The sequence below is a fragment of the Denticeps clupeoides genome, chromosome 15 (assembly GCF_900700375.1).
Source record: "Denticeps clupeoides chromosome 15, fDenClu1.1, whole genome shotgun sequence".
Lineage (NCBI taxonomy): Eukaryota > Metazoa > Chordata > Actinopteri > Clupeiformes > Denticipitidae > Denticeps > Denticeps clupeoides.
The window spans coordinates 6,852,948-6,923,456 of record NC_041721.1 but is presented as its reverse complement, the minus strand read 5'-3'; the positions used below and the strand labels follow the sequence as shown (position 1 = coordinate 6,923,456).

General features: G+C 41.8%; 5 protein-coding genes and 1 non-coding gene across 8 annotated transcripts; 3 read left to right on the top strand and 3 right to left on the bottom strand.

Annotated features, from left to right (window-relative positions):
- Positions 1 to 12,982: 12,982 nt before the first annotated feature.
- st8sia1 (ST8 alpha-N-acetyl-neuraminide alpha-2,8-sialyltransferase 1) lies at positions 12,983 to 33,788 on the bottom strand. Its single transcript, XM_028955545.1, has 6 exons — positions 33,769 to 33,788; positions 26,435 to 26,962; positions 23,412 to 23,556; positions 20,295 to 20,404; positions 19,620 to 19,712; positions 12,983 to 16,739 (listed from the first exon to the last, which is right to left on the bottom strand). Exons 2-6 carry the CDS (start codon positions 26,611 to 26,613, stop codon positions 16,277 to 16,279), a joined length of 990 nt encoding a protein of 329 aa, XP_028811378.1. The 5' UTR covers positions 26,614 to 26,962; positions 33,769 to 33,788; the 3' UTR covers positions 12,983 to 16,276.
- LOC114765459 (U6 spliceosomal RNA) lies at positions 25,607 to 25,711 on the bottom strand. The gene has a single exon (XR_003742645.1). It is a non-coding gene; the product is annotated as a U6 spliceosomal RNA (small nuclear RNA).
- A 1,732-nt stretch (positions 33,789 to 35,520) lies between the features above and the next one.
- On the bottom strand, positions 35,521 to 53,092 carry b4galnt3a (beta-1,4-N-acetyl-galactosaminyl transferase 3a). Its single transcript, XM_028955544.1, has 22 exons — positions 52,892 to 53,092; positions 52,750 to 52,790; positions 52,624 to 52,659; positions 52,485 to 52,529; positions 52,341 to 52,385; positions 52,135 to 52,230; positions 51,905 to 51,995; positions 51,133 to 51,233; positions 50,881 to 50,948; positions 50,717 to 50,792; positions 50,520 to 50,586; positions 48,302 to 48,445; positions 48,102 to 48,211; positions 47,943 to 48,028; positions 47,549 to 47,631; positions 46,762 to 47,068; positions 46,132 to 46,379; positions 43,351 to 43,504; positions 43,129 to 43,201; positions 42,450 to 42,603; positions 40,540 to 40,666; positions 35,521 to 38,910 (listed from the first exon to the last, which is right to left on the bottom strand). Exons 1-22 carry the CDS (start codon positions 53,028 to 53,030, stop codon positions 38,799 to 38,801), a joined length of 2,403 nt encoding a protein of 800 aa, XP_028811377.1. The 5' UTR covers positions 53,031 to 53,092; the 3' UTR covers positions 35,521 to 38,798.
- On the top strand, positions 36,328 to 38,288 carry tnni1d (troponin I, skeletal, slow d). 2 transcript variants are annotated; one of them, XM_028955546.1, is made up of 8 exons: positions 36,328 to 36,419; positions 36,511 to 36,549; positions 36,698 to 36,747; positions 36,822 to 36,863; positions 37,035 to 37,166; positions 37,243 to 37,332; positions 37,429 to 37,611; positions 37,769 to 38,288. In XM_028955546.1, the coding sequence occupies exons 3-8, from the start codon at positions 36,721 to 36,723 to the stop codon at positions 37,868 to 37,870; spliced, it is 576 nt and encodes a 191-aa protein (XP_028811379.1). In that variant the 5' UTR covers positions 36,328 to 36,419; positions 36,511 to 36,549; positions 36,698 to 36,720; the 3' UTR covers positions 37,871 to 38,288. The 2 variants fall into 2 exon arrangements, with proteins under 2 accessions (XP_028811379.1, XP_028811380.1); XM_028955547.1 differs by lacking the exon at positions 36,328 to 36,419 and having other exon boundaries at positions 36,440 to 36,549.
- A 6,355-nt stretch (positions 53,093 to 59,447) lies between the features above and the next one.
- nr2c1 (nuclear receptor subfamily 2, group C, member 1) lies at positions 59,448 to 65,674 on the top strand. Of its 2 annotated transcripts, none has more exons than XM_028955458.1 (14): positions 59,448 to 59,749; positions 60,661 to 60,777; positions 61,261 to 61,461; positions 61,557 to 61,632; positions 61,732 to 61,911; positions 62,130 to 62,277; positions 62,788 to 62,866; positions 63,018 to 63,187; positions 63,634 to 63,781; positions 63,859 to 63,980; positions 64,482 to 64,621; positions 64,713 to 64,850; positions 64,931 to 65,036; positions 65,151 to 65,674. In XM_028955458.1, the coding sequence occupies exons 2-14, from the start codon at positions 60,712 to 60,714 to the stop codon at positions 65,323 to 65,325; spliced, it is 1,749 nt and encodes a 582-aa protein (XP_028811291.1). In that variant the 5' UTR covers positions 59,448 to 59,749; positions 60,661 to 60,711; the 3' UTR covers positions 65,326 to 65,674. The 2 variants fall into 2 exon arrangements, with proteins under 2 accessions (XP_028811291.1, XP_028811290.1); XM_028955457.1 differs by having other exon boundaries at positions 59,449 to 59,749; positions 60,658 to 60,777.
- Positions 65,675 to 65,789: 115 nt separating this feature from the next.
- On the top strand, positions 65,790 to 68,993 carry ndufa12 (NADH:ubiquinone oxidoreductase subunit A12). The gene is made up of 4 exons (XM_028955459.1): positions 65,790 to 65,944; positions 66,195 to 66,277; positions 68,087 to 68,174; positions 68,350 to 68,993. The coding sequence occupies exons 1-4, from the start codon at positions 65,856 to 65,858 to the stop codon at positions 68,528 to 68,530; spliced, it is 441 nt and encodes a 146-aa protein (XP_028811292.1). The 5' UTR covers positions 65,790 to 65,855; the 3' UTR covers positions 68,531 to 68,993.
- Positions 68,994 to 70,509: the final 1,516 nt, after the last annotated feature.

Sequence of the window (70,509 nt, the reverse complement as noted above, 5' to 3'; positions counted from 1 at the left end):
ATTCACATATGGGATGTGAAATAAAGAACATACTCAGGTTTTGGCAAAGTGGGATTAAATCTGTAATAATGATAAATAATGTTTATTTTACAAAGACTGGAGCAAGAGTTACTGTCCTGTTACTGTAAAGAGAAGCACTGCTGGTAGATGCAATCATATACAATACAGGGCAAACATTTGGACACACCTTATTATTCAATGTGCTTTCTTTATTTTCATGACCATTTAAATTGGTAGATTCTCACTGAAGGCATCAAAACTATGAATTAACACATGTGGAGTTATGTACTTAACACAGTCAAGGCAGTGGTACCGGGGCAGTGGTGGCCTAGTGGTTAAGGAAGTGGCCCCGTAATCAGAAGGTTGCCGGTTCGAATCCCGATCTGCCAAGGTACCACTGAGGTGCCACTGAGCAAAGCACCGTCCCCACACACTGCTCCCCGGGCGCTTGTCATGGCTGCCCACTGCTCACTCAGGGTTAAATGCAGAGGACAAATTTCACTGTGTGCTGTGCTGCTGTGTATCACGTGTGACAATCGTGTGACAAGTTTGGGGTGAGCTGGACCGCAGAGTGAAGGCCAACAAGTGCTAAACACCTCTGGGAACTCCTTCAAGACTGTTGGAAAAGCATTTCAGATGACGACCTCTTGAAGCTCATCGAGAGAATGCCAAGAGTGTGCAAAGCAGTAATCAGAGCAAAGGGCGGCTATTTTGAAGAAACTAGAATATAAAACATGTTTTCAGTTATTTCACCTTTTTTTGTTAAGTACTGTAAGTCTATCAGAGGAGAGCATCCTTTGGCTGCTACTGCAAAAATCTAGCAGCTAAATGAAATGGCACAATGGACACAATATTAAGACCAGCTGGAAGGTCATAGCACAGGCTGTTCCTTATTTAAATATTATAATTAGAAATGCTGGTTACCCCCTAAGTTTAAGGGAGGGCAAGCTTTTTTTTGAAAGGCCAGAGGCTCATAATGTCAGTAAGTGATCATCTGTGATATTGCGTAAAATGAGACTGCACATTAAGATGAGGAATAGAGGTGAGGCCAAAAACAAAAAAATGTTTACCGCATCCAGCCACAAGGGGTGCTGCTGTCCTATAGATGGTGTCTATAGTACTTTTGGCAGTTCACCCTGCAAGTATCCCAGTCAGGGAGACTGTCGCTGTACTTACTGATTGGGTAAGGTCATCCAGGGTGAGGTTGTCTGCTAAATGCCATTAGTGTGAATGTAAATATGTGTCTGGTTGGTATGTGGGTGAAAGACCAGCTTCCTGGGCCTATGTAAGTTGTGTTGATGGTTCATCAGGGTCTTCAGCACCTTGCCTCTACATAATTTAAGGAGCTCCATAGATAACAGTTCTTTCATCCACCAGAAACATCACATGTATCTCTCTAATAGCAATATATATTTTTAATTTCTTAAAACACAGTTCTGGTTTATTTCTGACTCTCCATATGGGTCACAAACAACAGAATGTACACTTCTTTTACCCCCTTATGCTTTAACATTTCCTATTAACTTTAATTACTCTATAAGTCTGTCTCTACTTATTCTATAAGGTGGGTGATTGTATATGTACAATGTAATTGCCATGGAAGTTTAATAAGTATCCCGAAACTAGCAGTGTATTCCACAAAGTAATACATTACTACCTATTATTATTATTATTCTGTATTTTTAGAGCTTTTTAATTAAAAAAAAAATCTTTCTTTTTTTTTGTCTCAGCCTTATGCACGTCTTAAATCTCTTTAAAGGGGATCATGGGTCTCTGCTCAGATCAATAATGCATAAATAATTCAGGGACCTCCACCCACTTATACAGGAGATCTCATCTTGTCTTTTTGAAGTATTATATTAATATTAAAAGAACACAAGAATATTATTTTCATGTAAAACGCATTGATGTCTGCCAGGGTGCCAGTCTGACATGACTGTTCTGTATTTAGACTCGATCTCTCTGGCCTTGGTCTTTGTCTTCATCCCTCCCCCACCATTCCATCCATCTGTCACTCCCCTCTGCCTCTCTCCATCATGTCATCAGCGATGTTTGCATTAGCCCCGGTGGTCTTTATGTGCTTGCTAAATAATGAAATGAAAGAAATTATCTACCGCATTGCCATTAAAGAGGCTCAAGGTCTCTTTAATGGCATGAGATGCCATTCAAGATGCTGAATGGTTCTCCCAGGCTGGTCTACATCGATGAACCCATAGTGCTTTGCTACAAAAGAATTCATGACTCAATTGTGAAGATAACATTTGTGTGTTAAGGTAAGGGAGAAAATATGGAGAAAGTCACCACTGATTTGGATTTTAGATGTTGCGTTATGAAGTACAGTGAGACTGGAAGTGAAACCAGCCAGGGTGTTGCTGAGCGCTTGAGATCAGCAGACCTCCCCACCCCCACCATGCCAACGCACACACAGACACACATACATGCACACGCCTACCCTCCCCCAAACCCTGACAGTAATTACATCACTGTGCTATTACTTTTCTCTTCCCTCCATAATAGACGTTTTTAAAGTGAAAGTGAAGTGATTGTCATTGTGAAACACTGCAGCACAGCACACGGTGACACCACAAAATGTGTCCTCTGCTTTTAACCCATCACCCTTAGTGAGCAGTGAGCAGACATGACAGGCCGATTCTGATTACCTATGAACCACTTTAAAGATTTGAACCAGTTTGTCGATGTTGCACACGTGCACTTTATTTCATTATGTAACTTTGTTTAAATGTAACATGTAGCATTAGGTCACGAGGAGAAACATTATTTCGTTTCATTATTCATTATTCTCAGGGATGGTAGTAGCCTAGTGGGTAACACACTTGCCTATGAACCAGAAGATTACAGAGTCACAGGTTCAAACGCCACTTACTACCATTGTGTCCCTGAGCAAGACACTTAACCCTAAGTTGCTGCAGGGGGGGACTGTCCCTGTAACTACTGATTGTAAGTCGCTCTGAATTAGAGCGTCTGATAAATGCCGTAAATGTCACTATGTTTTGTAGCTGAAATGATGATAAATCTCACTCGAATTTAAACTCCAGTGGGGTGTCTTCAACACTAATCTACTACATCCAGTCAAAAGACAAGAGAGGACATCAGTGGCTTACCACAAAGGGGCAACAACAGTTTAGGCGGGTGTCTTACAGTAACATCCACATGACTGTAGGACTTTTGTAGCAGAACAACCAGCTTTTGATGGTGTAAAGCGGTCAGCATGGTGACTCCAGATTGTAGCTACCAGTCCATTACATTCCAAGAGGTGTATACATGCACTGCCATCATAATCAGAATGAAGCTCTGACAGCTCATGTCAGTAAACTTTCTGCAACCTAAACTCACTCCTGGTCACTACGTGTATTCTAAGTACATGGAGTAACTAAAACATCCCCATTGTGTTCCATGGTGACACTTTGTCAAAAATGTACATTATTTTATTTTAACTAATTAAATAGTTAGTAGTTAAAAATGAATATTATCTAACATGAACAGGAGAACATATGGTGCCAAATAATGTTAGTTATATCCAACAATGATTCTGAGATGAATATTTTATGTTGCTGACCTAGAATTGAAGCTGAGTACAATCCTAGTAGTAGATAAAAAAGATTAAAAGCATTTTCATGCCATGTTGTGTGAAATTATTCTGTCTGATTGCAAATGTCCTTTCATGGGTCCTTTTTTATTGATCCAGTACTCTAAACCCACTTTAAGGCACCATACCAACCAGACAGAAAGTCTACAAGTATCTCCCGGATGACCCTAAATGAAAGCCACGCCTTATTACCTAATCAGTCACCCAACTTGAATGGCTCATTGCTTAATGATAGCACATCTCTACCAAATCGAGTGGAAATGTACCAAAGGCTGCATGCATTAAGTAAAAACACAAACAAGATGGGGGTATTCAAAGGCCTCTTGTACATCCCATGAAAAACAGGGGTATTTGCCTGTTTTCTTTCAAGGTTTTGCTTATTCAGTTTTGTTATTCATAAATCTTACCTCAAAATACATCACAATTATTTTGTACTGTATAACGGTTATGTTTCAATCTATACAGTGTTTGGTTTGTGTAGTGCTCCACCTGGCTATGCCAAAAGATTCTATTACTTGTGAGCCACGTTGGCCATAGTTGCTGCGTGAAAGCAGAGAAGCTGAATTTCATTCAAAGGCCTTAAATGAAATGCCTGAAAGGTTTGAGGAGGCGTCTAATGTGTTTCATTGTTAAAAAAACAAATATGTGTTGTGTGTGATTATGAAGGACGACACACTATGCAACAATTACCTCCCACATGGTGGACCTAGACAGCGGTATTGTAACGTTCTTCATTGGTCATGCTCAATTGTCTCCATGCACATCCAGTTCCAGTCTGAACCATAAGTATTGGGACATCGACAGCAAATATTTTTTACTCTATACACCATGACATGAAACAAACAAGATCCAAGTGATCAGGGGAACGTTAAGGGACCAAATTGTAAGGGACCAAAAGTAATGACAAAATTAACAATCAAACATTCACTTTGTAATACTTGGTTGCAAATTCCTACAGCCTGAAGTCTGGAACATATAGACATCACCAGCCACTGGACTGCATCCCTGGTGATGCTCTGCCAGGCCTCTACTGCAAGTGTCTTCATGTCCTGCTTGTCCTTGGGCAATTTCCCTTCCGTTTTATCTTCAGGAAGTGAAAGGCATGCTCAATGCGAATTCAGGTCAGGTGATTGACTATCATTGTGTCTATCATGATTGACTATCATAAAAAACATTCTACTTCTTTGCTTTAAAAAACTTCTGCAGTATGCTTCACGTCATTGTCCATCTTTAAAAAAAAGTGAAAGTGCAGCATACAACAAAACACGTCCTCTGCTTTTAACCTATCACCTTTGGTGAGCAGCAGGCAGCCATGAAATTTAGCATAAAACAAAGGCCACTCATTTGTGTTCCGTGTTCCGTCCGAACTGATCCTCACTTGAGGTGGAGAGGCTGACAGTCTCAGCACAGAACACGGTGACCATCACCTTTTAACCATCACCCTTGGTGAGTAGTGGGCAGCCATGACATGCACCCGGGGAGCAGTGTGTGAGGACGGTGCTTTGCTCAGTGGCACCTCAGTGGCACCGTGGCGGATCAGTGGCACCTTCTGATTATGGGGATCAGATTAAGAAGGTCAATCTCTGATAACCACTCCTTCGCTGAATTCCGTTCCTGGCTTTTTTTACAATCTTAGAAAGCACAGTTTTGTTTTGTTTTTATTTGAAGGGCCAGTTTCATTATACACAGCATAAAGCCAATAAGAGGCTTCTTAATGTAACTGGAGGGATAAGGGGAGGCTGAGATTGCACTGGGTGAATTATTTCTCGGTGGAGTGCTTTATCATGCTTTGCTGCCATTTACCCATGCTTAAGTGGATTGATTCCTGCAAGTCACAGTGCTGAAGGTCAGAACTCAGGTTCACTCATTCTGTGCTGGCAGCCGTCCAATCGGTAATGCCAGCGACCAACCACACTGGTACACCCGATCTTTCCAAATGAGAGTGTGTAATATTTTGGGGGACATTTTATACTCTTTATTCACACATCAGTTTGTCAAGCAGTATATCTTTTGAACTCATTAAAAATCACATATCTTGCCATGACAGGCACCCGGGGAGCAGTGTGTGGGGATGGTGATTTGTGGCACCTCAGTGGCACCTTGGCGTTTTGTGATTATGATTATGGGTCCGCTTCTTTACCCGCTATGCCACCACTGCCCCTGTGGCAAATAAGTTTGCTCTCTACTGGAACATTTTGTGCTTTCGCTGCAGTGTTCACTTCAATGTTTAAGACTTCATTATTTTGACACATTTGTTTATGTGGGTACCAAGTCTAATTACAAAAGTAGTTCTCATTGAAATGGCCCAGCAAGCATTTCTTTTTTAGATGAGTCCATTAGGGTAAATGGTTCTAATAGAGTGTTTCCCAAATGACTTCTGTGCACTGGATTCCTCCCAAAGAGGCTGCACTCTCCGTAATGGCTTCTGCTCATGATGAATCAGAGATGTGGGCTGGGGTTGGGGGTTGGGGGTTGGGAGGAGTTCAACTAGAAGATGAAAAAACTGCTTGGGAATGCAATGGGAATAAGCATTGGGAATTCACAAAAAGCAAACAATCAAGACCGGCATGTGGCTGATGATAATAACATGGGCCGCTTTCAGTTCACCGAATCTGTCCTTCATTTTGTCAAGAATGGCCCCGCACCTCAACAACATCTGGAAAGAACTACAATTTTGGCCGGAAACTGTCCGTTGATAAATAGGATTTTGTTGTGGTTGACAGATTCGTGGCAGCAGAGCACCAGTACACCACACACAATTTTAACACCATTAACAAAATCAAAAACACCATCCTATATAGTTTAAATTAATCAAGAAATAGAAAAAAATTCACCCTTTCTAGTGCACCTTTTGTACCTTATATATCCTATACTTTGTTTAGTATTCTATAGTCTAGTTGGCATACAATTAAAAAAATACAAAATTACATTTTAGTCCCAATGCAAAATTGTACTCGCACTCATACAATATAGCACAAATGAAAACATGCCTCAGTTACATTCTGTTCACTGTTTCCAGGCATATAACAATTCCAATGACTAATATTATCTGTTTTTATTCCATCCCTCATAATCCCCCTCAACTCAAGTGCTGGTTGGTTGTCAACTTCCTGAAATTTTAGGATTACTTCCTTCCTAGAGTTCAAGATGAGATTGCTGTTATGACTCCAGCACTCCAGGTTCCCCACTTCTTCCCTGTAAGACGTCTCGTTGTTGATGAGACCGATCACAGTTGTTATCACCTGCAGGCTTAACAATGATATTGGAATCATGTATGGGTTTGCAGTTCTGTGTAAAGAGGCAGTAGAGGAGGGGGCTGAGCATGCATCCCTGCTGCACACCAGTGCTGAGGGTTATGGGTGTTTTCTATGCGCCCAGTCTGTGGTCTGCTGCTGAGGAAGTCCAAGATTTATTTGTGTAAGTGAGTGTCCAGTCTCAGGTTAAAGGCAGAGCTATAGTCAATGAAGAGCATCCACACATAGCTGTTGGGTCGCTTCAGGTCTAGTTGGTCTAGGGAGTGAGGCGTGTTGTTTCTGATGTGTGCTAGTATAAGACGCTCAATGCACTAGAACATCAATTTTTGTCTTGCCAAAAGGCAAGCTCCGCTCCTAACTCTTGATAGCTAAAAAATTACCTGGGCCAAGTCAGTGTTTATGTCAGTTAAGTCAGGTAATGTCTCAAAAATCTCTACCTCCTCATGTTCCAGTTGTTAAAAGTTTTGGGTAAATCTGCAGTAAATGACCTGCTGTGTTACAGCGTGGAAGAATTTGTATCTTAGAAGCCCGGTCTTAAATGAATACATTTCAAATGTATCCACAGACACACATAAGGAATATAGGTGGTGCAGCTCCATGAAGGTCATCGCATCTCCCAATTGTGAGCCATATCCACTTGGCATATCCTAAGATAAATTATGCTTGTATATTAGAAATGTCTTGTTCTTCTTTCACCTTCTCCCAATAGTAGTCGCCACCGCGGAGGGTTGTCTGCACGACTGACATGGCAAAGGTTCTACGCCGGATACCCTTCCTGATGTAAGCCTCCCGATTTACATATGATTGGGATGGCACCAAGAAATACTCTGTCACGTGCATCCCCAGTGGTGGGTTATATTGGACACTGAAATTCCCTAAATTCTGGAAACTACCAGCATCCACTCATAGTGATAAACTCAATGTTAAGCTCCCATTTACTCCCAATTTACCACGATGATTTCTTTGTAAATGTTTCCCTGAAGAATAGACATATTTTCTGAACTGGCCTCACAGCATTTAAGAAAATGTTATCCTCAAGCTGGCAAGCCCTCACTTTTGGACTGGTAACACATGAGCTAACTCTTGCCTTAAAATTATTTTAATGAAGGGGTCTGTGGCCACGCCTTAAAGTCTTTGGGCGTGGGATGCAGCCGATCTGCAGTGCAGTGTAATTGAACTACTATTTATTTATGTTTTGAGACAGAGAGGGAGAGAGGGAGAGAGGGAGAGAGAGAACAATCTAGGGGTATGCATGTGTGTGTTGGGGGATATTTTGGGTGCGTTCATTCAGATTGTGTTAGAGGAGATTATTTTATAGTTGCACACCCTTCCCTTTTTTCAGTAAAGTTACACACCCTTTCTTTTTTCAGCAAACAGTGAGTTTTTATATGTATATAAACACACACACACACATATATATATATATATATATATATATATATATTACATGAGATTTTGTATTTTGCACTGACTATATATAATGGTTTTGTACATTTCAGAGTTACAAAAAAAAGTCACTTTTACTTAAAATACCTTAAAGCTGTTCTGCTGCAATAATGCCATAATGAAGCTTTGAAAATTAGTGCTACTAATTCATTCAGATTATAGACAACCCCATCTGTCTATATAAATGTAAAGCTGGAACACATTATGGTAAAAAAAAAAACATTTCTGTTCATAAATGCGTTACATGATTTTTTTTAAAACTTAAGTTATTGTGTTGTATTTACTGGTGTAATTTTGCTGGTAATGCAACTGAACATTTGAATGTGGAGCAACACAGAGACCCATCTGTGCCTCTGACCCTACACCCACACAGTACAAGCTGTGTTTTCTTGTCTTTTTCTCTCCATCAACATCTTATCTCAATTGCTTTAAAGATGTTTTTCTTCTCCCACTCTCAGAAATGTGCTTCCTCAAGGCAATGTCTAGTTAATCTTTGTCTATGCAAGGAGGAACTCAGCTGACAGCATAAATGGTTGCAGCCAAACAAAGACTTGACAACCAAGAAGCTGGAACAAAGAGAAGGGGGGGTGAAAACTGCGGTCTTTTGTTGCATTCGAAACAGAACAACTACATTTATTTTGTCCCTTGCAGGGTGTGTTATATAAAGGCAAGGCATTTAACACAGCCATCCCATTGTGCTGGATTTATGGGCTTTTCTAAAAGTGTCCACTGCATAAGGTCTTGTGATGAGATTAAATAAAATTGTAAAAGTTTACAGTAAGAGTGTGCAGGAAAGTTCTGCCTGAAGACGCAGTTCTGTAGTTGGGCATTTTAAAAAGCTTGAGAGAGCTTTCCCAATCTGAAGAAAGGCGGGAGGAAGAAGGTATGGTGGGAAGAATGAGGTAGCAAGAGGTTAAAATGTGGTGAGGGGGGCTGTTTCAGGAGTCACGCTGTTCTCCTGTCATGTTGTGCTTCTCAGCATGCTGTCTGCCGGACTCACCTACGTCTTAATTAAACACCCACTTGTACGTGCAACATCATAAAATGTCTACAAGGCTAGACATCTTGCATAATTTAACATTTTGGACCTGGAAATAAATCTGATTTTAAAATGCTCATTTAAACTGATCTGGACCTGGTGTGTTAGAGAAGAGGAAGAGGCCGAATCTGTACTGTACCGGAACAGGGGAAGTTAAAAGGCTGGAGCACAACCCAGTAAAGTAATTTGCTTGTTACAGGCAGCAGCAGATGGCTCAGGGCTGCGAGACACAAGACACAAGACCATGTTGTGAAAGGCCTCTTGATTACCCAAGTTATATTTGGAGTGATACATGGCCGTCGCCTTCCAGGAAGAGCTGCCTAGAACCAGAGCTTTAGATCAAGGTCTCCTCGATTTGCCAGTGTCCCCCTTGCACCTGTTTCCATCTGCTGTCCTACAAAGACAACCACACCAGTAAAGTTTTTTTTTTTTTAAATTAAAAGTAGAAATCTAATTTCTACTGAATTAGTTCTGATTTGAATCCAATTCAGTTTCCAAAACAATTTCATTGCTGTGACATCCTGGCGCCTCTGGCCCACCAGGTGGTGCCATATCTTTTCTGGCTGCCTGTCCACCTGCCTGCGTGTCACCTATTCACAGGTTTATTCATCTCCTTGTCACTTGAGTTGACTTTGTGCTTTTGACTGCTTTGTGGTTCTGTGTTGTTGACTTTCAGCTCAGAGAACCCCTGACATTTTACTCCTCAGTCGTATTTTTGGCTTCCATTCCCGTTTTCATTTGATGGAAGTGAAAGTGAAGTGATTGTCATTGTGAAACACAGCACAGCACAGGGTGATGTGTCCTCTGCTTTTCACCATCACCCTTGGTGAGCAGCCATGACAGGCGCCCAGGGAGCAGTGTGTGGGGGCCCCTCAGTGGCACATTGGCGGTTCGGAATTTGATCCCACAACCTACTGATTAAGGGTCCACTTCCTTACCTGCTAGGCCACCACTGCCCCTGTTTTTGATTTTTGTCAAACATTTGACCTGGTCCAACTTTCCTCCGTTCTAACAGTTGAGGAGTTTGTGGTAGCCTAGTTGGAAACACACTCACCTGTGAAGCAGAAGACCCCGGTTCAAACCCCACTTATGACCATTACTATCCTAACCCTGAGGAAGACACTTAACCTCGAGTGTCTCCAGGGGGACTGTCCCTGTAACTACTGATTGCAAGTCGCTCTGATCATAACAATAACAGCTGGGTTGCCATGTCTAGCGCTGGATGATTCTCTCTTCTCTCTCTTCATCTATTTTCTATATTTCTGAAGTCTCTCTCCACCCTTCACTCCCCTGTCACCCTACAAGAAATTGGGGTCTGTGGCGCTCCGATGCCCTGTCTAAGCTCTCTACTCCTGTTGGGACACAATTTCTAGGGGTGCTAAAATTTGATTCAAATTTTAAGGATGTACCGACTGATTTTTTGTATTCCATTTTCTGCTGACCCGACTGAGATTGCCTTTTTATTTGTATTATAGGCACGCATGGATGTCATGCATTTGTGCCTCATGTTGTCATCCCTCAGCTCTGACACTCAAATATATAATACAGGATATAATTCTCAATGAACGTGTTCGTGGTACAAACTCTGTTTTCCCTAAGTTTGGAAGAGTCTGACCAGAGCCCTGCCTGGAACTCCTCACTTTTCAAAACTCACCACACTCCAAAAATGCCCGGAAAGTGTTTACATTCACATGGAGCACTTCCTCCAGCCATGAATGTCTGCAGACAGATCAGTCAAGAGTCTTGCTTATAAACCCTTGTTCTTTACTGCACCCACAACTGGGAGAAATTAAACCGAGGGCTTTGTGGCCAAGCGCTTCGCCGTGAGAGGCAGGATTCTACCGAGAGGGAGAGATTAAAAAAGAAATACTACCAGGGGACAACCACTGCCAGAGCGGCCTCTCTGGTTATTATCAGATCATTAGCATTACCGTCACCGTCTCACATGTGGGGAATTAATTGTGACATTTCTGTCCTGTGAATGAAATGGGGTGGTAGTAGCCTAGTGGATAACACACTCGCCTATGAACCATTGTGTCCCTGAGCCAGACACTTAAGTTGCTCCACTCTGTGTAAGTGTAAGTCACTCTGGATAAGGGCGTCTGATAAACGAAATGTAAATGTAAGTGAAATGGACTGCACAACATGATGCAGTTGTCTCTTATCAGCCAGTTTATAAGGATGCACAGCAGAACAGAGCCTTCTGTGTTGCTGCTGGATGAAAGAGGATCTTGTCTGCAGCTCAATTTAGAGCCTGACCTCAGTCTCTTTGAGTCTTCCCGTTCCAGTTGGTCACTCCAACTCGTTGCCTTGGCCTCAGTGAGATGAACAAATTATGCCTTTGATCACGAAAATAACCCAGAGGCACTCAGTACCCTCCTGGGAGAATATGTGGTTGTGTTCTGATGGAGCATTAAAAATGAATGGAGCAGGAAGCAGGCCACTTCATCAGCTAATAGTCAACCCTATTAAGACACACAGAAATATTAATTTCCACCAAAATAATAAATAAATAAACACCTCATAATACCTCTTCCCGTTCAACTTACCATGATGAGCAAACAACTAATTGTCATCAGACATGGCACTCAACTTCACTTCCCAATTCATGACTAAACATAAATCACTGTATATCACTGTAAAAAACCTCATATTGGACTAGCTGTAGGAAGTGTTTTGAAGTGAATGCAACATCAAGACCAGTGACCACTATTTGGACACTCAGAAATATAACAAAAAATTACATCACAATACCCTTTCCCCTTCACCATTTGGCCATTCGGCTGAAATAACTCCAGGTATTTAAGGTGCCTTCTACACGTAGCTGTTTATATTAAAGAGACACATTAACTTCTCTTTAAGATGCTCTGATTTCCTCTGAAATAATCTCACAATACATGCATGAGTGCAGTCATTATGTTTTTTTTGGCTCAGCAATTTGAGATATCATTATTGCTTAATATGCAGTTCACAACCTTCTGCAAATACGAGTTGTTGCTTTTTATCTCTGCGATGAGCAGGGGTCTTAGGATTTACATAAATAGGTAAGTAAGTGAATTGATTGTCACTGTCATTGTGAAACACTGCAGCACAGCACATGGTGACACAACAAAATGTCTCCTCTGCTTTTAACCATCACCCTTGGTGAGCAGTGGGCAGCCATGACAGGTGCTTTGCTCAGTGGCACCTTGGCGGATCGGGATTCGAACCGCTGAGTCAAACTGGCTCATCCCATGTTTCTAAAAATGGTCTCAAAGATGATTCTTTGCGAGAAGTAACAGCTCTTTCTAGACGTTTGTGTAAATCCTGTGGATGCATTACATTATTGAACAAGCCCCATGCTTAGCAGTGCTCAGTGCCAGTTCAAAACAGTTCTGTTGTAAAAGAATAAATGACCGATTAAACAAAATTACCAATTAAATTCAATTTAATGATGTATTTTCATTTATTTTAATGCCAGTGACTTCATGTCATCTGAATGTATTTCATTTTGTTGTGAAATTCTATTTTTTTTCTTCTGCACAATACAAGAGGTACATGAAGATACTGTCTTATAGTTGTGTTTTTCCATACATCATGCTCAAGCCAACATACTCCTACTCAGCACCCTGAGCAAAAAGTGAACTGCAGGTGGAGTACTTACAAGAAACACTTTTATATTTAAAAGAAAAAAAAACTTTTTTACAGTGCAAGGCAAAAGATCACATTTATCTATTCTCCAAAAAAAGTCATCAGGCATGGCACACAAATTCACATCCTAATTCACAGTTCAACATAGAAATCACTAAGCAACTAAGCTTTCATAAACAGCTTCATATTCACAAGAAGAGCACACTAAAGTAAGACTGTATTCCTGCATTCTCTGGGGGGGGTGTATGTTAAAAACTCACACAGGACTAGCTGTAGAAAAGACCAGCAATATACTTGCTTTCGAACTTACGCGCCACATTTCCAAGGTTGTTGTTCGTGCCATCGCCCGTGTATTACATCAGTTGCTATTACTGGCAAGCAGAACAACACACAATCATTTCATTCCTGACTCAAGTTAATTACAAGTTTTCTTTTCTATCCTCGTCACATCTTCCAATTGGCTAAACACTGCCCGTTGAATATTGTATTCAACATTTGAATGGTTTTCACTTCTTGCGGCAAATGCATTTGTAGCTAAAAGCAAGTATACCTCTGGTTTAACAAGTGGGCTTCAAACTTGAAAAATATATTTTCAGTTTTAATAAAACAAAGACATAGTTCACATATGGTCATTTTTGATTGGACTTGTATCTGGATTGTTTTCCTGATTTTGGCCACACATTTACATGTGTGGGTAATAATCGTACGCAGATGAGTTCATAACACGAGAGCGATAATACACGGGGAGAAGAGTGGGTCGTGCCAGGATTCGGTTTTGGTTCTGAATGTGTCTCAGGTATAGTTTTTTTTTTCCTTACTTGGCTTGCCGCTATGCTGATACAATCCTGATGCTCCAGTCGCATGAGCTGACCAGGTGTAGATGAGGCCAAAGTGAAGGATCACAGACGTGCACACTTCACTAAAAACAAAACCACGTCCCACTCACACACAACAGCAGTTAAGAAGAGAAGGTGCACAACTGTCAGCACTAACAGAACTGTCATTTCAAGCTGAATAAGTCAGTCTCCTGTGTTTCAGTAGTCAAAGTTTGATCTCTCCTATTCCTTCCTGATTTATACAAATGAAACAGTTCTGGTTAATAATCATATATAAAAATCACATACTTAAAGGGAAGCAGTCCTCTGTCATTCCTGAAAAAACTTTCCATTTTTTTTTGTTCTTCATTGAAAAGGCACTCAACCTTATGGGATTATATCAGGGATGGGCAAATAATGGATTTATGTAGACCTAAAGGCCAAAGGAATTTTTGTGGGCTTGTTTTTTTTTTTTCCTCCCTTGGCTGGACTAAGCAGTTTTAATGAAGAAGGAGTTGAGCGATGGATATTCAGGGGGATGGTAACTTGTGGTCTACTTCGTACTTAAAATGGTACAGATTCATGAGGTCACTGTTTGGGGTGAGACTTTGTACCATACCTTTTTGTACCAAGTCAAAGACCAAAAAAACTTAATGCCAGCGGTTCATGGTACCACAGCTGCCAAACAAACATTATTATTCAGATTCTTACATTTTGATGTCTTCAGCCTGATTTATGGTAGCAATCTCCTCCATGTCACTTAAATTCACCATAAATTCAGGCTTCCAAAAAAGATTTTAAAAAATCTTGACATAACTCACACAAAAAGGAAACGCTGGCACCTCTTAGCACTAGCAACAATTACATAATGCAGAGAACAACTGAATATTAAATTTACATTTTAAATTTACAATTTGCATTGAGAAGGTTATGGATATGATACGTTTTTGAGTGTCGATATAAGTATCAGCAATGTTCACCTGGAAATAAATAGCCATAAATAAATACACAAACCTCACATTTCAGCTGTGAAGGCTATTGGTTTTCAGTGTCACTGTATTCAGTAGATTTTATATTGTGCATACTCACTTTTGCATGCCCAATATGAAATTCACAAAACAATTACCATAATGCACCTACCACAAAGTTTTTTCCCTTGAATGCTATTAAAAGGCAAAAAATAAATAAATATGCAAGCAAGCGTCCAGCACCTGGGCAAATTTAACAAATCTCATCACCATGCCAGTCTGCCACCACCTAGCTGCAACCATTTAAAATCTTTATAGAGGAGCTTAGGTGCAAATTAAGACTAACGTGCATTGAAGCAAACTCCACTGAAAACTATGCCTCCTGCATGAACACACCAAGCCACAACTTTCAGCTATCTTTTCATGCTAGGACAAAATCCTCTATTTCCAAATAAATAAAAAACAATATTCACAATATTTTGTGGAATGTTTCTGGGAATGAGCATATGCAATGTTTTTGCATTACTGGGAATGTGTTACATTTACACATGGAAACACATCCCCAAATGGAAATGCTATGATTGTTTAAAATTAGGTTGAATATACATACTCCAATTTTATTCTAATTTCATGGGAACAACTTGCTAAATGAACCCAACGATCTGCTCATTAATTCAGAGCACTAATGTAAGACAAAAAACGGTTAGCAGGCAAGGCAAATGTACAGTTCAGAGATGTCAACACAAATCGACTGACCTAAAGACTTGGTCCGAGATACTGTACCATAACGCTGTGTGTTCAATTAAAGTCATCGCAAGCAAAAAATTCCATGGAACCTTACTGGATGGAAAGATACGAACGATATGACAACAATGATTTTGATCACAGTTCCTTTCTTCCCTTTTTTAACAAGTGAAAATGCAGGTGGGAAAAGAAACTGCTGAATCATTTTTGACAAATTCAAGTTACAGTAGAATTTCTCTCCCTCTTCAACTGGATCGAATTGTTGCCTGGGCATCTATATGGCTGAGGGGACAATCAATCCAGAAAAAGTCAATCCATTCAAAAAACGTCTTCATTTACTACAGAGCTCCCAGTTTGGTCCCTCTTGTCTTCTGGCGTATGGGGCCATGAGGTCGTGAGGTCGGGCTACAGCAGTGCACGAACAAAGCCCAAATCTCACACTGTGACAGTAACCAGCCCACTCTCACACTAAATTGAAAGCTGCCGTGAATGGGAGGAAGGACAAAGGAAGAGGAAAGGGGCCGGGGGGCAAAGGGGTGGGGGTGATGTCTCCTCATCTGTGCTTGAACAGCAGTTCCTGGTCAGCTCGGGTGAGACGGGGCTGAAGAAGCAGATGGAAGGCTGTTGAGTGAGCTGCGGATGGGGGGGACGCATTCTCATGCTAACGCCGGCCACCGCCGGGGGAATGTAGGAGGGAGGCCAGGAGACAAAATGGAGGGAGCTTTTGGCCCAGTGCCTGAAAGTCTGACCACGTACAAGTACAGTAGACGCTGCTAGGGACAGCGGCCTATGCGCAGGCGCAGGGTCCCGCTCTTATGCAGGTGCCAGAGCCGCAGGAACTCCTCGGGCATAGCATGGAAGCCCGAGAAGGGCAGGACGTTGTCGTAGTAGTGGTGGCTGACCGGCTGCTCGTCTAGGCCCACTGAAAAGGGCCAGAAACCGTAGGCTGTCACCTCCTCGCACAGGCCCAGCGCCAGACTGACAAGGAAGAGGCCCGTGGACAGGCGCTTGGCGTGCACCCCGTGCGCCTTCCAGAACTTGCCCACGCTCTTCAGGAAGTCGGGGTTGGCAAACAGCACAGTTTGATTGGAGGAGAAGTCAGCCAGGGCGTGGTAGGCCCTAAGCGACGGGTCGGTGCCTGGTTTCATCGAGAAGGCCGGCATGTACACGTAGCTCGAACCGTAAGCTTTCATGCTCTCCACGAACGCCTTACGCGACCACAGCAAGCTCTGGAACCTGAAACAAGAAGAATAATTGTGTGAGTTGCAACAGGCATTGAATTCAATTATTGGGACCTTCCAAACCATCCAAACACACAAGTGGAGCAGCACACTAAGCTGCAGGCTGTGGCCATTAAAACTGCACCGATGGGGTAATTCTTCTGTCTCGGCTATTTCCTGCCACAATTCTGCTTTCTAAAAATATTCACATGGGTCACAGATCTCAGCCCCTTGGTTCTCCCTCTATCACAGTGTACCGAGTGCACCAAAACTGAGTCATAGGAGACAAATGTCAGCAATATTAAATATTGTGCTGAGAACAACTGTAACACCAACCACGTAAAACATTACTGAGCAATACATTTTCAAATACGTCGTAAAAATTCATATTCTAATAACATTAGAAAGTGACAGTTACTGAGGAAGCGGAATGAAAAGATTTTATAGTCAATCTTCTTGAACCTGCTGATGTAAATTTTAGGGACGAGTCAGAGAATCCTGATTTAACAAGTCACAGCTCAAGTTGTATAATCTTGCGTAATCCTGGAAAGCAATGTGTCATCTTGTGTCAATTTTAAGATATTCTCAGCAAATTGCATTTTAAGCAACAGATATTTGAACGTTTTGTATTCCACTTTAACAATGCAAACAACAACCCATTTGATATTGAAAACTGCTAACATACTAAAAGAATGGATCAATGGGATTTTTCTTGCACTGATAATCAGGTCCCAATGTTTATCCCAAAGTGGATGAAGTTTGTGTCTCTACATGACACATACATTCACAAGAGGCATTCTTCAGTACTGTAGGCTGCTTTTTTTTTTTGTCACTTGTGATACACAGCAGCACAGCACACAGTGCACACAGTGAAATTTGTCCTCTGCATTTAACCAATCACCCTGAGTGAGCAGTGGGCAGCCATGACAGGCGCCCGGGGAGCAGTGAGTCGGGACGGTGCTTTGCTCAGTGGCACCTCAGTGGCACCTTCAGAATATGCCACCACTGCTGTCTAGGCATATCCTCCTCAAACAGCTACAACAATTTTGTTTATCTGCAGTGAACAAAACTATAAAAACTCTCACCTGAATGAACACGAAATTGTGGTCTGAAAACCTCAGACACAGATTTATGTCCAGATCATAAATTTCTTCCCAAACTCACTCTAAAGATTGGCAAGTATTCTGCATTGAAGCTGGAATTGCTGGCTGTAAGCAGAACAAGAATGAAGATTCTCCATGGAATGGAGCTCCTGGAATTTGGAGCTGAATTTGATGTACATTTATATTTACAGGATGCCCTTATCCAGAGCGACATACACTCAGTAGTTACAGGGACAGTCCCCCTGGAGACACTCAGGGTCCTCAGGGACACAATAGTAGTGGTTTAAACCTGTGCCTTTGTGGTTGTCTGGTTTATAGGTGAGTGTTTTACCCACTAGCACCCTAAAATGAAATTTATGATAACATCTGAAGGCTTCAGTGAGGGTCAAATGCGACTCCTGGTTCACAAAGCCCTGTCCACCACTTACTCAGGAGCATTTTCTGTCAAAAGGTTAAGCCTTTTTAAGTTTTGTATGTTTTATAAGAAGAGTGTGTGAACGGTGTGAACACCTTCCTATGGGTATATCTGAATCTGTGACGGATGTCGATGAGCAATGGACGGTGTAAGTGAGAGAGCTGTCCACTACACAAGGAGGACAAGGGGGAGGGCGGCTTGTGAGGGCCCTTCGGAGGTGGGATCTGTGATATACAGGGCTGACAAGCGTGTTGCCGAGCAGAGCAGGCCAGAGCTTCTTCTTCAGAGACCCAGACTCATCAGGGTGCGCCTGCCACCTCATGGGTTCCGCCGTGCGATTGAGGGCTCGATGGATGAGGGCCCAGGTGCTGTGAAGCTGGTGGAGGTCCTGAAGGACCGTCAGAACGGGGGCAAGGAAATGGGGACCCCTCTCCGATAGGAGGTCGGTTGGGGCTACTGTCTCCCAGAGCACTTGGTTCGCAGTTTGGGCTGAAGGATGGGGAGAGCGACAAAGCGGGCAGCCTTGGTGAACCGATCCCCAATGGTCAGGATGGTTGGCCAGGCGGGGCAAGGGTAGTAGCAGGCCCTGGGGTCTTAGGGTCTGAGGTCCCACTGTACCGGGGTTCCTTGGGGTCCTGCTGCTGGCGCTCCTGCCAGCGCTCTCTCTGTCGGCGACCAGTAGACGTTGCCAGCGTAATGATGCTGTCCAGTGTTCCGCTCCAGTCGCGGTTCACCATCTCGTATTTTACTGTGGTAGAAGATGACAGGGAGGGCAACGTCATCACCGTGAGTATTGTTGGCCACCATGTGACATTCAATGGCGTAGTCCATGACACTCCGTGTTGCCCTGCTTTAGCTGTAGGTCTGTTGTTCTTTCCCAGAGATCTTCTTAGAAGATCACCCGAAGCCGCTCAAGGAAGGTGGTTACGTAACGGCAGACCGGGTCGTGTCATTCGACGAATCGAGTTGCCCAGTCCGGGCCACGGCCAGTAAGCCGCGTGCTCTGTTGCCGCTGCAGACACTGCCGATGTGTTTGAGTGAGGACGGTCGGTACGGGTACCCGTCCCGCTGTGCCTGGTAACGGCGGGCTCACACTGTCAGAGCGTGAAACCAATGGCGCAGGAGCAGGACTGCGTGGGCTGCAGGGCCGTTGGTCGGCAACAGAGAGGGTGGATGAAACAAAGGAGAGAGCAAGCGGATAATCTAGCGACAGGGAGGCGGTTGGCGACGTCGTGAGCAGACAAAACTGAGGTCTTTGTTAAATGCATCTCCCACCCCAAAAATGTAGGAGCAGAGTTGTCTTGATGGTCAGGTGAAATGTCTCTAAGATTTGCATGTGTGAGGTTTTGTTAAGTGATTCAATTTTGTAGGTTTGTACCTTTTTTCAATGATGCTGGGATTTGCTGTGACCAGGTTGGTTCTGGAGCCTACATCTTCAGTGTATTCTTTGGACAGAGGAGGTAGATTACACCTAGGAGACACAAATGTACATGCACATACACACGTAGACAAGACACAGAAGAGAAAACACTGAAATGAACACTGTGCTAGGATATTTGGAACCATTGTTTGCTTGCTTTTTTCACAAAGCCTTCATAACCACACGAGTTTGTTAACTTCTCATAATCCATGGTAAACAGTACTAGACCTTTATTTAAAGGGTGAATATGCACGGCTTCTTTGTAAAACACTACCAGTAACTCTAATATTACAGTGTGCATAAATACTGATAAAAGTTCATAACTGATATAAGGACTGAATATTTAAGATTGCATGAAGTTAGTTATGCTTTGCTTCAATAATTCAAGAAAAATATTTCTTTCATCCTATCTTAACTTAATAATTTTTTTGTAATATAACCACTGAAGGGCAGCAACAAAACCTGCAACTGTATTATTTTCAAGTAGCTGAGTTACAGTTTTTTATGCCGAAAGAAATTATTTTGCCCTATAAACACATATTAAACATATTAATACATATTGAAAACCCTGTATTCCATCTGAAATGGCCAATAGGGGCCTTTAGCAGCAGAATAGTGGAAACCCCGTCTTACCGCATGACAAAGTCCGCCTGGTCAATGTCCCTGCCACAGCCGCTGTTTTTCAAGACGCCTCCATTACCCACAACTGAGCATTTTTTCAGGGGCAGCTGCAGAGGAGTCTCCTAGCAACAGAAAAGGAGCCGCACATTGAAGACACACACATACACAACATCAAACGTTTACTAGTAATGGTGCTTGCACGGAACATTTTAGTAACAACTGTCCCATTTTGACAGGGATGACATTATCGGTAAAAGAAGGAAATGCTAATAATGTGCAGTGTGCAGCTGAATGGACATACAGGAAATGAATGCGGTGCCATGCTGTAAGCCAGCTGTCTCCCTGTCCCCAAAGGGCCTCTGGACTTAACATCCACATGGAAAATCTAATCTGACCCGTCTCCATATTCATAAGGCCCAACAGAAGCCGGGCACGAACACCTCCTGCCCCCCGACGCAGATGCACTTAATCACATCCGCTGGTCTCACCAACATTTATGTTCCAACCTGAACACAAACACACACTCACACACACACAGTTGCGTAGTTTTTTTTTTGGCATTGCTTCTGCAGAAACAACCATTCTCCTTACTCCAGAGGGACAGCAACCCTTGAACCACCAACACCGCCCCACTCTCCACTCAGCCATGAAAAGGCCTAAACCAGAAGAACAATGGACAGAGCGGGGGAAAGAAGGCGGGAGATCATGAATGTGATAGGGCAGGAGAACAAGTGGAAAGACAGAGCTTTATACAGATAAACCCTTCAGAGCCATTCGACCATCCTCGGGCGGGAGCTGAGATCTGGTCTGCTGCACAGCTCTCTTGCCGTAAGGAGAAAGACACAGTGCAGGCCAGACCGGACACTGCAGCTTTGCCATACGCTCGCCTGCCTTCTCCAATGCTCCTGCTGCAGAGGAGGTGAAGTGCAGGCACCATGCCAGGCATGGGATGATCAGGACGGGCCCATGCTGTCAGGTTATTTTTGGTGCCAAGCGCTGATGAGTTTGCATGTGAAAGATGCACAGAAGAATGGAAAGGGGCATTAAAGGATGCATCTAAAGCAAGTGTGTGTTGGTGTGTCTGTGTGAGAGTGTCTATGCCCTGGAAATCATCAAACTTCAGGTCATGCTCTCATGGGTTCTGAAATACAGGATCCAAAGCAACAACATGTAGTACAAAGTGTGTTTCCATCATTTAGTCCACTCTGCATTACAGAATGCTGAGTGATATAACACTCTGTTCACATCACCCATCCAATCACCATCCCGCAATAATGTCATATGGATCCGCCCTTATCTATCAGCACAGACCACCCAGTCACTCATTCAGTCACTAGTAATCTCGCAGGTCTATTTGTTTAGGTGATTGGTAAAAGTGGGAAAATGTAAATTTAGTTTGTTAAATGTTAATTTTTAAATGAAATGTTAATTTGATTTTCAAATCTTGGCTACTGTCGATGATGCATTTTCATTATCGTAAGAGAGATGCAAAAATGGATACTAAGGAGGTGAAACGGAGGTGAAATGATTGTATTCATAGGTGGGGTCTGGTTATTTTATCGAATGGTAACCTGAAAGCACTTGACTGAATTAAGTAAATATGACTGAATTAAGTAAATAAAACGTCCTTGCATCCAGATGTTACATTTCAATACATTAACCTCTCAACCTTTAAAGATACCAGCCTGAAAAATCCTAGAATGTACCATCTTCAACCAGCTTTATTCCTGCCTTACCCAGAACAATCTTCAAGAGCCAAATGAGTCTGGTTTTAAAAATGCTCACTCCACAGAGACGAGTCTTCTGGCTGTTGCAGGAAAAATACATGCTGCTAGATTAGCAAAATTGTAATCAGTACTAATCTTCCTGGAACAGCATTTGACACACTCAACTACAAGACTCTCCTGACCATCCTTAGGAACTTTAATATTAGACATGGCTTCTTATCTGGAGGACAAATCTTATCAGGTGACATGGAGATGGACATCTGCTCCTTACAAGCTCCCTACTGGTGTCCCTCAGGGCTCAGTACTTGGCCCTCTCCTATTCTTCCTTTACACCAAATCTCTTGATGTGGGGATTATCCTACCACTGATGTACAGATGACACTCAACTCTTCTTATCTTTGAAGTCATCAGATGTACATGTGTCCACCAAGATCTCTGCTTGCCCATCTGACATAACATCCTGGATGGCAGCACATCATCTGTAACTTAACTCCAGCAAACTGAACTGCTATTCACCCCTTAAAATCTCCCCGGACAATTCTCCAATATTCTATCACTGCCAGCAACTTGGGGTAACCATGGACAATTCCTTCTCCAATTCCCTCGTCTCATGTCTCTCATGTTGATTCCTTCTGTTCAAGGATTTATCCACTTTTAACAAGGCTACACAGATACTTGTCCAATCTCTAGTTATCCTCCAACTAGACTACTATAACTCAATTCTGGCTGGTTTGCCTCTAAGTGCCATCTCTCAAAGTACTAGGAAAGGAATCATCTAAATTCTTCTCTGTCTTGGCTGCTATGAGGTAGAATGAACTTCCACTAGACTAGTATATAAAATACCAATTTATCAGAATTTCCTATAATTCATAAACCTTCTTTGAGCTGTTCGTGGTGCTCCATTCAAAATTTTAGATGGTTTGGTAGATAGTTTCCACATTTATCTCCCCTATTGTTACCACTGAAGACAGATATTTGGTTGCACATGTGACCAATGTATTCATCATTACTGTCAGGGCATGCAGTGAGAAGAGGAAATGCAGAGTGCATTCCTGGACTGTCCATCTTAGACCATAAAATTCAGGGAATGCATTTGGAATCTCAATTATCATTAGAAAATGTGGAAATCAAAAGGCAGCAGTTTGTCTCAAACTAGTTCAGTCGCTGTGTCCTCTGAACGCAGGAGAAAACATCTAACCCAAATCACCAAACATTTTTAAAATCTTAATTCATTGCACATTGATTTTATCTTGCTGTGATGCAGAAAAGGAAATAAAAGTGATGAATAATTTCCAGGCTCAGAATGCTGGAGCTGTACTCTGTACATTTCATAACGCTTCATTAAAAGTGCAGTTTTGTCAGGGATACGTGCACAGACAGATGGAAGAAACACGCTGCCTACCTGCACAAACAGAGGGTATGTTTCGTTGTTGACTGTGTGAGAGTGGTAGAACTCGCCATCATACCACAGCACCTTGCCCATTGGTGAATTCTCCTTGGTAACAGCAAACATCCGCTTTGGATCACAGCATTTTGTGATCAGGTTCCTGTTGAAAGACATGAAGGGAAATCGACCCCCATTAGAGAGGAAAGTATATGCCGATTTACACTTTGTAATTCAGTGCATCATTGTAATAAAAGAACATTCTGCAAAACCTAAATTTTTTTTTGAATGGTTGGACATTTAGGTCACATTTTCAGATAAGAACAAGAAAGAACCGAGTGGTAGTCTATTAATATAAATTCTGAGGATGAATTTACACTATTGAACATGCTTAACGTCTGTTCAGTCTATGCTTAGTGCCCTCAGTCTAAAAAAGTATTATTTTCCATGATGGTCCATCCAGATATCATTCTGTTCAAAGTCCACAGCAACTAGAATATCTGCTGAAGATCTTAAAACTACAGACCAAATGGAAGACTCCGTTGTGACCGCCACACACATTGAAGAGATAAAATCCTGGACGCAAAATGTTTGCATATGGCAATAAATCTGCAACTACTGTCATTTCTGCAGAAGCCTACTGCACTTTCAATCTCACTGTTGACAACAGCAGGAGTGATTTATAGTCCTGCGGGACACCGGTCCTTCCCTCTGGAATTCCCTTCCACCTAAATTACACTAATAACACTCCCTAAAGAATGCGTCTGTAACAGGGTGTTACACTGATGGTGGAGCTTCGTGGATTTTCTGATTTCTCTTTACTACTGTATTGTGACACGGTGACACAACGAAATGTGTCCTCTGCTTTTGACCATCACCCTTGGTGAGCAGTGGGCAGCCATGACAGGTGCCCGGGGAGCAGTGTGTGGGGACGGTGCTGTGCTCGGTGGCACCTTGGTGGCTCGGGACCTTCTGATTACGGGGCCCCTTCTGTATAATCAACATCTGGACAAAGTACAGATTGCCCCTCTGCCACTTGAGAGTCAAGTGTCATTGTCAAAGTGATCTGCATAAATCACAGAATAAAAACTACACTAACCAGGGGCACTGCCTGACTCACCTGACATCTCAACAAATCACGTGAATGCGAGACTGGCCATGCAAACACTCAGCGATGTGTGGCTTTTGAGGTAAAGGGTGGCTACGTACGCAGGACAGAGGGGAGCAACATTCACGTCACCAGTCATTGTCACACCTTCACCAAGAATCCGCCCGCCGTGCAGCACGCGGTGCACGTTACTTCTAATTTCATTACACTCCACACAGTCTTTACAACGGGCGTCTCACCTTAAAGGGCCAGTGGCGGCCTAGTGGGTAAGGAAGCGGACTCATAACCCTAACTCGTAATGTGTTGGGCATGTAAGTAGAAGGTGGGTGAGGCATCCCTTCACCACACCCCAGGAGACAGTACAGACTGCACTGGGAAAAAAAAAAAGATTATATGGATGATTTTATACCGTTATAATCTGAAATGTACAGGTGGTAGTAGCCTAGTGGGTAACACACTCGCCTATGAACCAGAAGACCCAGGTTCAAATCCCACTTACTACCATTGTGTCCCTGAGCAAGACACTGAGTGTCTCCAGGGGGGACTGTCCCTGTAACTACTGGATAAAGGCGTCTGATAAATGCTGTAAATATAAATGTACAGGGACATAAAAGGGAGCCCCTGAGAACGGCCAATTACATTCCCACGCTATAACCATTAATCTACAGTAAATCATATGTTATGCATTTCAATTGGGAAAAAAATTAAGGCACCACGGTTCTTTGATTGTGCTGATAAAGGACTGCAACCAAGAGGGAAGCTGAGTCTTCATTATAAATTTCATATTATAAATGAAGACCATCACAGAAACACACACTGATACGCTGAAACCGTCATTTCCAGCCAGAAGTCTGCATTGCCTTATTATTATTATTCATGTGATCAGGCGTTGTCAAGTAATACTATATACATTTACATACATTTACAGCATTTATCAGACGCCCTTATCCAGAGCAACTTACAATCAGTAGTTACAGGAGACAGTCTCCCTGGAGCAATTTAGGGTTAAGTGTCTTGCTCAGGGACACAATGGTAGTAAGCGGGATTTGAACCCGGGTCTTCTGGTTCACAGGCGAGTGTGTTACCCACTAGGCTACTACCACCACAAAATATGGAACGCTTCACGGATTTGCGTGTCATACTTTCGCAGGGGCCATGCTAATCTTCTCTGTATCGATCCAATTTTAGTATATGTGCAGCCGTAGCCGTATGCCGTATGGAAATGTTATATCCTTCGCGACCTGGATGTAGTCTTTTTTAAGCTCCTCCCCTTTAGCAAAGGCCACAGACATCTACTCACTAGAACCAAGCAGCACTACAACAGAGGAACCGGCTCTCCCATTATTATTATTAATTATTAATAATAATAATGACCATTAATACTACTGATGGTCTGATCTCATCACTTCCACACATTAGTGTATGTATGTGTTGTCTTCTCTCTACTCTGTTTATTGTCACTAATTGTAATATGTATTTCTTTGTTGTGCATTGTACTGTTTATTGCGTAATTGTTCTGATTCTGATTCCTCAAGCAGCGGAAAAAAAAAAAAGCCCCAGAGCCCCTAATCATGTACATGGCCAATCACCCACAGGCCCGAATGGCCGGCCGGGATCTGGTTTCGGACCGGGTGCCACCCAGCCTCTCCCGCGGGGACGCCGAGATTTACGGCGCGTACCGGACACTGCGCCACAGCCGGCCCGGTACAGAAAACGGGCCCACGGCTAATCTACAATTTCATTATTTTTATTCAAATCCAAATCTCATATATATATATATATATATATATATATGAAAAAAAAAACACGTTTATCTTCCTGTTGTTTTATTATTAGATCGATAAGCAGGTTATGATTAGTACGATTATGGCTGATAATACCGGGCGCACCGTGGCGAGCGTTTACGCACGGCGTCGCGGCGGCCGTGACGTACCTGTACAAGCCGATCCCCGTCAGGTTCTTGCTCCACGCCGCTCCCTGCCGCAGGACCTCGTCCACGATCTCCTTGTCGCTGGGCAGCCGGTAGACGGGGAAGATGTAGAGCCAGCAGAGCACCAGCACGCCCAGCGCGGCCCACACCGACAACCTGCTCCGGGCGCAGCGCACCAACATCGTCCCGCTGCGGGGAGGCACGGATCCAGCCAGCGGACGGCGGGGAGGGGACGGTCACCGGCGCGCGTCGGGCGTCGCCGGCATCTCTGCGCCTCCGATCTCGGTTCGGGGCTGGCTGCGCGGTCGTCCGGTCACCGGCGTGGTGATTGGCGGGATCCCGCGGCCGTCGCGGCGGCGCTCATCCCCAGAGCGGGTCGCGGCGCTCCGTTATCCGCTGCGTCTTCACGTGGCTGCGGCGTCGCATCGCGCAGCGCGGTCCCTCCTCCGGACTCTCTGCCTCGGGGTCGTGCGGTGGGGGAGCGACGCGCCGGGGGTTTCTCCTCTTTTCCTCCTCTTTTCTTTTTTCTTCCTTTTTTTTTTACCCGAAGAGAAACAAAGCGCCGTTTCACTCGTCCGCTCCCGCGCTGTCCCCGCGTCTCGGCGACGTGACGCCCCCTGCTGGACGACCCGGGTTTTTACGAAATATCCTCCACAACCAGCTTCACCGCGAACACGCACACGTGGTGCTTCTTCTCAGGTCTGGCGAGATTGAGACCGAGGATAAAATGCGCGCAGGAAGGAAGGAAGGAAGGAAAGAAGGAAACCGCGAGGTTGCAGATGTGCATGAGTGGATTCGATGTTTCGGCTCCATCAGGCTACCGCAATTCAGCATAAAGTTGGCGGCAGGGTTTAGAAATGTTTTTCCATGTGCACGTTTTATAAGTTTGCGCCCCTCCAAAAGTCTCTGCTCGGGCAATTTATTATTGTCACCCTGAGTGACAATAATAAAGAATATTATTACTAAACATCTAGCACTATGCACGTCGCTTATGTTAAATACTCCATTCTATTCCTTTAAAATACTTGCGCACAGTCTCATGGACCAATTCAGGAAACATTACCCCAGTTATGGCCTAGCGGTTAAGGAAGTGGCCCCATAATCAGAAGGTTGCCGGTTCGAATCCCAATCTGTCAAGGTGCCACTGAGGTGCCACTGAGCAAAGCACCGTCCCCACTCACTGTTCCCTGGGCGCATGTCATGGCTGCCCACTGTTCACCAAGGGTGATGGGTTAAATGCAGAGGACAAATTTCACTGTGTGCACCGTGTGCTGTGCTGCTGTGTATCACATGTGACAATCACTTCACTTTCTTTCTTTTCATTCTTTCATGTAAAGTACAGGCCAAAAGTTTGGACACCTTCTCATTCAATGTGTTTTCTTTATTTTCATGACCATTTACGTTGGTAGATTCTCACTGAAGACATCAAAACTATGAATGAACACATGTGGAGTTATGTACTTAACCAAAAAAAGGTGAAATAACTGAAAACATGTTTTATATTCTAGTTTCTTTGCTCTGATTACTGCTTTGCACACTCTTGGCATTCTCTCGATGAGCTTCAAGAGGTCGTCACCTGAAATGCTTTTCCAACAGTCTTGAAGGAGTTCCCAGAGGTGTTTAGCACTTGTTGGCCCCTTTGCCTTCACTTTGTGGTCCAGCTCACCCCAAACCATCTCGATTGGTTTCAGGTCTGGTGACTGTGGAGGTCAGGTCTCCACTTTTTATTAAGTACATAACTCCACATGTGTTCATTCATAGTTTTGATGCCTTCAGTGAGAGTCTACCGACGTAAATGGTCATGAAAATAAAGAAAACACATTAAATGAGAAGGTGTGTCTAAACCTTTGGCCTAAAAGTAAATATACTTTTATTAAATACAGAATTATTGTTGTCACCTGTATTTGAGCCTTGGTTCTGTGGGAGACCTTCTTCTGGCTCCCTCTAGTGGTGGCGCAGGGCTGTGATTATTATTTATTTTCATGGCTGCTGTAAGTTTGCAGTTATTTTTATGCTTTGATGCTGCAGTCAAGCTCCACGTGTTCAGATCTGTTAATCGGTGAACACACAGGCAGAAACATTCAGGACAAAATGACACATGACAGAGCCTAAACATTTAACACAAAAGGGAATTTTGCTTTCAAACAACACAAGTTGCCGCCAAATGTATACAATCTTCCAGACAACCATTACACAATGGACTACAAAGTACAAAATAGAGCAGAATTTGACGAAGGCTTTTTCACCATAAATGAACAGATGATGTGTCCCTTTAGCTTCAAGCTCTGTTAACCGCTGAAAAAAAATTTAAATAAAAAATGACTTCATATGCTGTAGAATGTAACTGTATGGTAATGCATTCTTGCTGCCACAAATTAGCATCTAGCCTCCTTCCCAACATCAGAGTTCCTTTGGAATGAAGTCCTTGAATGAAGGACTGGAGCTTGAAGCTAAGCAGGCACATCATCTGTTCATTTCTGACAACGAGGTGTACAGAAATGTTCATAGTCTTTATCGGTATTCAAGCTTAGTTCAATTTCAGTGTAATTTTTTTATTCACATAATGTGTAATCTTTGCTACCTATTGGAATATAATATTGGGGCAGTGGTGGCCTAGCGGTAAAGAAAGCGGCCCCCGTAATCAGAAGGTTGCCGGATTGAATCCCAATCCGCCAATGTGCCACTGAGGTGCTGCTGAGCAAAGCACCGTCCCCACACACTGCTCCCCGGGCGCCTGTCATGACTGCCCACTGCTCACCGAGGGTGATGGTTAAAAGCAGAGGACACATTTCATTGCGTGCACCATGTGCTCTGCTGCTGTGTATCACAATGACAATCACTTCACTTTAGCTTTATAACAAATGATATTACTCTCACTGCCACCTTCCTTTGACCCCTTCTTTCCTTGCATGTACATACTGGTAGAAGATATGCGTGAATGAGTGTCAGACTGGTGCTTTAGTGATTTCACAAATATCCAGGTCATGATAGGTATGATATGATAGTTGATGGTTGGTTGGTATGAGTTGGTACGTTAGTTGGTATGATAGTTGATAATTAATAATATTCGTATGAGGAATTCAGGGGGCGCAGAGGTGTACTGAAGTCACCCCGGGAGGACACCACACCCAAGGAAGTGCACAGTATAGAAGGGGGAGAACGAGAACAGGTAGCCACACTTCTCATGTTTGTTGTAAGCCTCGAGACGACCTTCTTCGTCCCGACCTTGCCTGTTTGGATCGCCCTCTTGTCATACGTTTACCATCAATGATACTGACCCATTCTTCCGTCCACGATTCCAGCCCAGCCTCTGACATTGTGTCCAACCCCACTACCCCGTGGGGCAGTGGTGGCCTAGTGGTTAAGGAAGCGGCCCCATAAACAGAAGGTTGCTGGTTCGATTCCCGATCCGCCAAGGTGCCACTGAGGTGCCACTGAGCAAAGCACCGTCCCCACACACTGCTCCCCGGGCGCCTGTCATGGCTGCCCACTGCCCACTCAGGGTGATGGGATAAATGCAGAGGACAAATTTCACTGTGTGCACCGTGTGCTGTGCTGCTGTGTATCACATGTGACATTCACTTCACTTTACACAATGACTTCCAGGCCTTCCGACCACGAGTTCTGCCAGCCGCTAATGCGCCCCACGCCCACAAAGATGATAGTAAACTAGTGAAATGCGCCTACACCATCAGACTTTGTTGCTGGTATATTTTCTGACATTGTACTGTATCAAAGACAATGAAGTCAAATTCTGTGTGTCCTCCATCAACATCTGGGTAACGGAGCCAAGTTAGGTTTGTACACAGACATACAGACAACACATTTAGTTGCAGAAATCAACATGGATTGTTGACACCCTGGGTAAGACATGGCTGTAGAGTGAATTACGGTTCCCAAATGCTCCTCAAATTTTCTTTTGCATAAACAAGCTTATCAGAATAATGCTCATTTTTATTTAAAAGGAATTCCTAACACATTATGTCAAATATTTGTTACTTATATATTATAATTATAATTATATTATAATTAACATGGAACAGTGGTTTAAAAAACACATCTCAATTTGACAAAAGCATCATTTACAGCATTTACCAGACGCCCTTATCCAGAGCGACTTACAATCAGTAGTTACACGGACAGTCCCCCCCTGGAGCAACTTAGGGTTAAGTGTCTTGCTCAGGGACACAATGGTAGTAAGTGGGATTTGAACCTGGGTCTTCTGGTTCATAGGCGAGTGTGTTACCCACTAGGCTAATACCACCCCATCAAATCTCTATATACAGATATCCAGTGAAACAATATTGAGAAGCTATATATATAACTACACAACAAAATATAACAGAAAATGTATATAGCAAAAAAGTGAAACTGAAAAGTGAAGTGATTGTGAAACCCTGCAGCAGAGCACACGGTTCACACATCAAAGACCCATAAGATCAGTCCAATGTCACAGATGCCTTCATCAAATGTACTGATGCTAATGTCTAAGTTCACGATCCAGTTGCAACAGGGCGGTGGCACATATACAGTTGGGAGATTGTTGCTACGTCCACCACACTGGACGCAGCACTTCATGTTTTTCAGGTGTGTAAGAAAAAGTATGCACTGTAGCATAAGCAGAGGTGGAAAAAGTACTGAAAGAATGTAATTAAGTAAAAGTATCTTTAATTTGCTTAAATTCTACTCAAGCAAAAGTACTCATCTAAAAATCTACTTCAGTAAAGGTAAAAAAAAAATTAATTTAAAATTTACTTTGAGTTAAAGTTACTTTGTACTTTCAATAACTTGATGTAAGAAAGAATTAGTCCTAAATCATATTCAGCACCTGTTGTTTCTATTCAACTTTTAGCCAGTATAATGTACAAACTATGTGACCGCCGTATAAAACATTTTAAACACAGTTGGCCATAACATTTTGAATTGTATGGACCAACTCAAACATTACAATAAAAAAGGGGAAAAGTCAAAAGTATCCAAAACTGTAAAAATGTTCAAAAATTCCTTATTAGCAAACTGTGCATTTTGTTGCACTTCTCCCTCAGAATTCTACACACATCACCCACTTGACAACACCACTCCCACCAAGCGGTGGCCTGGCAGTTAAGAAAGTGGCCATGTAATCAGAAGGTTGCCGGTTCGACTCCCGATCCGGCAAGTTGCCACTGAGCAAAGCACTGTCCCCACACACTGCTGTGTATCACAATCACTTCACTTTAGAAGATCATTTTATTATAAAATGAAAAAAGGTAACAAGATTATTAAAAATAAAGACCTGTGAAAGCACATGTGCATAAGTGTTCACAGCCTTTGTCATGAAACTCTAAATTGAGCTCAGGAGCCTCCTGTTTCACCCTGATCATCCTTGAGATGTTTCTGGAATGTTTCTGCAGCTTAATCCACCTGTGGGAAAAACTGTTGATCGGCCATGATTTGGAAAGGTCCCTATATTTAAGGTCCCACAGTTGACAGTTCATGTCAGAGCACAAACCAAGCATAAAGGCAATGGAATTATCTGTATACCTCAGAGACAGGATTGTCTCGGGACACAAATCTGTGGAAGGTTCGAAGGACCCAGTGGCCTTTGTCATCCATAATTGAAGCAGTTCAGAGCCACCAGGACTCTTTAGTTGGCCACATAAACTAAGTGTTCAAGGGAGAAGGTCAGGTAGGTGACGAAGAGCTCCAAAGGTCCTCAGTGGATAGAGGAGAACCTTCTAGGAGGGCAACCATCCCTGCAACAATCCACCAACCAGACAAACAGAAGCCACTCCTTAGTAAAAGGCAAATTGCAGCCTGCCACCCTGCCAAAAGCCACCTGAAATAATCTCAGATCATGAGAAACATCTTCCCTGTGGTCTTTGGTGTAAATGCCAGTTTGGAAGTTTGGATGCATCACTACTCATCACCAGGACAATAAATTCCCTACAGTGAAGAATAGTGGTGGCAGTATCATGCTGTGTGGATGTTTTTCAGCTGCAGGAACTGGGAGACTAGTCAGGATAGAAAAGCATAGAAAGATGACTACAGCAATGTACAGAGACATCCAGGATGAAAACCTGTTCCAGATAATTAGCATCGTTTTTTCAATGCTGAGTGTCTGTAGCCTAAATTTTTGCTTCAGCTTTCAACATTGTAGCCAAAAAATAACAACAATTGTAAAAACAACAGCAATAACAATCATATTCTAAAGCAACATCCACAACAAAAACTAAAACAGGGCTCATGTGATGTAATTTTATCTTTTTTCATTATTTAATTTTATAAATCACAGCCAAAAAAAAAAAACCCACTCATTTATAAAACAACACAAGCAAAGCCAAGAAACCTGGGCTATTGGTTCCAGTAATGGTCTTTAGCAAAGTTTTTACAGGCTGGTAATATTTCAGATATTTGCTTCATAATACAAAAAAATACATTAAACTCGGTAACTATGATGACATTTCTACTGCTGACTAGAGAAGTCAAGTCAAGTTTATTAGGCTCCTTGATTTTTCATTTTACAGTCAAAACAAAGGTTTCTTCAGATCACTGACCCCTAGGTGGCAACGCAGCTCTGTTCCAACACTGGAGCAGTGTAGGCCAGTGATTGTTGTTGGCTAATATGGATCAAAGGTGCTTTCACATCTTAGTACAGTTGCTTTGGTCAGAATCAGTCGGTGAGTTAGTAACAACAGCTTGTATCCTTTTCATCTTGGTTCGGTTTCCTTACATATGGGAACACATATGGAATCAGAATCCGACTTCGCCCGACCTGACCAGTACAGCTTTTTAAAATCTGTCCTATGAGCCCTACTGCGAGGGAAAGGAAATATATTGCAAATCGAATTAATATAACAAATATAAAACAAACATGTGAAACACTAAACAAATTAAAAATAAATAAATCACACTATAGAATGGGTACTATAGACCTGAAATCTGTGTTTCCTGACCGTTGGGTTGGGTCAAGCTCAGGTCAAGATTCCCAGCTCTATTTCCCAGTCCTGCCCCACATTATTCATAACCTGCCACAAGCTAAGGTGGAGTCTTGTGGTAGGTAAGGCATCAAGAGCAGCATTGGGAAACATTGTTCCATTCACTTAGGGCTACTAGAGGGATTAGTGGGAATGTTCTGGTTGCAGCATGGGACAAACGCTATAATCAGTTCTAATCAAATTGTAACTCGACATTTGTATGTGGACAGCAATGCCCCCTTATCCACGTCTGTTTATCCAAAGGACCATAAACTGCATTTACCTGCTTCCTATTTTTTCATATTACGCATGCATGACAGTTGCTCTTAATACCGGATTGTTTGCTCATACTTGTTTGCATCATACCTGTTTGCATCATACCTGTTTTGAAACTAAGATGCTTGATCTGATCTGGCTTGCCGTTCTTGGATTACATCCTTCCAGGACACCAAGCACAACTGACATTACTGGTGTTTTCCTTATTTCTCACTCACACCCACAGTGTTTACCGAATCCGTCCAATGATCTGTCCAACCCAACCTCTTTTTGGCTTCAGCGCTGTGCAGGGGGTGGATTTGCAATCCTTCAAGTTACACGTGGATAATATTACATGCAAGCATGAATGTTGAGCTTTGTTTGTGCCTCTCACCCTCCCTCTTTTTTTTGTCTTTTCTTAGATACTGGGAATGTCTGTCAAGACAAACCAGTCAGGCTTCATGGTGTGATAATAGTAGGAGCAGGAGGAGAAGGAGATGTTCAGTTATCAATCACTCACTCACTATCCATTACCACAGGATCCAAGCCGCTGGACTCTTTTCAGGGACTTTGGCAGGGACTCACCGAGGGCAGGGTGCTAGGCCACTGGAGGGCGCACACATGCACCAGTCACTCACACACAATTTAGACTGGCCAATTGACCTTCACATGCCTTTGGCTGGCGGAAGAAGTGCAAGGAACAATGCACCCAGAATTTTTCTTTCTAACCTTCAGTCCAGCCTCATTAAAATCATTACATTTACATTTCATTACAGGAGAAATGTTGGGCATTATATGTAATAAATATATAAAAAACTCAAATTGTTCATCAAACAACTGTATGAAAAAAGACAAAAAAGCTTCCACAGTCCATCTTGAGGTAGCAGAATCCCTTCCACCACCATATACATTTGTCACATTGTAATGCTTATGTCCTTGAGCCTCTTAAAGATGATGTGCCACTGACTTTAGACATGGCTTTGTTGGTCAAAATCTCAATGTCATTTCGCAGCCTTAAAATAGCAACGTCGACAATGCGCCCAGCCACACCTCATTTTTAATATAGCACTCATACCAAAACCATTTGTTATTTTGAAGACAGCAGGCAAAAAAGACTTAAATTATCCAGCAAAGAAAGTTTGGTGGAAAGTTTTCCTGTTTGGTTCAGCCTTGTTCTTGTTACATGGTGCCCTTCTGCTTGCCTCACACATCTCTCATGGTTCCTTGATTCCTCGATCCCCCGATCTTGATCTACCAGCTTTGAGAACGAAGGTTTTGCAGTTCAGTGAAATATGACTGTTTCGCCCATTTGACAGCAGATCTCACATAACACACATCAAGCCACTCATAGCAAGGACACAAAACAAGTTATACTTGTTGAAGGCCTTTGTGACAGAGCATGATTGTTCCAGGCAGAATACGTTTAACATTTAGTCCTGTTTTGGCTGTAAAAAAGACACATTGGAAGACTCCTTCAAACATAATCACAGCAGAATGTACATGCTGCTCAAGACCAAGATAACTATGAGACGTGTTTGGTTGCTTCACAAATAGCAGTCACACCTGCTCTGGATCAGCAGAGAGGTGCTGACAGGACGTACGTGTCACACAGTTTTGGGAAATTGATCTGTGCACTGCATGATTCGATTTGAATATAAGGTGTCTCTTAGTCTTTCTCTGCATGCTTTGCCACCCCATGCCATTAAGATGAAGTGATGAAGCTTTTAGGACGGATATGGCATTCCAGTGTGACATTTGCATATTTACCATTTCTGTGGTTCCTCTAAAAAACAGGTAGTGATCACCATATAAACTCAGAGGTAAACAGGCAAATGCATCAGTTGAACTGAATTAACGTCCATGTAAGTATTAAAGATATAAATTTTAAAATTATCATTTTATTTCATGTGTATATATATATATATTTAACAGCATATTAATTACCCAACGCATTATAATGTAAATAAAAGACTATAAATAAAAACCAATCTCAAATAATGTCCAGCATTACAGAACATCTAGTCGACCTCCTGAAGCGGAGTAACAGCACATAATATCACATATAATAGCATTTCTGAGACTGGATAAAAGATAAAACATTTTTCAAAATTGTCATCACAATCTGTTCTGCTCCTTTTCACATTGCCCGGGTTCCTGTTTCTCATTGTATTGATGGTGATTGACTGAATGGAATTGGAATTTAAGTTTTCTTGATGTTTATCCTCCACAAGAAAGCCAACATTCCATTACATTACATACATGGAACAAAAGCAAAAGACAGAACAACAAAAACAGGCCCAAAGTTAAATATGAAAAACAGACATTTACAGTGTCAATAAAAGCTTGGTGGACAAACAAACACGTATGGACCAATACAATATCTTGTAAGAAGGCTTCTATGACCAAAACATTCAAAGTACAAAAATAATTGTAAAATATCCAAAAACCAAAATAAAAATAAAAAAGGTAACAGAGAGTTGGCCATTTTAAACGAACAAGTAATAAAATGATGGTCTTTACCTGGCAGCCACAGTAACGTGATGTCAGGGGTCACTGAAGTTACTCTTTGGATCATGAGTCACAATTTATTCTTACTTATTCCATGCATTGTCACAGTCTAACAAGAGGTAATGTTTCAGCTGGCAGGTGGCCAGGCCATTCTTGACCCCGCAGACTCTACAGGACTATATCTGTTGTCCAGCAGCTGTACAGACATAAAAGCTCATTGTCTCAAGCCCTACTGTCCTGTGCTCAGCCGCCGCGCTCAACTGCTGAAGGTAATGTCTCCCGCCAGACTCGAGAGACCGACACGGTGCCGGTTTTGTCTTTTTAAGTCGTAATCCATTAACCAATGGTAATCATTTTCAGGAAGCTAGAGTACTTTTCAACCAAACATCTGAGCTGCATGTGAGTACCTGTTTTTAACCTCTTATTTATAGTGACCAGTATTTTCCAGCTAATTCCTAGAATTTTTGTTGGTCATTTGGTCATTTTATGGCCATTCTGGAAGTCTAGACACTTATGCCTTATGCTTCCTTGTCTGTTCACCTGTTAGAGCCACATATTTGACCAGGAAAAATGAATCCCAAGGCTGCAATGGACAAGGTAAAGAAAGGTTCCAATTAACATTTCATGGGGTTAATGGTACAAATAATATATCTTTGTTTTTTCCTGAACAGCCAAAGTGCAAAATTTCAGCTTCCCGAAAGCTCTCCCTGAAGGTACGTCCACCTCCATAACTGTCATGTACTAAAAAACAGGCACTGTCCGTTATGTTGGTGTGGAGGTAAGAAGATGAAGAGTTTACAGCGTTACTTAATAAAACTGCTGCGTCTCCACTTGCTAATAAACCACATTTGCTGTCAAGGTAAACATCTCTGTTATCAAATCAGATCCTTCTTCTGACCAGAGCTATGGAGGAGCTAGAGAAAGAGAAAGCAGACAGGGAAGATGAGAAGGTCAGATACCTTGGTGAGAAGCTGCCCCCACTTCAGCTTTCTGGACTCGCTGCTGGAGATCTACAGGTGAAACACCTGATGGTGCTGACATTGTTGAAACGTACACAGCACATCTGAAACAACAATTTCTCCGTTCTCACAGAGTCTGTGCAAACAACTCCATGCCAAGATAGACATGGTGGATGAGGAACGATATGACTGCGAGTCAAAAGTGATCAAACATGACAAAGATGTAAGAAACCTGAATCCCATGAGCCTCAAAATCGGTTGCAAGAGAAGCATTCTTAATATTACGTGAAAGTGACCGTTGACTGCATCTGTGGATTAGATCCATGAACTCAAGCTGAAAGTCCAGGATCTAGGGGGGAAGTTTAAGAAGCCAGCACTGCGGAAGGTGCGTGTGTCTGCTGACGAAATGATGCGCGCCCTGCTGGGCACCAAGCACAAGGGTTCCATGGACCTGCGATCCAACCTCAAATCAGTCAAGAAGGAGGACATTAAACAGGAGAAGGTAACGTGTCCTTGCTTGGTGCTGAGAATAAAATCCCAGAAGCATGCGGGTCAGGGGTCAGCCTTTTTACAGTGACTGACAATTCCATCAATGCCAGTGAGGTTAACACCCAGATTACCCACTCAGCTCTGACCTAACCTCCTTCCCTTCACCCAAGGTCCTGACCAATGAGGTGGGTGACTGGAGAAAGAATGTGGAGGCCATGTCAGGAATGGAGGGCAGGAAGAAGATGTTTGATGCAGCTGGCGGAGGACAGTAGTTCCTCCAGGACCTCCGGAGCAAAGAGTGTCCCACAAAGAAGCAGCTACTGGAAGTTTCTCCCGTTACTTCATATGTTCTGCATGCATCATACATCAGAGGTGCCTCAGGTGACATGGAGATGAGCTGAGTGCTGGGAAGATGAATGCAGGGAATGCTATGACGTGATGATACCACGTACAAGACAATGAAAAATGCAGGAGACTCGAAGAGGCTTTTGCAAATGAGCTAGAAGTCTTAAGGAATGTGAAGAAAAGCCACGTTGTTGTCTTTGTTACACACCCAGCACCCAGTTCATTGACAAAATCCATCTTAGTCACCTTTGCAAAACAAATACATTCTATCAACAAATCTAATATTTATGAAAAAAATCCTTCAAATGTTTACATGCATAAAATAATAAATAGAAATATAATTTATTTGCTTCAATGTCATTAATAAAAAATAAAGCATTCAAATATTTAAAACAACATGTTTGTCAAGTAAGAAACACATACGGGGATCTTAATGTACATGAGATCTTTAGAAAACTGTAATTTAAATGAGCTGTTAACACCATGTCTTCTCCGTGTGAGCAGCCAGCGTGATAACTCACGCCCAGCCAGCCCCACTTTTCAGCAGGCAGTGAGTAATATGCAGTATTTTTAGATGTATTCCCAGTGGCAGTAAATGACCAGTATATCACACAAAGGACACACTGTTGCCACCCAGGTCTGCTTCCACCAAACAAAAGGGAAGGGAGTTGGCGAGCAGGTTGAGAGAATGTGGAGAGGAAAGGGGGGGCGGAACAGGTGGAAGGGAAACTGCGCTGACAGGTTTGCGGTTCGGCCAGTCAGTGTCAGACCAGGTTTCAGATTCCACAATGAACGTCTGTGATTCACAATAGAGCACATCAGCCTTCTGAAATTGACCCTGTATGAAGGCGGGGCTCAGGCGGACGGTTTGCGGACACGGCTGTTCCACATGCCCCTCTTTGTGTGGAAAAAGTGAAGAAAGTTCCTCAGATGGAGTCGCTCCACCTCATACTTGTTCTGAATAACTCTGTGGACAGAGGGAGGTAAAAAGACGTTTACAGCTCATACACAGGCAGGTTTTCACACATTCACACAAAAGAACATAGATTTAAGGTACTTGCACTCGTTACCCACTTGATACCCACTGTGGCCTTTTACGGTCTCATTTATATACTGTACAGCAATCAGCCACGACATTTAAAAGGGCTGCTTAATATTTCTGTACATCCTACACATGCTCAGACAGGGATGTAATGATCTTTGGGGCAGTGGTGGTAATAAGAAGGTTGCCTGTTCGAAAACCGATCAGCCAAGGTGCCACTGAGCAAAGCACTGTCCCCACATACTGCTCCCAGGGCGCCTGTCACGGCTGCCCACTGCTCACCAAGGGTGATGGGTTAAAAGCAGAGGACACATTTCGTTGTGTCACCGTGTGCTGTGCTGCAGTGTTTCACAATGACTTTCATTTCACTTCACTTTTGGGGGTAACATCTTCTAAGTGAAACTGAAATCCTTTCTATTATGTTCAAGACTGAATGGTAACCTGGACTGTCCTATTTCTGACAGCCAATCCATAATGATGTTGGTTGGAATGGTGATGGTTGGCAGGTCTCCTGTAAGCTACTTCCTCATTTTTAAAAATGTGCCAATGTGCCAAAGACGCACAAAATGAAAGTTTTAACTGCCACAAATACTTTAAAGTTGACATACTTTACATAGTTCACATACTTTAACTTGGTTCCGGAATACAGTGCCCTCCATGACAACAAAAAACACAATATGTTGAAGTAACCTTCATCTTGCATTTTAATTGAAACAAATCCCTCATCAAGAAATAAATAATTTAATCAAAAAGACATGTGACACCAGGATCACTGTTGGGGAATTGTAAAACACTGAGGTTTCCAAGTGTTCAGAACCCTCAGACGGTACCACCATGGCAACAGATTAATATGAAGGCATCCCATTAAAAACATTTTCTGTCCATTTGCAAAACATTACTGGAACTTTAACTGGAACTATTTGAAAAAAAAAAAATAAATCTAAAAAAAAAAAGACCTATGCCAGCTCAAATATGGTGGTGTTTCTGGGGCATGGGGCACAGGAATCATTGTTAGGGTACATCATGTAAAACATCATGTACATCATGGAAAACATCATGTAAAAAATATCAGGACAAAACCTGTTTGCATCTGCCAGTTAACTAAAAATGGGATCTTTTAGCAGTGTAATGATCAGATTGGTTAACTGAGCACAAAATCGAGGTTCTGCCTCCATCTCTACTTTTGAAAACCTGTGGAATCCGCTGAAGAAGAGAGTGCACAGCAGAGGGCCAAGGACCCTGGATGAACTCAAGAGATTCTGAGAAGAGTGGTCTCAGATCCCTCACTCTGTATTCTCCAACTTTGCCAGACGTTGGCCGTGTACACCACAAAATAGATCCCTGTTAGAGTCATCAAGTGACCATATTGGCCAGCTATTTTTGTTAATTCATAATTTTTTGAAATAGTCTTCTTTCCCATTGAATATGGAGATTTGCAAGCAGTTTCAGGGGCAGAGCAAAAGGGACCAAAATTAAAAATGCCCAAAAATAAAAACGATATCAAATTTAGGAGAACTTTACTGCCAACATCAGCAGTTTGAGGCTTGAACTCACCTGTCCAGCATTTCCCAGTCCTCACCGCCCCACTTATCTTTGAACTCTTTGGTGTTCATGCCTCCAATCTTCTTCATATCTGACTTATAGATCCCCATGAGTCCATATCCCTGCAGTTCCCAAAATCCTGAGAAGGTATAAAACAAAGCGCACAGGATTATGTGCCTTTCTCCAATCCTATAATTCACCTCTGGGATTTCTCTGTGCTTACCTTGAGATGAGCGGGAACAAACCAATCTCACGTAATAATTCATACTTAGAATTTATGAGTGTCCAAAAGGGCTAAACTGGCACATCATAAGTCACCACCATTTTTATTTTTTTTTTTTATTTATGATTGTCTGGTTCACGTCTCATCATCTGCCTATATCTGCTTTTACCAACACTAGTGTCTTGAATTTCAATCCATTTCTCCCTTTTTTCCATGCATGTGGTTCCTACTTCCTGTTTTTTGTCGTAGTTTAACACCAACTCGCCTCCGCCCTGCCTGCAGTTGCTGTTTCTGAGACAGAGCTTGTGCTGGCCTTGGGGGGCCAGCACAAGGGGGGGGGGCACTCCACAGCTTAGCAGGCTGATATATAAGGCCTGAGATGAAAGAGCCAAGGCTTTGGCCTTCATCATGCTGGCAGTCCAGTTTCACCTGACACTGTCCTGTGTTCCCTCATTGCTCCTGATGGTATTTTAAAAGGTGTTTTAGTGTATTTAAAGCTGCACTATAAACGATTTGGAATTTTTACACCTGGTCTCTCTTACAGTTGCCAACAATAATTCACTTTTACAACACAATCATAAATACAGATTGAGCATTTAGATCACAGCTCATGGTCAAGCTGTATATATGCAAGCTAAAAGAGCCCAACCCAGTCAGTACAGAGAGTCGGCAGTCTTTTAACAAATATTTTATTTTTGCGGTTTAAATAATAACATAATATTTGCATATCCTGCCTTACTAACATCACATTAGGAATTGTGGTTTTGCTTTTCTTGACTGGCCTCCTGCATACTCACTTTAAATTCACTTTTGTTGCCAGCAGTTTACACATTAATGTCTGTGTGTTTAATTATAAGAGGACAGCAAATTTACACTGTTATAGAATCAGTACACTGATTACTTTACATTGTACATGTACATAATAATACATTTTCAAAAAAGTAAGATACTGCACATACTGTCAGTATTCTGCCAGTATAGCTTTGGCCACCATGCTGGACTGTGGTGTTATTGCCTGTCAAGATGTGCTCTGCCCCAACCTGCCTTTTGCCACTCCCTGGAGTCTCCCCACCTTTCTGATAAAACCTGTGGTTAATTAGTGTTGCTCTCAGCTAATGAGCGGCTTCTCCTTGAGAAACTAAATTCACTTAGTTTGCGTCTGTCTGTTTGGAGCCTTTTCCTCAGTGGATTGATTTCTAAAATTTCTGGATTATGTTGTTCTTCATTTGGGTCCTTCCCAGCAAGCCTTAAAATATACAATCTTTCTCATTTCATAGTGGGACACTATCATAGAAAGGTGCCAATACATCAATACCTGGATGAATAAGTACCATGATCTGCTATCTAGCTGTGGTGACAACAGTCTGAACAAAATTATAGGCCATTATAGGTTGTTAACACACCGAGTTCTAGGTCATGGAACATTGATAAAGTTGGTAAACCAGCAGTTTGTTAACCTTGAAATTCAATTCAGTGCAGAGAAAACATGACATGAGAGAAATGCATGCAAAAGCAAACAGTTTGTTAACATAAAAAAGGGTGTTGTACCATATTTAATTTGCATAGTGCATAGTTTTAAATACTAACTAGTTCATGCTCATTTCTTAATTTTTTATGGCAGGCAGTAAGGATTGGATACTGACACTGTCTATGGAGGCATCATGCAACAGGCCACTTATACAGATTTCACTGTGCTTACCTGTGGGCTCCAATGGAGATGAGCCACAGTCCAGCCTCATAACAACAGGTGCAAAAACCATCTTTCCTTCCACGGTGTGCTTACGGATGGTGTCTATAAAGTTCAGGGGATAGTGCAGGTGAAGGTCGCACAAAAGTATGATACTGTGGTCATCCTGAGATAGAACAGGGAAAAAAGATAGCCGAACATGAGGACGTTAGCTGCAGCATTCACATTTAACTGTCAGAACAAACTTGACAAACCAGTTCCTGAGAATGTTGTTAGATGTACGCATGAATAAGATCTTTCACCCCACTACACCCCAGCCCGCTGTTCCTGATCCATTGAATAATGTACAGCAGAACTTGTTTGATGCTGATCCTATTCCCATCTATCTGCCAATTCTCTTCGGGCCTGGCGCTTGAGAAAACACTCACACCTGCCTTAAACTTTCAGGTTTGACATGGAGGAGGACATCCCTCTAGTATTCCTATATCTTGAAAGTGAAAGTGAAGTGATTGTCACATGTGATCCACAGCAGCACCACACAGTGCACACAGTGAAATTTGTCCTCTGCATTTAACCCATCACCCTGAGTGAGCAGTCGGCAGCCATGACCTTCTGATTACGGGGCCGCTTCCTTAACCGCTAGGCCACCACTGCCCCTGGTGCAAATCTAGCATAAAGGAAAAAATCCTACATCAACGATGTCTGCTGCCACTTGGAGTCCTCCAGATCTCTCGAACGGCCCTGTGAGTCTTTTATACTGGAACCTGCAAACACATAGGAACAGGAAAATTGGTGTCTTGTTTTTTAGAATAGATAATGAGGCAACAATGCTGCCTCATTTCCATTTTCATGACACTTTTATTTCACTTTTATTCGATCTTTCACCACCCATTGCCACAAAAAGAACTAATACCGTGGTAAGAAGGCACTCTGAAGAGCTGCCTCTACATCCATGTCATCACTGTTGTAGTCTATGATGATCAAGCTGAAGTTTTCGTCCCTGGTGGCTCTGTAGATTTTCTCCATTTCCTTGATTAAATGCATGATCCATCTGGCCTGGTTTCTCACTGAGGGATCACAGTAAAGGGCACATATTAATAGAAGAGTAAGCAATATGGATCATCAAGTGAATACAACCTAGTGCCATAGTTGCACCCCTTATGAAAAAGAATGGAAATTATCCCTCAGTTTTACCCAACGTTAGGCGAATTTCCAAGCCACCATTTCTATCAAATAAAAAGTAGTTTTCACCCAGCCACAATCTTTCGTGCAGTCAAATAATACTTTTCAAATAATACTCCAGTCTGGTTTTAAACCTCATCATAGTACCGAAACTTCACTTTTACAGGTAACCAATGACCTTATGTTGGACGTTGTTTCTGGAATCTCTGCAATTTTCATTTTATTACATTTGACTGCTGCTTTTGGTATTGTGGACCATGGGATTTTGCTGTGGTGTCTAGAGCCCTTTGTAGGCATTAGAGGTACAGCCCATACCTAACTGGTCAGAGTTTCACTGTTCAAGTATGTAACTCCACCTCAGCTACTCCACATCTGGAGTTCCGCAAGGCTCTATCTTAGGCCCCATTTTATTTTCACTTTACATACTGCCAGGGTTAATAATCATAAAACAAAGAATTGCTTTTCATTGCCCAGATCTGCATGCCATTGAAAGGTATTAGTAATGATTCTATCCGGCCCCTTTTTATTCTATTTGGACATAACAAGGCTGATGATCCCATTGCATTTTTAGGGAAGAGTTTAAGATCTTGCAAATTGTTTTTTAAACTCTTTAAAAAACACGCTGAATTAGCATGTACAGATTATAACTAGTTTGACAATCAAAATCCTTTGTTTGGTACAAGTAGAGGTCCTAAAATGACCTTCATTACTACAAACATACAGATAACAAGCAAGGAGTCCTGTAAACCCAGAAGCCATGTTGGATTAATACCCATGTGCTATGTCTATTACAGTGCATTAGGGAGTCAATTTTAGTGTCCAAACCAATATGGCTTCATGAAGAATCTTAATGTCTTCACAGTTAAAGTAAACAATAGTTTTTTGAAGCGGTTTACACTGAAAAACGCTGTCTTAACAAAGAAAATTGAAGTAACAGACCCACGGGGGGGTTGGATGGGGGTGGGGATGTCCTTGGCATGGGGGAGAGAGATAATCTGTGCCCCCGTCCTCTGGGGGTGTTTTGGATCTGCAACGGCCAAGGCCAATGCTGATTAGGGGAGAACAACAATTGATAGGATGGGTTGTTTGGGTTATACGTGCAGAAAAGCACAGCACATTTGCAGCACAGTGTCCACGCTGGTCTCTAGCCAACACTCTGGGTTTTGAGAGGCTGTCACCATTTCCAATCTTTGATAAACCAGGCCAATCAGCACAAGACCTTTCATCATAGTTCCGAATAGGTAGATATCCTCATTGTCCTCCATGGAAAGAGCTGCAAGGTACACCATTCTCCCATTCGTCCATGACATAACCCACTGCATACGTTCCAGAAGAACACTCAGGTTTCCCACACATGGATTTCTCTTTAAAAAGATGGTGTCAATTGCATTGAGCGACCAGTTGATCAAATCAAAGTCTCTCAAGGTATGAGACAATAGATGAGATGAAGGAGCGAGCAGGAAAACAGGGAAGGGAGGGAGATAGCAAAGATTCGTCTGCTGAGAGCAAGAGAGAGTAATCTATCACACCTATTACAGCAGGTGTAAATTGGTTTATTTACATGACATCAGTGCTAAAATGTTAGGTGTGACAGATTGAAAAAAAATTTTAAGTTTAGCCAGTGTTCACTATTTTTCAATGTTGGCATCCAAAAAGTATGCTTAATAATGATCTGAAATAAAAATAAAAAAATATAATGGATATGGCTCTGAATTGGTATGAATTGGCAGTGGTGTGAATTGGTCTGTGGTCTGAATTTGCAGTGGTGGCCTAGCAGTTAAGGAAGCGGCCCCGTAATCAGAAGGTTGCTTGTTTCAATCCCAAAATGCCAAGGTGCCGCTGAGCAAAGTACCGTAACCACACACTGTACCCCGGGTGCCTGTCATGGCTGTCCACTGCTCACCAAGGATGATGGTTAAGAGCATTTCATTGTGTGCACTTATTTGTGTGCACACATTTATTTTACAAAATAAATGTGTGCACAAAATGCTTTTTGTAAACAAAAATTAATTATGTCCTCAGAATGCATGTTGCAAATAACAAAAAGCCAATACATTTAGTCAACAACAGAAATGTATTTTTTTTTTGCACTTCATTGTTGAGATACCACTGATTTCTAACCCTACTGGTGGGATGGCAAAGTGGATCATAAAGGAAATCATCAATGTACGAGATTATCCCAATTAATTCCAGTGCACATCCTTTGAAGAATGAATTAGGATATAACTGAGGTTCTCTTTATGTTTCCATGAATACATGAGTCTCATTGATGTATCTCCTACACCAATGTTTTTTATGCAAGCTGACCTGGTTTGCCTGGCTTTCGTATAGTCTGTACGTTTTGTTGTGGCCAGTGCCTGAGCTTCGATTCCATAGTCCCTAAGAATTCCATTGTCTTTAAACAGCCCTTGCACCACATTTCCCCATACAAACACAAAGCCTGGACACAGATGTATTTTAGACCAGTGCACTTTAACAAAGCACATTTCTTTACAACCCTGCCTGGACTAACCTGGAATAGCGATGTGGACAGTGGCTTTGGGGTTCCAAGCGAAGCCTGTTGGGTTACAGACTGGTGGGAGTTCTGATTGGCCAGACCCATCCTGCTGCTCCTGTGCTTGGGAACGTGGGGTGTAGACATAATGAGAGAACAGCATGTTGTCCCCCTGCATCGTCTTCAACTCCAGCTCTACAAGGTAACGACTTCCCAGAGTTCCATCTACTCTCCTCTCAACATTCAACACCTGTGCAAGAGTCAAGCTGAAATAAGGAAGAAAAGTGTCATTAGCGGGTATCATAGTTATGTAAAACAAGAGAATAATCCAATGCAACCTTCTTGGGCTCCTTCACACATCCATCCACAGAGGCTTTTGTGACAGGTTTTGTGTGGCTTCAAAACCCATTGCAAGATTTTAATGATGGTGAAGCTACTCTATTCAATTCAAAGCTATTCTATTTCAACAAAACTGCAGGATGACTGTCTCGTGGATTATAAAACAGATGCACTCTGGGTTGAAGGATGGTGTGAGGGAGTAATACAAGCCCATCAAACAATTGAAACCATTTGACAATTCCTCATAAATATACAGGTCATATTCAGTAAATAAATCAATAAAGGTCTCACACACACATACACACACACCTTGGGTGTTTCTTGTTCAGCTTTTTCATGATGGCATGGACCACAGGCATGATGGCCTTTTTATTCATGACGACATTCCCCGCCCTTCGACAGACTCTCACCACGGCGTCTGTCCTCTGGGGCTGGAAGTCTATTTCTTTCACGTTAAACACTCGCTCCCAAAGGGCGTCATCCTCATACACCACATTTCTCTCCTCTGTCTCTACAGGTTTTGGTTTCCTTAGGTTGATGTGGGGCACAGGAAAGTCCTTCTGAACCTCGCCAGACTTTTCTAACAATGAGGCGTTTGAAGCTTTGGGGATGGAATCTGATTTTACAACAAGAAAACAACATAAAAAAGAATTCTCATTCACGGTAAACAATGTGAAATGAATGTGACTCTAAAACTCTAGGGTCCCTATTTCAGCAAACTAAGGGCATTCAATCCTTTGTTATTGATGTTTAAACATTTTTCTGTAAATGTTAATTTAAAACATTTAAATTTAAAATGAACTGACTGGTTGTCATGTGGTTGACATATGTACATACTAACGTACAACAATTACAAGTTAACTGACAAGACTTACATGGGATTGTATTTTATAATTTACTTTAATTACATACAGATAAATAAATAGATAAAACACAGGGGCTCCCATGCATGATGTGCTTTGCACACTGATCTAGATTAACAGATAAACCTAAAATTGTTAATTGCACTTAATGCTTTCCACTATGCACCATACTGGCGAAATAAGCATAAATGCCATTTAACCTGACAGTAAAATGCAAAATAACATAACAATACTTGAGGACTTTTCTGGCCGGAATGCTTCTGGATTGAAAGGCTCCTCGGCTGGATTAGCTTCAACATATTTATCAAAGATGAGTCTGTGTAAATACAAATAATTGAGATCACACCAACAGACCGCAGCGAAACTATTGAAACACATCTAACTGAATTGTCTAAAGGATGCAAGGGTTTGCATCAGCTATAATTTATGGATTTTAAACAAATCTGTATTATAACCCAAAAACCATTTGCATTATAGTTTGTTTGCATCGTACATTTGGTATTTGGAACAGCAACCTCAATGTTTCTGACTCTCATTTGTCTGCTAAACCTGAATTTCCTGTTTAACTGATCCACCCAATCCAGTTACATTTCATAAAAGCTGAAGGGAAGTAAAGGAGTACATTACGTGTCTATCCCATAGAAGCACATTTGCTCAGGATCTGTATGAGTCTGTCGCGTGAAGTCGTTTGGGAAGACAGAGGAAAGGTGGACCTGAATGGAGGTTAAAACATTATTAGATCTTTAGGTTCTGCACGAAAAATAGCAGCCAAAGCATTTGACTCACATGGTTCAAGCCTTGATATCTCCCAACAAAAGAGCCTTGGAAAATGTAACTGGGCTTATAAAGACACTCTGGAAACAGATTCTGCAGATATGTCTCATTCATCAGTGGGACTGAATGTGGCAAAAAAAAAATGAGAAAGTTAGAAATTTTAGAGAACTGTGTTGTCATGAACAACTAGCTCGACGTAAAAAAACACCTACTTTCAAAAATGGTGTCACGAGGATCTTTTTTCAACATGTCTACCTTTGGATTGATCTGCTTTAGTACTTGGCCTACTGAAATTTCATGACTCGCAATTGTTTGTGGAATATGAGCAATGTCACCCATCAATAGGAAGGACTCATCTGCAGCAGAGAAAGAGAAACAAAAGCATGTGAATTATGCCCCTGAATCTGAAGGAAAGATGAAGGAAACTGTATGAATTTCAAACATGAGACATCAACAACACGTTTATTGCAACATAGCCAGGGCACACAGGGTGTCCCCTTCCCCACACCTCGGATGCTGTGATCACATTTCCCTTGTGCTGACCCCATCATACAAGAGCCTTTTTACCAGGACAAAACCCACAAGACAAACAATAAGGGTCTGGCCTGAAGGTGCTGTCATGAGTCTGCAGGACTGTTATGAGAATACAGACTGGGTTCAATTTAAACAGAACTCTACTCAGGACAGATTTAGATCCAGACATTCCCCAACCATGAGCCATGGGGAACAGAGAGGTTGGAAACCTGCTAAAACTGTGTGATGTTGCCTTTAACTCAGGCGATCCGGTGGGCTACACAACAGCCACAGTTCACCTGAAGAGAGGCATCAGAGAAGCAGAGCGCTCTTACAAGGTAAAGATCGAGGAGCACTTTGACCCAGACACATGTGGAAAGGCGTTAAATCAGTCACAAACTATAAAAGCAGAGCACAGCAGACTCTACTCTCCCTGATGATCTAAATCTTTGCATGGTTCGACATGGACACCAACCATCAGCACACTACAGGTGTCCTAGTTCTTAGTGCACAAAGCACCCAGACCAGATGGTTTTACTGGATGGATTCTGAAACCCTGGGCAACTGACCGCAGTCTTCACCAGCCTGTTTAACATCTCTTTGGAACAGGCTGTCGTCAACACCCGCCTCAAATCCTCAACCATTATCCCTGTCCCAACACAGACGTCCTTGCACACATTAAAAACAGCACCCCTCACACCCTAGAACAACAACAGGGTGTTGTAGCCTAGTGGGTAACATACTCGCCTATGAACCAGAAGACCCAGGTTCAAATCTCACTTACTACCATTGTGTCCCTGAGCAAGACACTTAACCCTGAGACTACTGATTGAAAATCACTCACGATAATTGTCTGATAAATGCTGTAAATGTAAAAGTAACAACAGTTTGCTTACAGAAGTAACAGATCAACTGAAGATGTCATCTCACTGGCCCTCCATACTGCCCTGTCACACCTGGAGCGACCCAATGATGCTCTTCATTAACTATAGCTCTGACAGCAATCTTGTCTTGAATTCTAAGATAACAAAGCAAGTAATCCTAGATATCAGGAAGGGGAGTCATAGTGATCACCAACTCATCAGCATCTGAGGAGGGACCATCAAGACAGCAGTGATGGTGAAGAAGGGCCTTCAGAGGCTCCATTTCCTGAGGACACTAAGGAAGGCTCAACTACCTCAGAAACCAACTTCTACATGTGCACAGTGGAGTCCATCTTCATCTACTGCATTACACCATGGAACTCTAACTGCACCTCAGAAAACAGGAAGTCCCTCCAGTGCATCATAAAGACGGCCCAGCACATCACTGAGACCCAAATCCCAACTCTGGAGGAGATCCATCACACCCAGTGTAGACGCAGAGATGAGACACACTCTGCACACACACTCCTGCAACAAGCGCTACAGGACTCGCATGCACATCCTGAATTCCCAGCACACACTCACTTCCTAATTAACATCAGGACTTACTGGAATGCATGCTGCTACCCTGGACTTGCATCATCATTTGCATTTTCATTTACATTTATGGCATTTATCAGACACCCTTATCCAGAGCAACTTACAGTCAGTAGTTACAGGGACAGTCCCCCTGGAGACAGGGTCAAGTGTCTTGCTCAGGGACACAATGGTAGTAAAGTGGGATTGAGTGGGGAATGTGAAATGTGAAATTATTAAGCAAAGAGCTCTTTGTTTGCTGACCCCGTCTCCTTCCGTTTCCGGCTGTGCCTCCTGCAGGCCCAGTGGATCGGTGACAGTGGCAATTTTATTTGTCTTAGATCCCAGTTTATCCTATTGCATTCGCAGGTTTGCTCCAAACATTATCTCACTGCACTTTTATAGTGGCGATAAAGGCATCTTACTTGTGTAAAGAACACTCTATTTCCTTCTACGAAAGTAAGAGAACTTCCTTTACCTCTGTAAAGAGATAGATGCTTGGAGCCAATCACATGAAAATCACTGTCATCACTGTTTAATCGCCACTGTTGGGAAAAAAATGATTAAAAAAATGCTTCATCATGCTTCATAAACAGTCGTTGTGAAATCCACAGTATGATTTGAACTATACATCGAACCATACAAGGCTCAAAACTCGGCTCTTGTTACACCTACCGCCACCTCCACATGGTCAGCTCCTTCATTCTGCTTGTGTATGACCTCAAAGTAATATCTTGTACTTTTCTTCAGCCTCAGAAGTTGAAAGCAAGATGACATTTCATTTTATGAAAACACTAGTGTCAGTTTTCATAATGGAAAAAGTCAGAAAACAAACTTACTGCACAGGCTGAGATATTTGGTCGAAAAACTTTGTGTATTCTCCTGGGACAGTCCATTCCAACCCTGTCTAATAAACAGAAAAATGTGAGCAAATGTAAAAAAAAAAATAAAAACATTCGTTCTAAACCTATACAACTTCAAAAAACACTTTGAATATAATAAAAGCTGTCTCCAGGGCTTATTATTGTACAGTGCATAGATAGAATACGTCCTTGTAAATGTCCTATATGAACAAAACTATGCAACTATACCTTTCCAATGCTGGCCACCAACTTTAAATTCTTTGGACTTTCATCATCACTCATCCAAAACTCTGAATTGTCATCTGAAGCGATGGCAAAGATATATTCTCCTACAATATGCACACAATAACAAAGCATTAAAGAAATAAAAGGACACTGTGAGCCCAGAGCCAGTTTGCTTGTCGTTCTTGATATTCTAACAAACCCAGGACCATTTAATGATCCCTGCCAGGATATCGATACATGCCAAAAAGGTAAGTGAATACTTTGGGATTACCTGCATGTTTCTATATATTCCATTTTAAATATGGCCTGGTTATTTTACCTCACAACAACATTTCTGTGCTGTCTCAGTTCAACCAAAATGCCTACAGGTTCAAAGACCTTGTGCAAAACTTGCCAAACCAAAGCAATAAATGCAGAAAGACAGGTAATTCCAAATACTCCACAGACCATTTGTTAAACTACACCTGACACAAGGACATTTAGTTCGTCAAATCAAATATCCATTTCCCTGTAAAATGAAGTTTCAGTAAACATTTTGACAATTAAGTGATTAACAGTATTGCTTGAAATGCACTCAGTGAACATTCGGATAATTAATTGAAAGAGACTGGCTGCAGAACCTGTGTTTATGGGGGTGGGGGGTTGTCAACCAAATGAGTAGAACTATCCAACATCGACTCTTTCTGGACCTCACCCAAATTTGCAAATGAACTTTGGACACTTGGAGGCTTCCGTGTTCTAAAACAAAAGTGCTAACTATGAAGTGCTCACTTACCATCTTGGTCAGGATGGAGGTATCCAAAAATCCGGAGTCCATAATTACTCCATTTAGGAGAAACAGCCAGTCGTGTTACTTTGCTTCGTGTCTAATAGAAGAGATTTGTTTTTATTTATTTACTTATTTTTGTTACGTGTGTCATGTAACAATTTTCGTTACACGTAGATATCAGTTTCCCATGCGTGTATGCTGGCAAATATTCATGATGATGTAAGGATGAGTCGTACATGAGGGTAAAGAGGGTACAGCACATTCTTCCTTAAGTCTCTGGTGGACCTGCCGCACCAGTCTTGGAAAACATGAAGATTCACTTTGCCATGGTACTGTGCAAACAAAACAGCACAATAGAGGATTGTGACATGGTAGGCATGGTAATAGTAACAGAAATGTCAAAAAAATGATCAGGATGAAACCTCACACGAGTTGTACCTACCTCAGGTCTCCATGGCTCGGGTGTGTTTCCTAATATGCCACCCATCTGTACTTGCGCCATTTAATAATGAGAAAGAAAAAAGGACAGCGTTGTATTTGATGTTTAAGCACAGAGGTAAAAAATGCCTACCTACTGTCCGCCTACCTCAGCGATCCAGGAGCCAGAGATGTTTTCTGACATACCGTCCTCCTGTAATTGCATGTTAAGCCAAAGAATAGAGTAATGTCATTGTGTAAAATGGGTAGCGTGATAATTATAAATCTAAATAATTGGAATTATTTACCTCTCTTAGCCAAATGTCAGGAAATAGCCTCTGGCCCTATATCAGAATGATAAGAACAAACTCGTTCAGCTGGGTGAGAGTTGAACTTCAGCAAGGATAAAGACATGCAATAACAAGCGTTCTTACACTTCTGTCCTGGAAATGTCTTTCAAAGTGAAATGTATTTCCTGTAAGAATGCCGTAAAGTGAATTATTTGTTAAAGTCTAGAAAACAGTTTCAAATGTTATTAAATAAAGAATTATTACTAAAATATGACGAATCTCTTACTTGGAGTTATGGTCGTAATAGGTCCCATGAAATATATAATAACAGCTGTCACAAACAGGCCACAAAAAAACAAAACTATGGAGAAGAGCCTAAGCTTTTGTAAAGTTATGTCCAGTAGTTTCGGCATCTTCACCAACATTCCAGGACCAGATTCTACTATTCATCTCACACTGACACACTCCACACATAAATCCTTTGCAACAGTGTCTTGTCAATTTAAATCCAGGAGTTAAAAGTCTCCACCCACCGTATTAAATTGCACTCCACCCAGTCGTGGGGTGATTCTACTGCACGATGCTGACAAAAGACAAAGCAGATAAAGGGAGGAAGTACAGGCTACGGATACATATTCTTTTTTACTCTATGATATGTGCAAAATACCCAACCCCCTTACGGTAAAAAACACATGATTTTAATTGATTGATTCTTTCAAAAGAATACCAGTGTGTGTGGAATCTCTGCTTTACATATGGTCTGTATGCAGATACTAATGTGGCATGGATATTTGCATTTGAAGAGACGTCACCTGTGCTCTGCTGAAACCTTGAAAAACTTGTTCAACTTGTCCGCCTTACCAGACCACTCCAAAAAAAAAATGTTTTCTTCCAATTTAATTAATTTAATTTGACAAAAAATAAATTGTTTACCCTCATATTTCATGTGGCAATAAGGGCAGAACATTGTTTTGGAAAAAAATAAAGGGTTTGCTGTGAAATGGGCCAATTTCCAAAATGTATTTATTTCTTTTAAATGGCATTTTTTTTTGTATTTGAGAACTTCTATTTTCTCACAGACATTAAGCTCAGTAAATATATAGTGTTATAACATAAAGCATTTATCATATAAAGAATAATTGAAGTAGCTGTACTGTAAAGCTTAGGTACTAAACACCATTATGATGTTGTGCACATTTTCTGTAAATAATGTAATTATCATTGGTAATAAACAACATTCAGTTTCATATGAATTTTATTTAGCTTTGTTTTAGGAGGGCAATTGTAAATCTATTGTGTAGGGTTTTATTATGTATTATATGTAGGGTGGTGGTAGCCTAGTGGGTAAGACACTCGCCTGTGAACCTCAAATTCCTAGATTCAAACTCGACTTACAACATTGTGTCCCTCTGGGTGATTGTCTCTGTGACTACTAATTATAAGTTTGAAGACTGAGCTTCTAAAAGGAACACATTTCCTCCAAAGTAACAAAGTCTCAGACACGTTTCCTGGACTCGCTTTATTAATAATTAGTCAAATACCGCTGCTCAGACAGAGGAGAACATGCTTAATTATTTAGTTTGTTTTGAGTACACGTGGCTTAGTTCAGGGAGTGTTACCACAGGACTCCATCATGCAGTGTGTCTGCTGCTTAAAACCATTGCGGTTATTCAGAGTTAAACTTCAAAATCGCAGTGTTTAATGCCGTGAAAGTTGTGTTCCGCTCCTGGCGTCACGTGTAGCATGACACGTTTTCTGTTCAAAAACCGAAGGGCACCAACGTCTCACTCAATTCCATTGATAACATAACTGACGAACCGGACCTCGATATTCTGGATTACTCTTTTATAGATTGGAATCCGCATGGCAGTGGCCACCACAACCGCTACGCAAGAACTGCGGTTTTGTGCCTTGTCTATCTGTTCTAGGGCTTGTCTTCCTTGAACTATATGTGTTTAAGTCTCAAAAGAATTCGAAAAACATTCTGTAACATCCCTGTCTCTGTTGTTTGTTCCAAGATGTGTCAGTAAGGTCTGTCTATTTGCTGTGCTGTTCCTGAGAAACGTGACATATAGTGTGGATTCCATGTAATTATTGCCACCCAATTAAAATACTGTTGCTTTCTGTCAATAAATCGTAACTTATTTTGCCAATTGAACCTTATTACAGTTGAAAATGGGATGTGATTTTATTACTTAATGAATATAATATGTCGCATTCTCAAAAGGTCACAGCTGTTACGGCATGACAACATTGGTAACTCAACTAATTACATTTGATTACTTTTTGACTACTTTTGTTTCAGTATAATTTACTGTTAACCATTTTGAAATAGTGTAACCTGGCTGTAATAAACAGTTCAAATAAACTCCTTTCAACACATTACTTAACATCATTATAATTGATTCATTTAATAAAGATAATATGATAACAGTCACCACAAGGTTAGACTTCAGGCTTCATTCTCCTGTAAGATCATGCAGTTATAACCCACTACTAAAGCAAATATTTAACATTCAAGGGCTTTCAATAATGTGAGGAAGTTCGTGGTTCATCGGGGTTCCTCCTTCCCGGTAAATCAAACGCAGCATCCGACATTTTTCTCCGGCAGACCGTCTTCCTCATGGTGTTGCGATAAATTGATGCGGGTCAATCAAATCGGTATAATCAGCTTGTAATCCACCTCTGTCCAGCTTGGTTTCAGAGAGATGCTTCAGTGGTTTGTTTCTATTCGTGGTGTGCGCAGAAGCTCTACATGCCAGTAATTTTGTTTATTAGGTGAGAGTTTCTTTCTCTCTCTAACATCTCTTTACTTCAGCATATAACGGTGGATGCTGACTAGCAATAGAAGTACTGTCCTCTGTCCCTTTACTTTATAATGGCAGGTGCTGATTTTAACCCTTCAGAGGTGGATTTCGGCAGACAGTCCCACTCCAACATCCAAACAAGAACTATTGACCTCTGGCAGACGATTCTAGTCAGACTAGGACCAGCCGACCACCTCCTAAACAGCAGAACTGTCACACATCTAAACACCTACAGCATTGCAACTGCACTTCATTTACACTTGTGATATTACTTCTGTAATCTTTATACTTTTCTGCATATATTATAAGTACACACACACACACACACACACACACACACACACACACATATATGTTGTATATTATCAAAATTCTGTTTATTCATTTTTTAAATGCTATACGACTATGTTTTGACTGTGGGAATGTGTTCTGGTTTAAATATCTTTCACCACTTAGTTCTACTAAAACATCCATTTAGTTAGATCCATTTAAAAGATATACATATGTCTGTTTTAAGTCAAATGAAATGAATGTGCACATAGAATTGTTTAGGTTACTTCAAATTAGGAATTAATTGAACCCAATCTTGTTGGAAATATGGTAATTCAATTTTAAAACACTACAAAAAGGAAAAATAACAAAAGGATAAAGTAGTGATTATTTAATGGGCTGGACAGTCTTTTCTCAATAGTCCATAAGCAACACTGATTAATTTGCACCAGATCAGTGGCTGCTGTCTGTTGTCTGTGCCACTGCACCCAGTTCAAATACATTGCTAAGGACAATGTCACTGCTGGCATGGAAGATGGGTGCACTGCTGGTGTGAATTCTCATCTGATTAAGGTTGATGTACAAAAAAGTTTCACATTTTAATTAGTGGTGGGCCGTTATCGGCGTTAACGTGCTGCGTTAACGTGAGACTTTTATAGGGCAATAAAAAAAAATCGCCGTTAATCTATTCACAAGTTGGGTTGGGAGCTGGGTCTATACTACGCAAGCTATTGTGCCGGAGTTAAATGGTTACACTAGATTTATAAGTATATTTCTTCTGTCTTGTGTCTTTTAGATTCTTATTTCCGAAAGACTTTTATTTTGTTTTTTGAGACCTGGTTCAGGTCTCTTGGACACATGGCGTGAGCTGTGAGAGGTGCGTGGGGTTTGTGTACAAAAAGTTATTTCTTTCATTTTAATTTATGTACATATTAGGAATATTTTGCATGTGTGTTATTTTGTGAATATTTTATAGCCGAATTGCACTCTAGGGGGCGAGAACGAGTCTTCGAACTGTGAAATGACCACATCAAACGTGACGTGGTAACATGGATGCAGCTATTTAACTGAATAAACAGTTGGAAAACACAATACATCTTATTGAAGATGTATACAATACCTCTTATTGAACATAATTTATTTTCATCACCAATTATCATAACAGAACAGCTTTCTCAAGCAGTTTGTGATGCATTTCAGAAACAGGAGATGAGCCCCTGGTCTAATGCGCCACCTGGCTTGAGAAACCCGTTCTCAAAGACTTACTTTTAGTCATTATTTGGCTAGCACACATATTCTGAATGCCTTCGTCAGAATTCAAATAAGCCATTTGAATCTAGATTCATCTAGATTAATGTAGATTAATCTAAAATATAGATTAATCTAGATTAGTTTTGCTTACTTTAGATTAATCTAGATTAATTCCAAGATTACAGTGAGATTAATCTAGATTAAGAAAATTAATCTATGGCCACCTCTTATTTTAATACATCAAACTAAAATATGAATTTTAAGTATATTTCAACAAGTGCTCAAGCAGGTTTTTTTAGACATGTTTTTGCTCATAAAATGTAAGAATATATATATATATATATATTTCTAACTATTATTAATTATCATAAATAATTATCACCATTAATGTTATACATAATGTGAATTATAAAATGTGTGGTTGACATTGACACACTACCAGTAATTGATTATTTGTTAAAGATTAAAACTGCCCTGTCTGTAGGAGAACAGATCATGTGAATGTCTGCGGTTTAAAGTGTACCAGAATCCTACTCTAACATTATTCAGTTTACAATATGTGCAAAAACAGTATCAGAAAATCTTTATTGTCCTTATAATGAAAATAGTGACATGTCAGGATGTCAGGAGCCTTTTAAGATGTTTTCAGCTTTTCGAAGACAGTGAGAGCTGTGCAGTTCTTCCAGAGAAGGTAATGGACAGCTAATCATCTCCTGTCAATCATGGGGTTCACTGGTTGCCGGTTTGAATCCCGATCTGCCAAGGTGCCACTGACCAAAGACTCTCATGGCTGCCCACTGCTCACCAAGGGTGATGTGTTAAATGCAGAGGACAAATTTCACTGTGTGCACAGTGTGCTGTGCTGCTGTGTATCACAAGTGACAATCACTTCACTTTCATCTCCTGGGCAGCCTTTATGATCCACTGAAGTGATATCCTCTGCGTTACACAAACAGAAGCACTGGATGCTCTCAATAGAACAGCATTAGAAGGGCACCAGCAGTTTTTGGAGGATGCTATTTTTCCTGAGGACTAAAAGGAAATAAAGCCTGTGCTGAGCCTTCTTTATTAACTCGGCTGTGTTTTACGTACTCCTGCCATCCGAAGGCATGCAGACTAGGTGAATCGTTCATAGGCATGGAAGTGTGTGTGAGTGTGTGCCTTGTAGTAAGATGGCGCCTCACCCTGGATGAGTCCACACTCTGGCAGCTCTGATGCTGAGAAACATACAGAGCAAATAAAAAAGTTAAAGCTACAGGGAGCCAGTGGAGGGAGCATAGCAGTGGATTCTGTAAGAGATTTAGCTGCTGCATTCTGTATTAGTTGTAGAGGTCGGATGGCATGCAGAGCTAGACCTGCTAGAAGGGAGATTATTATGGACTGAACAAGTATCTGGGTGGCCCGTGTTGATAGATAAGGGCGGATCCGTCTGATATTGTAGAGAAGAAATCTACATGAGAAGGAAAGATCGGTGACAGTTACTCCAAGGTTGTGTACAGTTGCAGAAAGGGAGAACTGTGAGTTGTTCAGGTAGATAGCAAGATCCTGATGAGGTGAAGAATCTGCTGGAATGATTATTAGTTCAGTTTTGGTGGGATTTGAGTTTTAGATGATGGGCTGCCATCCAAGATAAAATGTCAGCTATACATGCAGAGATTTTGAAAGCATGTACATTTTAGGGAGGAAAAGAGGAGATGAGTTGTGTGTTGTCGCCATAGCAGCGATAGGATGACCCATGTCAGGAAATTACCTTACCAAGTGATCGCGTGTAGAGGGAAAAAAGGAGAGGACCAAGTACTGAGCCCAAAGGGACGCCAGTGGAGAGTCTGCGTGAGGTAGATGTGGATCCTTTCCAAGTCACTTGGTAAGAACGCTCATCAAGGTAGGAAGTAAACCATTACAATGTTGAGCCCCTTAAGTCTCTTCAGGATGGACAGGATAGTCTAACCAATTCCTTCTCACACTTGCAGATTTCAGAAGCACACTATTACTCATTTACTGCATCACTAAGATTTATTTAAAGCACGCACAAATCTGTAAAGTCATTTTGCCCAAAAACTAACATCAAATAGCAACCTGTTCTGCCCTTGTACTATGTCAAAATGACAACTACTGGGTCTATTAGTATACTTTTGGTATCATTATAAATAGATTCTGAGATTGCGGCAAAAGATTGAGCGGCATGAATGAGTTTATATGTTACTCAGAAAAAAATTACAAAGAAAAGATCTAGAAGCAGAAGAAAAAAAATACAGCCACCTGAAAGGGGCTTTAGAAAGGTTGGCATCAGTCAATCCATAGTACTGCATCTTGACCTTAACCAAAATCAAACATATCGATAAAAAAAATTCAGATTTGGACTTCAACCTCGCCAGATTTCCCATATTTGGGCTCCATGTTTATAGTATAATTATCTGAAATTATACTGAATTAAGTGGACGGATATTCTTATCCATCTGATGCATTTGTAATTTGCCCACCAGATGGCACAGCCGACACATGAATCGTCAGAAACGAGCCTTTTGTAGAACCACCTCGACTGAATGGATATTGCATTACTATATTAGCTGGCTCTCGACTGGTTGCAGACCGACGTGGCTCTCGATAATCCGAGGCAAAGAGACGTTCGACGGTGTGTTTGGAAGTTCGTCTATTGGAACGCAGGCCACTTTTCCCACTAGGAGCGGCTACGCATGCGCATTCTAATCTCTTTTTGCGGAACAGGTCACGAACTCTGACCCGCCCCGGAGCTCCAACTAAACAGAATCTAATTTTTATTCCAACATTTGTGACCGAGGCGCAAGCCCAGAAGGCCTGTAAGTAAGATCGTATTAATGTCATTCAAATGCGTTTTCCAGGTATTCGCTGAGGCGCGCGAGCCATTAAATTGTCAAAGGTAAAAGTGCACAGCTAGCAGTTAGCTTAGCTACCATGTTTGTGCTAGCGCTGCTAGCAGCGTAGGAAGGTTTATCAAGGGAGGAGCGTAAAGCATACTAAATACAATAGATCACGAGTGAAGCAACTCTCTTGGCGTGGCAAAAACTGTGGTAAAATTCAGCTGACATTCATCTGGTTTGAGTGTTCGTTAGCTAGCTAGCGTTGCTAATCGTATCTTTGCGCGCCGTGTTTAGTGAGAGGACGCCCTTGTTCTTGTTTCCTTGCCGTTTTTCCGCATCTAATTCCGCTCAGCAATAAGCAACGTATAAAATATACTGTTAATGACGCGGGAACTCCGTTCACTTCACGTAGCCGTTCAGACAGACGACTCCGGATGGAGACATGAGGTTAACCCTTCAATTTTGACCTTTCACCTATCGAGGAAATAATCGGGCTTTATCTTCCGCGGCGAGACGAAACGTGGCCGGCGTCGCTGCGGTGTCGCGGCTAAACAAGCGCGCCTTGCGGCGCTTGGACGGCTCGACACGACGCCATGTGGCAGCAGCTCATTGTTCCCCCCGTCCGCCTTTTTTTTTTCTTTCATATGGTTTTGTATTAAATGAACTATGGGTTCCCCTTTATGAGCAAAGCTCTGGCCGAATTCGCATTAGAAGGAATCATGACTACACTCCCCCATCCGACCCCCTTTGCCTGGCCAAGTTCTCAATTTTTATTGTTTCATAAGCATGCTTTACTACCCTTACATTTACACGCCCTATAAGTAAAAGTATACATGAGAAGCACTGTTTGCGTTTATATCTCACACTCTGTGCTTTTATGTTTGCAGCAGGTACGTGGGTTTTTATGGGTTTGGGCACCTGAAGTCACAATAGATTCAAACATGGAGGGGCAGTCTCCCAGAATTCAACTAGTTTCTGCCGATGGGGGACTTGAGCAGAGAATACAGGTAATGCAAAATTAATTAGTAGTTGTTTTCAGACAAATTCCCTCCAGGATTGTGCAATGTTGTGATTTCACGAATGTCACCAGTCATAAGTCCCCTGCCTGAAACGCCACGTCCAACACAACCTGTTTCAGAATGTCACTTGGTGTAATGCAGCTCGCTTCTTTAATGCCGCTGTAAAGCAAAATGTGCCTTAATCCACTGCACTACACACTGCCGGAAGTAGGCCGGTGCCTGTTGTGTGTTTTTGTGTTCATCACACAGTAACGCACAGACATTCAGTCCAGTGATGAAAATTAAACAATTGACTAGACAAGCACAATTCAACGGGAATGTTTTTGCTCTTGAAATTTCATTGTGATCAGCTCTGAGAGTATGAATAGTGTATCTTGCAACAATCCAAAACAAATCTTGTGAAATGGATGGCTTCTAAATTGAAATTCACACTGGATTCACAAAGGTTTCAATTTCTGTGTTCACTCTCAGATTGTGACTGCATACGACCAAGCCGGTGCTGGCAAACAGCAGTACATTTTGGCTAATGTTGATTACCCCAGCTCAGACAAGCTCATTCTGACTAGTCAGGAAGGCTCTCCTGGAAAAGTCATCCTGACTTCAGCAGACACTGCGGCCGCAGTCAACCAGCTGCTCCTCACTTCCCCCGATCTCACAGGACAGCAGATACAGGTACTCCCCGCTGGGCAAGCCAGTGGTCCACCGTAGACAGTAGACACAAACAAAAACAAGGTTTTTTTTATTTATTCATTTCTTTTTCTGTCAAGTTTGTGACTGATGGTTCAGAGCAGCTCTCGAGGCCTGTTGTGGAATACTGTGTGGTCTGTGGGGACAAAGCCACAGGTAATAAAACAGAGGCTCCGACTAGCATCGCTTATTCTCTAATGTATTTTCATATTTATACATGTCTTCTTTTTTTTTTTTTTTTTTTTTGGCGCACAGGTCGTCACTATGGTGCAGTGAGCTGTGAGGGCTGCAAGGGTTTCTTTAAGCGCAGCATCAGGAAGAACCTGGTGTACAGCTGCAGGGGCTCTGGAGAGTGTGTGATCAACAAACACCACCGTAACCGCTGCCAATACTGCCGTCTGCAGCGCTGCATGGCATATGGCATGAAACAGGACTGTGAGTCACAAACAGGTCAAGCGACACACAACACATTGCAGGCACACAGATTAAATCCCATTTGCATAATATTAAGAGACATGGACCCCACGAGACCTCAGAAGGTATAAGTTGTGAGGTGGTGCCTCCTTTGATTGTTCTTGATAACACTACTTGGAAAAATAAAAGTTTATTCATGCTTAGGGCATGCTAATCAATTGTAATTTTATTTGTTGTAGCTGTTCAGTGTGAGAGGAAACCGATGGAAGTTTCTAGAGAGAAGCCAGCAAACTGCGCTGCCTCCACTCAGAAAATCTACATCCGCAAGAACCTCTGTAGTCCACTGGCAGCTATGGCCACATTTGAGTCTGACAAACAAAACAGCAAGTGAGTTGTGCCATGTCTGTATGTACATGTTCACGGTCTTGATCACATCATTTTTCAATCACTTTAATATTGCCAATTTCATTGATATACACAGGTCAGACGTTGAGCCAAATATCTCTTTGTAGTATTTTACAGTCTTTAGTAACACAAGAAGTCACAACCTGTTGGTTATTGAACAAGACGAGTGATATGTTGAGTTAACTGACATTCACTTTGTGTACTTGGAAACAGTGTTGGGAGGAATTGGAAGCAAATTATTTTCAGAAATTGCTGGAATGGATGCAATGAATCTTCTGTCATGCTGTTTAGTTCTAGTCACCTTTGTAATGACAATACATTTATTGAAATTAGTCATCATGGCTATTTCTATATGTCCAGCTGTATTAGACCATTTTAGAAGATGGCTGAACCTTTCACTTCAACACTTTTAAACACAGTAATACTTTGTTCCAGTTGGAATCATTATAAGAGATATATCCTATAAACTACATATTATGTTTCTGTTCTCAGGTCATCGGGTTTACCGCTTAATCAGCAGTCTATGTGCAAACTGGACAACAATGTGTTCATTCCCACATCACCAGAAGGGGTAAATAAAAATGGTCCTGTGCACAAAATATCTGAATATTTAGAGGAGATCATGTGTTTTCAGAATACAAAAATCCTCTTCACAGCATTAAAACTTTGGGTTCATAACCAAATTATATATAAATTTTTATTTATTTATTTATTTATTTTAGAGTGATGGGGACCTAAGCACATTGGCTAATGTGGTGACATCGTTGGGCCACCTTAACCAGAGCAGAGATTTGAATGACTGCATCGTCGACCAATCAGGATTGGAAACTGTTAGCAGTGAAAATTCCATGGTTGAACTCCAACCAGAGGTGCAAAACTCTGACATCACTCGGTGAGGAGCTGCAATTACAGTGTATACAACCAGTCTTGTTGGTGAAGAACCTGCACTTTTATTTTTTTATGTTTGGGCATTGCATGAAGCCTTTGTGACAAATAAAATCAGAATCTGAACAATGGTTAAAAGTATTTATCCTTATAAAGGTGCATTGTTTCAGATATTAACACCTGGCTAACTTATCTTAAGATACAGAGTGGAATGTTCCTGAATTTCTTATGTGTCTATATGTCACCAGAATAGAAAATGATTAATGCCTACTGGAAGTCTGATAAATGCTGTAAATGTAAAATGTAAATGAATTCTTCCACTCACAGATTTATTGTTCTTACAAATGCTTCCTTTAGGTAAAATTTATTTATAATGGTTAACAAGACAAGTGTCATGAATGCTGTTGTGTGTCCTCCACCAATTGTATGTGTTTTTTTTCTGCCAAACTGTAGGGCTTTTGATACTCTCGCAAAGGCGTTGCGCCCGGAGCAGAGTTGTGTTAGCAAGGCCTCAGATGGCAATGCTGCTGATGCAGAGGAGATGGGGATGCTGATAGAGCTCCAGGGGTCCCTGCTGTCTGACAACCATATCCCGTTTAAGGTGAAACTTCAGACATAGCTGATTAACAACATACAGTGTGAAGTGAAACTGAACTGTGTTTTTGTGTGTGGTTGCAGCTGATGATGCCCTTTCCGGTACCCGAGTTCCTGAATGTGAACTATATCTGTGAATCAGCCTCCCGCCTTCTCTTCTTGACAATGCACTGGGCACGGACTATACCAGCATTCCAGATTCTGGGGTGTGTTTTTTTGGGGGTTTTTTTTTTTTGGTCCTTAACCCTTAGTTTTTTTTTTCCTTTCTGATTCTGGCACAATGGAGCATTCCGAAAACAAACAGCTGAGGGCTTTTTCGAAAACCTTATAGATGTTGAATTATTAATAACATTCATTTGTTTACATTTCAATCATTTGGAGTGTTGTGCATAGTGAGAAATAGTAGAATAAATCTGAAATATTTCAGTATTTGGCCATTCACATATCATTTTGTTCACTAGTAGAAATAAATTAAGCAAAGCACATATTTTTCTCAGAACCAGGCTGTTTATTTCTTTGTAACCATCATTGTATGCATCACACTTCATTTAATTTTTCCCATTTTCTTGTACAGAACACATTCAACCATTCACTTTCCAACATTTTGCTGCATGGTTGGAACGGTTTTTAGTTTTAACTCTCTGGAGTTAGATTTATAAATTGACAATTGATGTTTTTTTTTTCCTTAACTTATCTCTTCTCTGCAGCTCTGAGAACAGTATCCTGCTGATGAAAGCTTGCTGGAATGAGCTTTTTGCACTTGGCCTGGCTCAGTGCTCAGATATTATGAACATATCTGCCATGCTCACTACTATTGTTCAGCACCAAGAGACCAACCTGCATGAAGGTAACAGGATTAACTGTTCTGTATTAGTTGTTTGCAATAATGTTGACTTTTTTTTGTCTCACCTGAAGAATTCTATACATTCTGTATGTAGAGAAACTCTCAGCAGAAAGGGTCAAGGAGGTGATGGAACACATCTGGAGACTGCAGGAGTTCTGCAACAGCATGAACAAGGTTGAGCCAGATGCCCACGAATATGCCTACCTCAGAGCTGTGGCACTTTTCAGTCCCGGTGAGAAATCCATTCACATGCACATGAGCAGCGCGTGATTCGCCTTTTAAGCGCTCATACTGTTACTCCCCAACCCCCAGATCATGCAAGTGTTGACTGCATTGGCCAGATTGAGAGCTTTCAGGAGAAAGCCTACATGGAGTTACAAGACTACATAAGCAGCACGTATCCAGAGGATACTTATCGGTGAGTGAGTCTCTTACTTCCGTTCAAGATTGAGTTGGGTATATTTTTCATGATTTGTTGATCAGAAATAGTTTCAGTTACTTACATTTTTAAAATATTTTTTTTCTGTTTCAGGTTGTCACGGTTACTGCTACGGTTGCCAGCTTTGCGTCGGATCAGCGCTTGTGTGACTGAAGAACTGTTCTTCACTGGGCTCATAGGAAATGTTCAGATTGACAGCATCATTCCATACATCCTCAAAATGGAGTCCACTGACTACAACAGTCAGCCTGCCAATCCTAGTGAATAACTGCCTCACATTACAGTTTAGATTTGAGAGATGGATCATGGAAAAAAAAACACACAAGCCGCTAAATGCATGCATACATGTGCAACTACACACAAGCAGTTTCACAGATTATATAGTGGTACTTAATTGGTGGCATAAAAGCATTCTTTTTGTTTATATATAACTATAAAATATAATATACTGTGTATGGGACAATGAAGAGCTGTTTTTTGGGAACGTTTTTCAGTTCAGTTTTCTTGTATAGTTTTTGTTTTTACTTTATGTAAAACAGGGTTCATTAGGGGAGAAAATGTTTAAACAATTTTAATGGCGAAACTGCTCCGACTGACGGTACTGTGTACTGTTCTGTAAATATTAATGTGTAAATGAATAAATACATTCTCAAAGAGAATAACGCGAAACGTCTGACAGTTATGTTTATTTCTCGTTTTTTTTCTCGCGATATTTTAGACAGACGGAACTGTCATGCGCGGAACCGCTTGAGCGGGGGGCACAATTTACTGTGGCGCGCAGCACGGCTTCCGTGCAAAATGGCGGAGTACGTGCACGTCGCCAGAAGGGCTTTGGGCCAGTTGGGAGGTCACGGAGGCCTCCGTGGTTTTCTGCTCCAGTTGTTCAGGTGCGTGTGCGAGAGAAGACGCTTCCCCCAGCCCCGCCGCTCGCGGTTAAACTCGGCGGCCCGTGGAAGTGGGAGAGAGTTCGGCCCGCTAGTGACCTCGGCGGCGGAGGTTAGCATGTCCGGCCGCTGCGAACTGTCCTTTAGCTCTCTGTCCAGTAGTATTCAGTCCCAGGTTAAAGCCTCATTGTAGTTCGCTGGTAAGTTGAGCGTGATCGTGATATTTGCAGCATTTTTTTTTTTTTTGGTGCAGGGCTAATGACGTGAAGACAGGAGCGCTGGTTGGTGTCGACAAATATGGGAATAAGTACTTCGAGGACAACCGTTATTTCTTCGGTAAGAACTCCACCGTAGAGGCTCCCATGTTTCAGCTTTACGCTATTTATCTTACGACGACTAGTTACAGGCACCGGCGGGTAGCATTCCGGCGCCACGCCGCATTTCTGCCGAAATACTAAAAGTAAATGTCAGGTTCTCCACGTGATCTGATACTATCCCGACCGGCCGAGGTGCCACTGAGCAAAGCACCGTCCCCACACACTGCTCCCCGGGCGCCTGTCATGGCTGCCCACTGCTCACCAAGGGTGGTGGGTTAAATGTAGAGGACTCACGTCACCGTGTGCTGTGCTGCTGTGTATCACAATGACAATCACTTCACTTTGAGAGGGACAGTCCAGGGCGCAGCTTCTGCTCTCAACCACACCAGCAATTTTCCCACATGCCAATCAGAAACAGGGAAGGGACGGGAGTAGCCTAGTGAGGAGTGAAGAGTTGTGTTCCTACATTGTTTGTTCCCCAAGTCAAAGAAAACGTCCGGTTTCACAAGTTCGGCAATCGCAATATAAAACTGTACGGTTACGTGAACGATGTGATTTAAATTATGTGTACTTGGACTGCTCAGTCTGACTTCAGTGTTCCAGACTGGATCTCTGGGGTTAACTACGAACTTTCCGAGCGTTTATGATTGCAGGGGGTTTTCATCTGAACACCACACCTCAGTTCGCCATCCAAAGCCACGCCCACTGCGGTCTTAAGCACCGCGTCGCTACGTGATTTGGACTGCAATGACCAGACACCCTGCACGTTTCGCACGGCGTACGTGTGACGTCACAACGACAGCCCAGCCCATGGATGCGGAGTTGGGTGACAGTGAACTTGTGAAAAATGTAACAACACGAGGCAACGCGGCGCATTTTTTTACATCCCGTTTATATCCAGCAGTTCCTACATACTACTGTGTGTAGTAGATCTTTCATGAAACGTGCATGTTTTTGATAAATAATACATGAAGCAGTAAGAATTTATTTTTCACTTAGCTGCAATATTGGGAAACAACATTTGCAGTGATGTAAAGATTTTGTAATTAGTAATTTTTTTAAAGTGTCTTGCATACATAGCGCCCCCAACCCTGGTACCCTCCCGGGCATGGAAAAAAGTTCAGACTCAGGAATAGTCCTGCCCTGGAGCAAGTCAGGATTAAGTGTCTCGATCAGGGACACAATAGTAGTAAGTGGGTTTTGAACTTGTGATGTTGTGGTCCTCTGGTTCATGTTGCTCTCTGCTTTTAGATAAGCATCTTGTTCTGTAAAAGATAAATGGTGTTAGCTACCAAACCTCTAAGTAAAGGTGTTTTAAAAGAAATGTTTGGGTGGCTTGACAATATAATAGATTTTTCTGTAGTATTCCATGTGTCAGTACTACGGTAATGATATTGAAAAACATTGTTCACTGCATTTGCAGCTCTTTAGTTAGATGTAAAGTGAAAGTTTTGTCATTGTGGTACACCGCACTGCATATGGTGCTCAAGGGCCTTTCGGGATTTGAACCTGCAACCGTTTGGCCACCACTGCCCCACTGAAACCTGTCAACAAGAAACCTTTTGTATGAATATTACGGTCAAATATGTTCAGATTAACAACGTTCATTTTCTTTAGGGGATGTCCGTAAAAAATATGCAGTCTGTCAGATATTGGCAGCAGTTCATTTTATGGAGTGTAGGTGGGGTTTGTGTGCAGATGGAAATGTAGTTTTTAATTGAAACAACATGGCACACCCCATGAAAATAAGGAAATTCATTTATCTACATTAACACACCTATGTCCTGTTGTGCTCTGCCGCAGCCTTGACTATTTCTGTCTCTCTCAGGTCGGCACCGCTGGGTGATTTACACCACGGAAATGAACGGGAAACGAACACTGTGGGATGTGGACGGAAGCATGGTGCCAGCAGAATGGTAATGTGCATGTCTATTATAAACCTAAATTTTACAGCAGGGTTCTCCTGGAGGGATTTTTTGACAACTTTGTCCTTATAAAAGCCTCATCAAAAAGAATCTCAACGATACGACGCCAGTTTCGTTCCAGTTAATGTTTAACAGTAATAATATCAGTACTTATCTTTTCTTTAAGGCATCGCTGGCTGCACTGTATGACTGATGATCCCCCCACCACTCATCCCCCAGTTCCTAAGAAATTTCTTGCAGAGGTCCATCAGATTAATGTGAGTGGGACTCCAGCCCAGTACGTCCCATACTCAACTACCCGCAAGAAGATCCACGAGTGGGTGCCCCCAAAGGTCGGGGGTCAGTGATTCATTTGACCTGCTGTTGACTTTATTCCCTCCTCCATCATGAATGGGGATGTAATTTATGTCTGTAATTAACTGTTTGGAAAAATAAAAGAGAACCAACTGGTTGCTGCTGGATTCTTCTGTGGGTGTGTCAAGGAAAATATTAGCAATAAAATGGCAAATATTAGCTATTCTGAGCGACAGGACAAGATGACAGGACATGAACCATAATGAAATTCTCTGGTTAATTCAGCAGTGGTTGGTCTAGTGGGTAAGGAAACGGACCCGTAATCGCTGGTTTAAATCCCGTAGCGCCAACCAACTGCTCACTGAAGGTGATGGGTTAAAAGCAGAGGACATGTTTTGTTGTGCATGACATGCTTCAGTGTTTCACAATGACAATTACTTTCAGTAAAATGTTACTGCAGTAGTATCCATGTGATATTTCAGTTTTTCTTTGTTAATAAATCTGTTTTTCTGTCAATATGGGGTGCTGTGTGTACATTAATGAGGATATGCTGCAAATGGCTGCAATATAGCAAACAAAACTAAAAATAAAAAATTATATATATATATACAAATACTTTCTGTAACCACTATACAATTAGTGAAACCAAAAAGACATCTTTCCAAGAAAAATGAAAAATTACATTATTTTTTCTGTTTATTAAATCTCCCCCATTTTCCTGATGTCATGCATTTGCACCTCTCTTTCACCCTGTGGCATAACAATGTATAATTGTGCATTTATTAGGTGTGTGTTTACCTCTCCCTCTTACTTGATTCCCACAACTTTGACACCTTGCAGAGGATTGCAAGAGAAGTCTGTGATATGTTGTCCATAGTAACAAAATCAGAATACGAGTGCAATTTAAAGTTTGATACGTTGGATACCAGCATATTAATAATGGATCAGTGTATAATCACGATGCACTGCTGTATCAATGCTTTAGTCCAGCCCCATTGTAAACAAATGTCAAACTCACTCACCGGTGCGGTACAGTAACAACAAATCAATAAAGTCCAAGGTCAAACTTTTTGTAGATTCCGCACCTTTTGCAGCGGCGACTCCCTCCATTGTCTTTGGGTTATTCTCAAAAACACGAGGAAACTTCAGAAATGCATCTTCTCAAAGAGCCCCATGAGACCTGAGAGGGGGACAAAGACTGGGCAATGTAGCTCATCTGATTGCTGTTTTTTGCTCACATGGAATTAGTCTATTTTGATGGAGCTCATTCATTAATATGGGTGACGTGCATAATTGTAAATGCACCGGTCCTCAAACTGAATAAATAAGCACTAATAAACATCTGCTCTCATTTTGCAATGCCATGAATTTAAACATATCCAAATATGAAAATGGATCCAAACAGCCATGAAAAATCTGTTCACATGGAGGCAAAAATGACATGAAGTTCAGTGTGTTCATAGAGTAAGGCCAACCCGGATTTGATGTTGGCTCTGCGAGAAGTCAGAAAAGGGACAAATTCTTCAGCTTTGTCTCCTCCTATGGGCGATGAACAACACCCAAAAGACACAAGACCATAAATCACCAGTCAAAAAACCCACTTCTTTAAAGAAACATGTTTTCATGGATACGAGTTGCTGCAGTTTCCTCTTACGCTGAATCAGTTTCCTCAAATGGAACGAAACGTTAAAAGAAACCAAAAAGTGAAATTCAATGATATTCTATTGTATTTATTGTGTTGGGACAGATCAGGTATCAGGTACTTACTGGACGCCAGGGCCTCTGTCTCTGTGGACGGCGCCTTGTAGATGCTGCCCTTCTTATGAGCAAAGCTGCCTTCGATCACCTCGAGTGATCAGCAGCATCCGGACCAGCTGACCTGAACAAACACGAGTGTTATGAGTCTGCTTGCAAGTGTTTTTTCTTTCAGGTTGTCTCTTGGTGGTATACCATGCTTGTCACACGAACATGACCAAACCAAGATCTGGCTCGAACCCTAATGTGTTTTTTGTGTAATGTGTTAAGTGTAAAT

Bases quoted from the DNA above. Each gene is read 5' to 3' on its own strand.
- st8sia1 (XM_028955545.1), bottom strand. From the start codon at position 26,613: ATGTTGGTGCGCTGCGCCCGGAGCAGGTTGTCGGTGTGGGCCGCGCTG. The intron at 20,405-23,411 runs GTAGGCAGCGTG...TTCTGTTGCTAG, and splicing joins CATACCCTCTGTTTGTGCAG to GAGACTCCTCTGCAGCTGCC. The intron at 16,740-19,619 runs GTACAAACCTAC...TTCTTGTTTCAG, and splicing joins CCCAGCATCATTGAAAAAAG to GTTCCAGAGCTTGCTGTGGT.
- tnni1d (XM_028955546.1), top strand. From the start codon at position 36,721: ATGAATCCCAAGGCTGCAATGGACAAG. The intron at 36,864-37,034 runs GTACGTCCACCT...TTATCAAATCAG, and splicing joins CCCGAAAGCTCTCCCTGAAG to ATCCTTCTTCTGACCAGAGC. The intron at 37,333-37,428 runs GTAAGAAACCTG...TCTGTGGATTAG, and splicing joins TGATCAAACATGACAAAGAT to ATCCATGAACTCAAGCTGAA.
- b4galnt3a (XM_028955544.1), bottom strand. From the start codon at position 53,030: ATGTTGGTGAAGATGCCGAAACTACTGGACATAACTTTACAAAAGCTT. The intron at 48,212-48,301 runs GTAGGTGTTTTT...TGCCACATTCAG, and splicing joins TCGTGACACCATTTTTGAAA to TCCCACTGATGAATGAGACA. The intron at 43,505-46,131 runs GTTAGTCCAGGC...GTGATCCCTCAG, and splicing joins TGTCCACATCGCTATTCCAG to TGAGAAACCAGGCCAGATGG.
- nr2c1 (XM_028955458.1), top strand. From the start codon at position 60,712: ATGGAGGGGCAGTCTCCCAGAATTCAACTAGTTTCTGCCGATGGGGGA. The intron at 60,778-61,260 runs GTAATGCAAAAT...GTTCACTCTCAG, and splicing joins GACTTGAGCAGAGAATACAG to ATTGTGACTGCATACGACCA. The intron at 64,851-64,930 runs GTGAGAAATCCA...CCCAACCCCCAG, and splicing joins TGTGGCACTTTTCAGTCCCG to ATCATGCAAGTGTTGACTGC.
- ndufa12 (XM_028955459.1), top strand. From the start codon at position 65,856: ATGGCGGAGTACGTGCACGTCGCCAGAAGGGCTTTGGGCCAGTTGGGA. The intron at 65,945-66,194 runs GTGCGTGTGCGA...TTTTTGGTGCAG, and splicing joins TTTCTGCTCCAGTTGTTCAG to GGCTAATGACGTGAAGACAG. The intron at 66,278-68,086 runs GTAAGAACTCCA...TGTCTCTCTCAG, and splicing joins GGACAACCGTTATTTCTTCG to GTCGGCACCGCTGGGTGATT.